The sequence below is a fragment of the Bufo bufo genome, chromosome 3 (genome assembly GCF_905171765.1).
Source record: "Bufo bufo chromosome 3, aBufBuf1.1, whole genome shotgun sequence".
NCBI lineage: Eukaryota > Metazoa > Chordata > Amphibia > Anura > Bufonidae > Bufo > Bufo bufo.
The window spans coordinates 534,469,053-534,541,141 of NC_053391.1; positions in this window are offsets into that span (position 1 = coordinate 534,469,053).

Below are 72,089 nucleotides of genomic sequence, written 5' to 3' on the forward strand. Positions count from 1 at the left end.
TACCCCGGGCTGTGCTGAAGTTGGTGGTGAAGGAGTGTGGCTGACTGGATGAGCAGGTGGAAGAAGAGGAGGAGGAAGCTGAGTAGGAGGAGGAGGAGACAGGAGGCAAAGAATGTTGCCCTGCGATCCTTGGCGGCGGAAGGACGTGCGCCAAACAGCTCTCCGCCTGGGCCCAGCCGCCACTACATTTACCCAGTGTGCAGTTAGGGAGATATAGCGTCCCTGGCCGTGCTTACTGGTCCACGTATCTGTGGTTAGGTGGACCTTGCCACAGATGGCGTTGCGCAGTGCACACTTGATTTTATCGGATACTTGGTTGTGCAGGGAAGGCACGGCTCTCTTGGAGAAGTAGTGCCGGCTGGGAACAACATACTGTGGGACAGCAAGCTACATGAGCTGTTTGAAGCTTTCTGTGTCCACCAGCCTAAATGACAGCATTTCATAGGCCAGTAGTTTAGAAATGCTGGCATTCAGGGCCAGGGATCGAGGGTGGCTAGGTGGGACTTTACGCTTTCTCTCAAATGTTTGTGAGATGGAGAGCTGAATGCTGCCGTGTGACATGGTTGAGATGCTTGGTGACGCAGGTGGTGGTGTTGGTGGTACATCCCATGTTTGCTGGGCGGCAGGTGCCAACGTTCCTCCAGAGGCGGAGGAAGAGGCCGAGGCGGCGGCAGCAGCAGAAGAGGCCGAGGCGGCAGCAGCAGAAGAGGTAGCAGGGGGAGCCTGAGAGACTTCCTTGTTTTTAAGGTGTTTACTCCACTGCAGTTCATGCTTTGCATGCAGGTGCCTGGTCATGCAGGTTGTGCTAAGGTTCAGAACGTTAATGCCTCGCTTCAGGCTCTGATGGCACAGCGTGCAAACCACTCGGGTCTTGTCGTCAGCACATTGTTTGAAGAAGTGCCATGCCAGGGAACTCCTTGAAGCTGCCTTTGGGGTGCTCGGTCCCAGATGGCGGCGGTCAGTAGCAGGCGGAGTCTCTTGATGGCGGGTGTTCTGCTTTTGCCCACTGCTCCCTCTTTGTCTTTTGCTACGCTGTTGGCTTGGTCTCACCACTGCCTCTTCCTCCGAACTGTGAAAGTCAGTGGCACGACCTTCATTCCATGTGGGGTCTAGGACCTCATCGTCCCCTGAATCGTCTTCCACCCAGTCTTGATCCCTGACCTCCTGTTCAGTCTGCACACTGCAGAAAGACGCAGCAGTTGGCACCTGTGTTTCGTCATCATCAGAGACGTGCTGAGGTGGTATTCCCATTTCCTCATCATCAGGAAACATAAGTGGTTGTGCGTTAGTGCATTCTATCTCTTCCACCCCTGAGGAAGGGCTAGGTGGATGCCCTTGGGAAACCCTGCCAGCAGAGTCTTCAAACAGCATAAGAGACTGCTGCATAACTTGAGGCTCAGACAGTTTCCCTGATATGCATGGGGGTGATGTGACAGACTGATGGGCTTGGTTTTCATGCACCATCTGTGCGCTTTCTGCAGAAGACTGGGTGGGAGATAATGTGAACGTGCTGGATGCACTGTCGGCCACCCAATTGACTAATGCCTGTACCTGCTCAGGCCTTACCATCCTTAGAACGGCATTTGGCCCCACCAAATATCCCTGTAAATTCTGGCGGCTACTGGGACCTGAGGTAGTTGGTACACTAGGACGTGTGGCTGTGGCAGTGGCAGAATGGCCGTCTCCCAGCACCAGAGGGTCCACTAACACCACCACGACCATGTCCGCGTCCGCGTCCCTTACTAGATGTTTTCCTCATTGTTACCGTTCACCACAATAAGAAAAATCTTATTCGGGCCAATGTTTTAAATTAAAATTCAGGCCTTTTTTTACAGACACCTAACACTAAGTCTATCTGGCTATCTATTTAGGTACCGTATTACACTAATACACGCACACCAGTAATGACAGATTTAGCTGAATCTAAATTTGAGGCCTATTATTTAGGCGCTGGGTGACAGGTATACGTTTACGGACAGAATTAGACTTGGATCTGCACTGTAGCGTGTGTGTGTGAAGTTCTTGAGAATTACCCTATCAGCACCTTGAATCTAATATACCCTTTTAGGGATAGATTTAAAGTAGGCCTGATACAGCAGAAACCACTAATTTTGAGAATTGCAAATTTGGGAGTTGTTTTTCAACCCAGAACAAAAACAGTGCTTTGACGTTCACTAAAAATAACTTGACCAGCTAAAGCAGTACAGATTTGGATGAATATAAATGTGAGGCCTATTTTTTAGGCGCTGGGTGACAGGTATACGTTTAATCACAGAATTAGACTTGGATCTGCACTGTAGCGTGTATGTGAAGTTCTTGAGAATTACCCTATCAGCACCTTGAATCTAATATACCCTTTTAGGGATAGATTTAGAGTAGGCCTGATACAGCAGAAACCACTAATTTTGAGAATTGCAAATTTGGGAATTGTTTTTCAACCCAGAACAAAAACTGTGCTTTGACGGTCACTAAAAATAACTTGACCAGCTAAAGCAGTACAGATTTGGATGAATATAAATGTGAGGCCTATTTTTTAGGCGCTGGGTGACAGGTATACGTTTATTCACAGAATTAGACTTGGATCTGCACTGTAGCGTGTGTGTGAAGTTCTTGAGAATTACCCTATCAGCACCTTGAATCTAATATACCCTTTTAGGGATAGATTTAGAGTAGGCCTGATACAGCAGAAACCACTAATTTTGAGAATTGCAAATTTGGGAATTGTTTTTCAACCCAGAACAAAAACTGTGCTTTGATGGTCACTAAAAATAACTTGACCAGCTAATGCAGTACAGATTTGGATGAATATAAATGTGAGGCCTATTTTTTAGGCGCTGGGTGACAGGTATACGTTAAATCACAGAATTAGACTTGGATCTGCACTGTAGCGTGTGTGTGAAGTTCTTGAGAATTACCCTATCAGCACCTTGAATCTAATATACCCTTTTAGGGATAGATTTAGAGTAGGCCTGATACAGCAGAAACCACTAATTTTGAGAATTGCAAATTTGGGAATTGTTTTTCAACCCAGAACAAAAACTGTGCTTTGACGGTCACTAAAAATAACTTGACCAGCTAAAGCAGTACAGATTTGGATGAATATAAATGTGAGGCCTATTTTTTAGGCGCTGGGTGACAGGTATACGTTTATTCACAGAATTAGACTTGGATCTGCACTGTAGCGTGTGTGTGAAGTTCTTGAGAATTACCCTATCAGCACCTTGAATCTAATATACCCTTTTAGGGATAGATTTAGAGTAGGCCTGATACAGCAGAAACCACTAATTTTGAGAATTGCAAATTTGGGAATTGTTTTTCAACCCAGAACAAAAACTGTGCTTTGATGGTCACTAAAAATAACTTGACCAGCTAATGCAGTACAGATTTGGATGAATATAAATGTGAGGCCTATTTTTTAGGCGCTGGGTGACAGGTATACGTTAAATCACAGAATTAGACTTGGATCTGCACTGTAGCGTGTGTGTGAAGTTCTTGAGAATTACCCTATCAGCACCTTGAATCTAATATACCCTTTTAGGGATAGATTTAAAGTAGGCCTGATACAGCAGAAACCACTAATTTTGAGAATTGCAAATTTGGGAATTGTTTTTCAACCCAGAACAAAAACTGTGCTTTGACGGACAGTAAAACTAACTTGACCAGCTAAAACAGTACAGATTTGGATGAATATAAATGTGAGGCCTATTTTTTAGGCGCTGGGTGACAGGTATACGTTTAATCACAGAATTAGACTTGGATCTGCACTGTAGCGTGTGTGTGAAGTTCTTGAGAATTAACCTATCAGCACCTTGAATCTAATATACCCTTTTAGGGATAGATTTAAAGTAGGCCTGATACAGCAGAAACCACTAATTTTGAGAATTGCAAATTTGGGAATTGTTTTTCAACCCAGAACAAAAACTGTGCTTTGACGGTCACTAAAAATAACTTGACCAGCTAAAGCAGTAATGACAGATTTGGATTAATATAAATGTGAGGCCGATTTTTTAGGCGCTGGGTGACAGGCTCAACTTGCCCATGATGTAGTATATCGCCAAAAAATAACCACACTATTGATGGTTAAATGCACTTGATGAAAGCTTGACCCTGATGTAGGATATAGCAAAAAATAACCACACTATTGATGGTTAAATGTACTTGGTGGCAGCTTGTGCTGGCGCACAAGCAAGCCACAAAATGGCCGCCGATCAACCCAGAAAAAAGTGACTGAAAAACGCTCTGGGCACCCTAAAAACACTGAGCAATTGAATAGCAGCAGTTCAATGATCCACAGCTGTAGATCGATCACTGAATGAAGTCTTTTGGAGTAGTTAATCACAGCCTAATCTCGCCCTAACGTCGCAGCTGCAACCTCTCCCTACACTTGTATCAGCAGAGTGACGTGCAGCGCTACGTGACCCAAGCTTATATAGAGGCTGGGTCACATGCTGCACTGGCCAATCACAGCCATGCCAATAGTAGGCAAGGCTGTGATGGCCTCTTGGGGCAAGTAGTATGATGCTTATTGATTGGCTGCTTTGCAGCCTTTCAAAAAGCGCCAAGAAAGCGCCGAACACCGAACCCGGACTTTTACGAAAATGTTCGGGTTCGGGTCCGTGTCACGGACACCCCAAAATTCGGTACGAACCCGAACTATACAGTTCGGGTTCGCTCATCCCTAACTCCTACATCAGAACAGGCTGCCCAGCAGCCCTGGTTACCTCAGGACCTCTATGATGCTGCCGCACCATAACACTTTTATTAGCAGGAAAGCATTATTAAAGGAGATGTCTGATAGCTTATTATGGCATTTTGATTTAATAGAAAGAAGTTCCTCCATTAATTAGCTTTTACAAAGAGCATCTCTATCTGGAAGGCCAAATACCTCCATGTACGGTATTACATGCACTGCTTATTTATTTCAATGCCAACCATGAGATATTAAATTTCCACTTTGGTGGTGCTGGAGGAGAATTAACTTAATTGAACTTTAGAGATAATCACTGGGGACCTCGGTATACTGTATATTTGGGGGACACTTAAATAGTAACATAGTTTGTAAAGCTGAAAAAAGACATCTGTCCTTCCAGTTCAGCCTGTTATTCTGCAAGTTGATTTAGAGGAAGGCAAAAAAAAACATGAGGGGAAAAAAAATCCTTCCTGACTCCAGTCAAGCAATCAGAAAACTCCCTTGATAAACAACCCTTCTCCAGAAATCTAATAACTAGAAACTGTAATATTATTACACTCCATAAATACATCCAGGCCCCTCTTGAACCACCACCTCCTCAGGGACAGAGTTCCATAGTCTCTATGCTCTTACCATAAAGTATCCTCTTCTATGTTTGTGTAAAAACCTTCTTTCCTATAGACGCAGAGGATGTCCCCTCTTCGTGGTCACAGTCCTGGGAATAGATAGATGATGGGAGAGATCTCCGTACTGACCGCTAGTATATACAGTACAGACCAAAAGTTTGGACACACCTTCTCATTCAAAGAGTTTTCTTTATTTTCATGACTATGAAAATTGTAGATTCACACTGAAGACATCAAAACTATGAATTAACACATGTGGAATTATATACATAACAAACAAGTGTGAAACAACTGAAAATATGTCATATTCTAGGTTCTTCAAAGTAGCCACCTTTTGCTTTGATTACTGCTTTGCACACTCTTGGCATTCTCTTAATTAGCTGCAAGAGGTAGTCCCCTGAAATGGTTTTCACTTCACAGGTGTGCCTTGTCAGGTTTAATAAGTGGGATTTCTTACCTTATAAATGGGGTTGGGACCATCAGTTGCGTTGAGGAGAAGACAGGTGGATACACAGCTGATAGTCCTACTGAATAGACTGTTAAAATTTGTATTATGGCAAGAAAAAAGCAGCTAAGTAAAGAAAAATGAGTGGCCATCATTACTTTAAGAAATGAAGGTCAGTCAGTCAGCCCAAAAATTGGGAAAACTTTGAAAGTAAGGGCTATTTGACCATGAAGGAGAGTAATGGGGTGCTGCGCCAGATGACCTGGCCTCCACAGTCACCGGACTTGAACCCAATCGAGATGGTTTGGGGTGAGCTGGACCGCAGAGTGAAGGCAAAAGGGCCAACAAGTGCTAAGCATCTCTGGGAACTCCTTCAAGACTGTTGGAAGACCATTTCAGGGGACTACCTCTTGAAGCTCATCAAGAGATTGCCAAGAGTATGCAAAGCAGTAATCAAAGCAAAAGGTGGCTACTTTGAAGAATCTAGAATATGAAATATTTTCAGTTGTTTCACACTTGTTTGTTATGTATATAATTCCACATGTGTTAATTCATAGTTTTGATGCCTTCATAGTCATGAAAATAAAGAAAACTCTTTGAATGAGAAGGTGTGTCCAAACTTTTGGTCTGTACTGTATATACACTCACCTAAAGAATTATTAGGAACACCATACTAATACGGTGTTGGACCCCCTTTTGCCTTCAGAACTGCCTTAATTCTACGTGGCATTGATTCAACAAGGTGCTGATAGCATTATTTAGAAATGTTGGCCCATATTGATAGGATAGCATCTTGCAGTTGATGGAGATTTGAGGGATGCACATCCAGGGCACAAAGCTCCCGTTCTACCACATCCCAAAGATGCTCTATTGGGTTGAGATCTGGTGACTGTGGGGGGCCATTTTAGTACAGTGAACTCATTGTCATGTTCAAAAAACCAATTTGAAATGATTCGAGCTTTGTGACATGGTGCATTATACTGCTGGAAGTAGCCATCTGAGGATGGATATATGTTCTCATTCTGTTTACGCCAAATTCAGACTCTACCATTTGAATGTCTCAACAGAAATCGAGACTCATCAGACCAGGCGACATTTTTCCAGACTTCAACAGTCCAATTTTGGTGAGCTTGTGCAAATTGTAGCCTCTTTTTCCTATTTGTAGTGGAGATGAGTGGTACCCGGTGGGGTCTTCTGCTGTTGTAGCCCATCCGCCTAAAGGTTGTGCGTGTTGTGGCTTCACAAATGCTTTGCTGCATACCTCGGTTGTAACAAGTGTATATTTCAGTCAACGTTGCTCTTCTATCAGCTTGAATCAGTCGGCCCATTCTCCTCTGACCTCTAGCATCAACAAGACATTTTCGCCCACAGGACTGCCGCATACTGGATGTTTTTCCCTTTTCACACCATTCTTTGTAAACCCTAGAAATGGTTGTGCGTGAAAATCCCAGTAACTGAGCAGATTGTGAAATACTCACACCGGCCCGTCTGGCACCAACAACCATGCCAAGCTCAAAATTGCTTAAATCACCTTTCTTTCCCATTCTGACATTCAGTTTGGAGTTCAGGAGATTGTCTTGACCAGGACCACACCCCTAAATGCATTGAAGCAACTGCCATGTGATTGGTTGACTAGATAATTGCATTAATGAGAAATAGAACAGGTGTTCCTAATAATTCTTTAGGTGAGTGTATATATATATATATATAAAGTAAAAAATAGATGAGCAGCACACAATTCCAGTAGGTGCAATTTCTTGAAGAGGGCCACGGACTTGGTCCTAATTGGATATATGTAGAAAAAGAATCCAAGGCAGCACACAAATCTCCGTAAAAAGCAAAGGGGTATTTTATTCACCCATGTGTGAATAGCAACGTTTCAGCTCTCTCTATGGAGCCTTTGTCAAGCCATTGTGTTTAGTGCAAAATCAGGTGCTTATAAAGCATGCAAATTTACAACAATCTAGTTACATAATTACATTCCAATTAATACATAAATATTGAAAAATTCAAGTGAGTCTCGGTTATACATGATCAAAAATATACAAAATGTAGTCAGACACTACAATTTATACAAAACAGTGTCACAAGTGTTAAATAAAATCAACAATACAAATAGTTATAGTGCATAAATATGGTTAATTAGTCAACATTTACAGGTGCCCATACTTGTGTTAATTAAAGAAATATATAAAAAATAATCATTTACTTGTGGATATCTCATATACATCAGAAGATCGCAGGACTCACTCGGCGTCCGGAACTCGGCACTGCGCATGCGCGGGATTTGTTTCATCCCGCGAGATTATCTAAGTGAGCAGAGACCAGCGGCCCACAACCAAAATGGCCGCGCGGCAACACAAGCGGACTGGGCATGCTTATTCCCCAAACTGGGCGGGTATCGGGAAGCAGGCACGACAATCATGTGAACAATCACATGACACTCACACTTGGCAACGGACCTGTCATAATATTGATTACTCAGTTACACCGCCGTAGCGCAGGGGGTCCAGCGGTATAGTCCAAATCAGTGGCAAACACAATTTCCACATTTCACCACCTCATCCCCATATTTATACACTCAGATTTATTACCTTACAGGTCCATACACCATGTACATTCACACCTGTACTCTCCATCCATGCAACCTCCGTCTGGAAAACCAATCAGAGGCAGCAAAGTACAGAGCGTACGGTACACATAGTTGTCACCGTCAGGTGACTCCATGTCGCAGCTACCTCATAGGGAGAACCAAGCACTTGTGATCACTCAATACATGCGTCATGCCCGCAGTCTCCGTCCCCCCCTGTATGTGTTATAGGGAAACTCGCTGTCACAGTCCGCATGTGGCACCAAGCCCCACCCACAGCAGCGGGCCCCAGGTATCCGCTCATCCACAACATATTATTCAAAAAAAATTAAATTATTAAATGCCGGTCCGGTCCTGCCGTCTTCCAGTATTCAAAAAGGTAATTCATTACAAGATATGACTTCACATTCATCTACAAAAATATAGAAACAATATTAGATATTAGCTTAAAATATATCAATTGCACTTATAGACAACCTTACACGAGAGAGAAGAGGCTGAATTTCCCAGAACCCCACAAAGAATGACAAAACATGGGGAACTACACATCACTGGGACAACCCACATTGATGGACATACATATAGGGAGAGGGAACAAACAAACAAATATCAGAGACATCACACCACCCTGAAATCAACATTGAGCCCCCCTGGTTTAAGAGTCTTAAGCTCGAAAATCCAATAGAGCTCCCTTCTTTTAAGACGTGTCGTCCTGTCCCCACCCCGTCTGGGTAAGGGCACTTGTTCAAGTATCCTAAATTTTAAATCCCGTTCTTGGTGGCCTGCTTCTGTAAAGTGCTTAGGTACAGGTAAATCCAGCCTCTTTTTCCTTATAGTTCAACCTTGTTTTGACATCCCAGGTTGTTTCCCCAACATACAATAGCCCACAGGGACAAGATAGCATGTAAATTGCATAGGTTGAATCACATGTCAAGTATTGCTTAATACAAACTGTCTTCCCAGAGACTGGATTTACAAAAGAATCACCCCTAATCATATAGGGGCAATTCACACAACTGCAGCACGGATAACAGCCCCTCCGTGTAGAGCCGAAATACGTGCTACCGTCGACCTTCCTGGATCCAACATCTGACCTGACTAGTTTGTCACCTAAATTTCAGCTTCTCCGAAAAGAGCATAATGGAGGGATTTTAAATTCCTCTATATTATCAAAGCCACTGGCTAGAATCGGCCAGTGCTTCCTGACAATAGTGGACAACCGAGGGCTACTAATACAATAATCAGTAACTAACGGTATCCTAAGTGTTGAATTCTTAGACTTCACAGGGTCACCATCTCTCATCCTCACCTCGGTTTTATTAATACTCTCTCTGACCAGTTTTTTAGGGTAACCCCTGGACCGAAATTTTCTAGCCATTTCTGCTAGTCGTTGGTCCCTTACCGGACCCTCATCAACTATCCTGGCCACTCGTAACATCTGGCTGAAGGGGAGAGACTTGATCATTGGCTGCGAATGATGGCTCTCATATATGACAAGAGTATTTTTGTTTGTAGGCTTCACAAAGAGGTCAGTGGACAGGGTATCACCCTGGATCACCACCTCTGTATCAAGAAATTGCTATTTGTCATGCGAATGCATCAAGGGGAACTTGACGCTAGGGTCAATCTCATTCAGGAACGAGTGGAAGGCCATGAGGTCCTCTATGGCGCCCACCCATATCAAAAAAATATTGTCTATGTAACGCCACCACCCCAGCACACAGCTGATGTGGTGGCACCCATACACGTAGGAATCCTCCAAATGTGTCATATATATATTTGCATAGGTCGGCGCCACATTGGACCCCATCGCGGTACCCCTCAACTGTACATAATAGTCATCCTGAAATAGAAAGTAGTTCCTGAAGAGAATGAATCTCAATAATACAAGTAAAAAATATCCTGCATTCTTCTGTGTATGTCGTCCGCAAGAGACATAATTCCACTGCATGGAGACCCAATTCATGCTCGATTGACGTGTATAAACTACACACGTCAAAGGAAGCACCATCTGGGACCCTCAGATCCTTGATCTTCAATAAAAAATCACTAGTATCCCTTATGTAAGATCTAGCGAACACCGCAAACGGCCGTAATATCCTATCAAGGAAAATCGTTGGATTGCAAAACAGAGAACCCCTGCCGGATACAATGGGCCGGCCAGGGGGGGCACGTACATTCTTGTGTATTTTTGGAAGGGTATATAGTATTGGAGTTATCGGTTTTTCACATAGTAAATAACTACACAATTTCTCGTCTATAATGCCACCAGATTTATCCTGTATTAACATATCTCTGAGTTCTCTCAATAGATTGAACTTGGGGTCATTAGAGACCCGTTGGTATATATTTCTATCAGCCAACTGTGATAGGATTTCTTGCACGTAAAGATCTGTGTCCATTACCACAACCCCACCACCCTTGTCGGCAGACTTGATGGTGAGGTTGTGGTCCGCAGACAGATCATTAACGGCTTTAATATCCTCAGAGGTCATATTAGCATGGCCCATAGGATTCGCTATCACTTCATGTTTCAGTTTTTCTATGTCTCGCCCTACTGCCAGAGTGAAGGCCTCGATGGCAGGATGGTGTGACACAGGATTAAAATCACTTTTAAGAAACAGTCCCGTACCCTGTAGGCTTAATTCACTTGTTCTCATATTATCAATCAGGGGTCTATCCTGTTGCTCAGAAGCCCACACCTTCAATATAATCATACGATAAAACCTTTGTAGGTCTAGTTCTACATTGAACCAATTGGTTGTGGCAACGGGGCAAAAGGATAGTCCCTTATTTAACACATAAATATGTTCATTAGTAAGTGTGGTTGAAGAGATGTTTACCACTGTGCCTTCTTCCTCTCTTTCACAGTCCTTGGTCTCTGGGATCTGGGTGCCCTCTCTCTTTCTCCACTTGTGCTGGCGCCGTCCGCACCGCCGGAGTCTCCTGGTCCTATACTCTGCTCTGGAAAAGAAGGACGAGGAGCTCCACTATTGGGAGAATATGAGGCACCCTTGTCCTTGGGTCCTCGATTGGTATTTCTATTGTCACCCATCATAGCTGGACTTCTCTTTTCACCCATCGGTCTCCGATTTTTTCTCAGGTCACCTTGCCAGTTATAAACATAACCTGTAGCATAGTCGTCCATATCTCTGGACCATTTGCTTCTTTTTTTTGCCTGAAGATCACTCTTAAATTTTTCAAAAATTGAAGAACTAGTCAACATATAGGTATCAAAGTCCTCTGTAGATAGCATAAGTTTTAGTTGTTCAGTGAGGGCCTGTATACCAGCCCCTATGGCGGACAGCTCTTTTTGCAGAAATTCTACATTTAACAAAATAAAGTCAAAAGCATATTTGTTGGAAATCTGTGTAAATCTCGCACAAAACTCAGAATTATTTAAAAACAAATCCGGTCTAAGATGCGAGCGCATACCTCTCGGTATTCTATGAAGGCGATGATATTCACTTAACGTTTGCAGGTGTAAGTCCAGATTAATGGAACGTTTTGATTCGTATTCAAGCTTTTTCTTAACGTCTATAATAGAAGGAGCAGATAAGAAGGAGACATCTCTCACCGTGTTTCGGAAAATTCTTTCCGAAACACGGAAACAATATACTTTTTGTATATTTTTGATCATGTATAACCGAGACTCACTTGAATTTTTCAATATTTATGTATTAATTGGATTGTAATTATGTAACTAGATTGTTGTAAATTTGCATGCTTTATAAGCACCTGATTTTGCACTAAAAACTATGGCTTGACAAAGGCTCCATAGAAAGAGCTGAAACATTTCTATTCACACATGGGTGAATAAAATACCCCTTTGCTTTTTACGGAGATTTGTGTGCTGCCTTGGATTCTTTTTCTACATATATCCAATTAGGACCAAGTCCGTGGCCCTCTTCAAGGAATTGCACCTACTGGAATTGTGTGCTGCTCATCTATTTTTTACTTCATATTGTCTGGACCAGACGAGCTTCTTGCACCATCATCATGGATAATAATGTAACTGCCAATAACCCTGATGTGTTTTCTTACACGAGAGAAGATGAGGAAAGAATTTTCCGAAACACAGTGAGAACTTACACCTGCAAACGTTAAGTGAATATCATCGCCTTCATAGAATACCGAGAGGTATGCGCTCGCATCTTAGACCGGATTTGTTTTTAAATAATTCTGAGTTTTGTGCGAGATTTACACAGATTTCCAACAAATATGCTTTTGACTTTATTTTGTTAAATGTAGAATTTCTGCAAAAAGAGCTGTCCGCCATAGGGGCTGGTATACAGGCCCTCACTGAACAACTAAAACTTATGCTATCTACAGAGGACTTTGATACCTATATGTTGACTAGTTCTTCAATTTTTGAAAAATTTAAGAGTGATCTTCAGGCCAAAAAAAGAAGCAAATGGTCCAGAGATATGGACGACTATGCTACAGGTTATGTTTATAACTGGCAAGGTGACCTGAGAAGAAATCGGAGACCGATGGGTGAAAAGAGAAGTCCAGCTATGATGGGTGACAATAGAAATACCAATCGAGGACCCAAGGACAAGGGTGCCTCATATTCTCCCAATAGTGGAGCTCCTCGTCCTTCTTTTCCGGAGCAGAGTATAGGACCAGGAGACTCCCGCGGGGCGGACGGCGCCAGCACAAGTGGAGAAAGAGAGAGGGCACCCAGATCCCAGAGACCAAGGACTGTGAAAGAGAGGAAGAAGGCACAGTGGTAAACATCTCTTCAACCACACTTACTAATGAACATATTCATGTGTTAAATAAGGGACTATCCTTTTGCCCCGTTGCCACAACCAATTGGTTCAATGTAGAGCTAGACCTACAAAGGTTTTATTGTATGATTATATTGAAGGTGTGGGCTTCTGAGCAACAGGATAGACCCCTGATTGATAATATGAGAGCAAGTGAATTAAGCCTACAGGGTACGGGACTGTTTCTTAAAAGTGATTTTAATCCTGTGTCACACCATCCTGCCATCGAGGCCTTCACTCTGGCAGTAGGGCGAGACATAGAAAAACTGAAACATGAAGTGATAGCGAATCCTATGGGCCATGCTAATATGACCTCTGAAGCTATTAAAGCCGTTAATGATCTGTCTGCGGACCACAACCTCACCATCAAGTCTGCCGACAAGGGTGGTGGGGTTGTGGTAATGGACACAGATCTTTACGTGCAAGAAATCCTATCACAGTTGGCTGATAGAAATATATACCAATGGGTCTCTAATGACCCCAAGTTCAATTTATTGAGAGAACTCAGAGATATGTTAATACAGGCTAAATCCGGTGGCATCATAGACGAGAAATTGTGTATTTACTATGTGAAAAAACGATAACTCCAATACTATATACCCTTCCAAAAATACACAAGAATGTACGTGCCCCCCCTGGCCTGCCCATTGTGTCCGGCAGGGGTTCTCTGTTTTGCATTCCAGCGATTTTCCTTGATAGGATATTACGGCCGTTTGAGGTGTCCGCTAGATCTTACAATAGGGATACTAGTGATTTTTTATTGAAGATCAAGGATCTGAGGGTCCCAGATGGTGCCATTTTTGCTTCCTTTGACGTGTGTAGTTTATACACGTCAATCGAGCATGAATTGGGTCTCCATGCAGTGGAATTATGTCTTTTGCGGATGACATACACAGAAGAATGCAGGATATTTTTACTTGGATTAATGAGATTCATTCTCTTCAGGAACTACTTTCTATTTCAGGATGACTATTATGTACAGTTGAGGGGGACCGCGATGGGGTCCAATGTGGCGCCCACCTATGCAAATATATATATGACACATTTGGAGGATTCCTATGTCTATGGGTGCCACCACTTCAGCCGTGTGCTGGGGTGGTGGCGCTACATAGACAATATTTTTTTGATATGGGTGGGCGCCATAGAGGACCTCATGGCCTTCCACTCGTTCCTGAATGAGATTGACCCTAGCGTCAAGTTCACCTTGATGCATTCGCATGACAAATAGCAATTTCTTGATACAGAGGTGGTGATCCAGGGTGATACCCTGTCCACTGACCTCTTTGTGAAGCCTACGGACAAAAATACTCTTGTCAGATATGAGAACCATCATCCGCAGCCAATGATCAAGTCTCTCCCCTTCAGCCAGATGTTACGAGTGGCCAGGATAGTTGATGAGGGTCCGGTAAGGGACCAACGACTAGCAGAAATGTCTAGAAAATTTCGGTCCAGGGGTTACCCTAAAAAACTGGTCAGAGAGAGTATTAATAAAACCGAGGTGAGGATGAGAGATGGTGACCCTGTGAAGTCTAAGAATTCAACACTTAGGATACCGTTAGTTACTGATTATTGTATTAGTAGCCCTCGGTTGTCCACTATTGTCAGGAAGCACTGGCCGATTCTAGCCAGTGGCTTTGATAACATAGAGGAATTTAAAATCCCTCCATTATGCTCTTTTCGGAGAAGCCAAAATTTAGGTGACAAACTAGTCAGGTCAGATGTTGGATCCAGGAAGGTCGACTGTAGCGCGTATTTCGGCTCTACACGGAGGGGCTGTTATCCGTGCTGCAGTTGTGTGAATTGCCCCTATATGATTAGGGGTGATTATTTTGTAAATCCAGCCTCTGGGAAGACAGTTCGTATTAAGCAATACTTGACATGTGATTCAACCTATGCAATTTACATGCTATCTTGTCCCTGTGAACTATGGTATGTTGGGGAAACAACCTGGGATGTCAAAACAAGGTTGAACCAGCATAGGTATACTATAAGGAAAAAGAGGCTGGATTTATCTGTACCTAAGCACTTTACAGAAGCAGGCCACCAAGAACGGGATTTAAAATTTAGGATACTTGAACAAGTGCCCTTACCCAGACGGGGTGGGGACAGGACGACAATTCTTAAAAGAAGGGAGCTCTATTGGATTTTCGAGCTTAAGACTCTTAAACCAGGGGGGCTCAATGTTGATTTCAGGGTGGTGTGATGTCTCTGATATTTGTTTGTTTGTTCCCTCTCCCTATATGTATGTCTATCAATGTGGATTGTCCCAGTGATGTGTAGTTCCCCATGTTTTGTCATTCTTTGTGGGGTTCTGGGAAATTCAGCCTCTTCTCTCTCGTGTAAGGTTGTCTATAAGTGCAATTGATATATTTTAAGCTAATATCTAATATTGTTTCTATATTTTTGTAGATGAATGTGAAGTCATATCTTGTAATGGATTACCTCTTTGAATACTGGAAGATGGCAGGACCGGATCAGCATTTAATAATTGACATTTTTTTGAATAATATGTTGTGGATGAGCGGATACCTGGGGCCCGCTGCTGTGGGTGGGGCTTGGTGCCACATGCGGACTGTGACAGCGAGTTTCCCTATAACACATACAAGGGGGGACGGAGACTGCTGGCATGACGCATGTATTGAGTGATCACAAGTGCTTGGTTCTCCCAATGAGGTAGCTGGGACATGGAGTCACCTGACGGTGACAACTATGTGTACCGGACCCTCTGTACTTTGCTGCCTCTGATTGGTTTTCCAGACGGAAGTTGCATGGATGGAGAGTACAGGTGTGAATGTACATGGTGTATGGACCTGTAAGGTAATAAATCTGAGTGTATAAATATTTGGATGAGGTGGTGAAATGTGGAAATTGTGTTTGCCACTGATTTGGACTATACCGCTGGACCCCCTGCGCTACGGCAGTGTAACTGAGTAATCAATATTATGACAGGTCCGTTGCCAAGTGTGAGTGTCATGTGATTGTTCACATGATTGTCGTGCTTGCTTCCCGATACCCGCCCAGTTTGGGGAATAAGCATGCCCAGTCCGCTTGTGTTGCCGCGCGGCCATTTTGGTTGTGGGCCGCTGGTCTCTGCTCACTTAGATAATCTCGCGGGATGAAACATATCCCGCGCATGCGCAGTGCCGAGTTCCGGACGCCGAGTGAGTCCTGCGATCTTCTGATGTATATGAGATATCCACAAGTAAATGATTATTTTTTATATATTTCTTTAATTAACACAAGTATGGGCACCTGTAAGTGATGACTAATTAACCATATTTATGCACTATAACTATTTGTATATTTTTGATCATGTATAACCGAGACTCACTTGAATTTTTCAATATTTATGTATTAATTGGATTGTAATTATGTAACTAGATTGTTGTAAATTTGCATGCTTTATAAGCACCTGATTTTGCACTAAACACTATGGCTTGACAAAGGCTCCATAGAGAGAGCTGAAACGTTGCTATTCACACATGGGTGAATAAAATACCCCTTTGCTTTTTACGGAGATTTGTGTGCTGCCTTGGATTCTTTTTCTACATATATATAAATATATATAGGAAACAAAGAAGTAGGACTGCACTCCAAAATAGTGATAAAACCAGCAGTAATTTATTCACCCATATTATGGCAAGTCTTGCGACGTTTTCGGCTCACAAGAGCCTTCCTCAAGCATGGTAACAGTGAAAGTGAAAGCATATAAAGGCATTTACAAAGTGTCCAACCCATAAGGGTGTGGTTACAATCTATTACAATTACATACATCTGATACAAATGAGTAAATAAAGTGCGTGTGCATAAAGTGACAAGTGACGTACAATCTATAACTTAGGGATGCCATCCCTTCAATGTGAATTAAAATGTTTACAATACTTTGTTTAAGTTAAATTCACAATTACAAGAGTGATTATATGATGAATATGGATCACAGAAATCAGACCTTAGGTAGCGATGGGGCCCGCATATACCATCGCGTTCGTTGCGCGTCTCCAACTCTTCATTGCGCATGACCACACTGACATCAGTGCAGAGGTCATACGCATGCGCTCTGTGTGATCAACATAAGAGCGCCATTTTAAATAAGGGAAACATACCCTATAGTTACGTTTGTGTTGTATACCTAACTGCTGTCTAAACAGGATAATTGTATCTACGACCGCCAGGTTAGGCTTCCTAGGAGAGGCGGTGATCGCCTAACACTTTTGAAGAGAAAAGAGTTACGCTGGATATATGATCTGGACAGTCTGCACCCCAGGGGTCTTAATATCGAGTTCAGGTGAGAGTCTTTTGATTTGCGACTCACTTTCAGTTCTACTGCATATTTGTGTTTTGTCTTTCTCATATTTGTATATTGGTGCTAGATAACTGTGAAAGATTAATATGTAATTGTAACAAAATATATTTAGAAACTAAAATACCTATTTCTCTTTGCTTTTTAGGATTTTTATATTTTCACTATATTGGATGTGGATCCTTGAACCTTGACCTTTTGGAGGCTATGCGGCCCAAAGTGGACATCAGCGTTCTTGTGCTTACGCATTACTCCAGATGTATAACTGTACTTTATTATGATATGGCTGTTGAAATGGTAGAGGGATTATCCCTCCATGACTGCTATATTGCCAACAGTTGGGCTTTTGACTGTCGGCGGGGATCATTGCGGTGTCCCCCTCTGACACTCGTGGCTTTCTGGTCTGGTATCCCGCCCGTAAGATCGGGATCCCGGTCCAGATGCTGTTATATGTAGGAGATCCCTACAGCGGTCGTAGATACAATTATCCTGTTTAGACAGCAGTTAGGTATACAACACAAACGTAACTATAGGGTATGTTTCACTTATGTAAAATGGCGCTCTTATGTTGATCACACAGAGCGCATGCGTATGACCTCTGCACTGTGACGCATCTGATGATGTCAGTGTGGTCATGCGCAATGAAGAGTTGGAGACGCGCAACGAACGCGATGGTATATGCGGGCCCCATCGTTACCTAAGGTCTGATTTCTGTGATCCATATTCATCATATAATCACTCTTGTAATTGTGAATTTAACTTAAACAAAGTAATGTAAACATTTTAATTCACATTGAAGGGATGGCATCCCTAAGTTATAGATTGTACGTCACTTGTCACTTTATGCACACGCACTTTATTTACTCATTTGTATCAGATGTATGTAATTGTAATAGATTGTAACCACACCCTTATGGGTTGGACACTTTGTAAATGCCTTTATATGCTTTAACTTTCACTGTTACCATGCTTGAGGAAGGCTCTTGTGAGCCGAAACGTCGCAAGACTTGCCATAATATGGGTGAATAAATTACTGCTGGTTTTATCATTATTTTGGAGTGCAGTCCTACTTCTTTGTTTCCTATACCATTGGGGATTGCCGCTACCCTGCGTTGGACCGTGCACCCATATTCTGGTTGGTGCTCCCACTGGACTTTTTCTTTTCTATAAATATATATATATATATAGTAGATGAAAAACGGACAGCACTCCAAGTAAAAGTAGATGGTGTTTATTCACCCATCCACATGGGTGAATAAACACCATCTACTTTTACTTGGAGTGCTGTCCGTTTTTCATCTACTATTGACGGGGTAAGCTGCTACATCCCTGGACATAGCACCCTTTTGTGTTGTTCTTCCGGTGCCGCCATTGTTTTTCTTTTTTTTATATATATATATATATATATATACACTGCTCAAAAAAATAAAGGGAACTCTTAAACAACACAATGTAACTCCAAGTCAATCACACTTCTGTGAAAACAAACTGTCCACTTAGGAAGCAACACTGAGTGACAATCAATTTCACATGCTGTTGTGCAAATGGGATAGACAACAGGTGGAAATTATAGGCAATTAGCAAGACACCCCTAATAAAGGAGTGGTTCTGCAGGTGGTGACCACAGACCACTTCTCAGTTCCTATGCTATCTGGCTGATGTTTTGGTCACTTTTGAATGCTGGCGGTGCTTTCACTCTAGTGGTAGCATGAGACGGAGTCTACAACCCACACAAGTGGCTCAGGTAGTGCAGCTTATCCAGGATGGCACATCAATGCGAGCTGTGGCAAGAAGGTTTGCTGTGTCTGTCAGCGTAGTGTCCAGAGCATGGAGGCGCTACCAGGAGACAGGCCAGTACATCAGGAGACGTGGAGGAGACCGTAGGAGGGCAACAACCCAGCAGCAGGACCGCTACCTCCACCTTTGTGCAAGGAGGAACAGGAGGAGCACTGCCAGAGCCCTGCAAAATGACCTCCAGCAGGCCACAAATGTGCATGTGTCTGCTCAAACGGTCAGAAACAGACTCCCTGAGGGTGATATGAGGGCCCGACGTCCACAGGTGGGGGTTGTGCTTACAGCCCAAAACCGTGCAGGAAGTTTGGCATTTTCTAGAGAACACCAAGATTGGCAAATTCGCCACTGGCGCCCTGTGCTCTTCCCAGATGAAAGCAGGTTCACACTGAGAACATGTGACAGACGTGACAGAGTCTGGAGACGCCGTGGAGAACGTTCTGCTGCCTGCAACATCCTCCAGCATGACCGGTTTGGCATTGGGTCAGTAATGGTGTGGGGTGGCATTTCTTTGGAGGGCCGCACAGCCCTCTATGTGCTCGCCAGAGGTAGCCTGACTGCCATTAGGTACCGAGATGAGATCCTCAGACCCCTTGTGAGACCATATGCTGGTGCGGTTGGCCCTGGGTTCCTCCTAATGAAAGACAATGCTAGACCTCATGTGGCTGAAGTGTGTCAGCAGTTCCTGCAAGGCAAAGGCATTGATGCTATGGACTGGCCCGCCCGTTCCCCAGACCTGAATCCAATTGAGCACATCTGGGACATCATGTCTCGCTCTATCAACCAACGTCACGTTGCACCACAGACTGTCCAGGAGTTGGCAGATGCTTTAGTCCAGGTCTGGGAGGAGATCCCTCAGGAGACCGTCCGCCACCTCATCAGGAGCATGCACAGGCGTTGTAGGGAGGTCATACAGGCACGTGGAGGCCACACACACTACTGAGCTTTCCACTTTAATTTTGAGTGTGACTCCAAATCCAGACCTCCATGGGTTGAAAAATTTGATTTCCATTTTTTTTTTATGTGATTTTGTTGTCAGCACATTCAACTATGTAAAGAACAAAGTATTTCAGAAGAATATTTAATTAATTCAGATCTAGGATGTGTTATTTTTGTGTTCCCTTTATTTTTTTTGAGCAGTGTATATATATATATATATATATATATATCAAACAAAAAATCCAAACAGCTGCACTAGTCCAGTAGACCTCTGCAATGTTTCAACCGCTCAATGCAGTCTTTATCAAACATATAAAATGGTGTCTCACAGGGGTATATATACCCAAAATGCATAGCAGTAAATTAAGTGACAATTACATAATCGTTTAAAATAATTGTGTATAAAAACTGTTTAAAAAATATTAAAAATAAATATACAATCACTTGTGAGGCATAAATACAGCATAAATGGCTATGTGCAAAATGTGCAAATCATTGACAAACATGATTCATTCATACAACATATAATGTGTAAATTGAACCCAATCAATCACATGTGCATATGTTTAATACCAGCAACAGCTGTTGTAAATATAGATAAACAAAACTTACACAGCAGGGACAAATATGCGGCGCCAAGATCCGCGTCCTATAGGTACAACTGCGCATGTCCAGGAGCCTAGCAACCACACTCCAAACTAAAGGGATCAGGAGACACCATCCCAGCCACATGATCAATCACATGACAGACCACATGACTCGAGCAAACATCGCGAGACCGCGCTGGGAGGAGTGCCTGGATATGCCAAGCTGACGGGGAGGAGTCAGCGTCAACAGGCCACAACCACCAGTAAGAAAACTAGCGTCGTAGCCATAATAACAACCGACCGCACCACGCAGGCGAAGCGATAACTAATTCGGCAACTGGACACAGCAGTCCCACATAAAGAAACCGGGAAGCACTAGGCACAAAGAAAAAAGGTCCAACGACCAATAGGTATAGATAAGTGCAAATGTCAAAATCTAATAAATAAAGACATAAATAACACCGCTGTACTCAGGATATAGATTGGAATGATCATGGCTCAATGGTTTGTAGAAAACCAAAAAAAAGGGGAGAGAACTAGGGTTGAGCGAACCCGAACTGTAAAGTTCGGGTTCGTACCGAACCATAGGATTTTTGGACCCCGGACCTGAACCCGAACATTTCAGTAAAAGTTTGGGTTCGGTGTTCGGCGATTTCTTAGCGATTTTTGAAAGGCTGCAGAGCAGCCAATCAGCAAGCGTTTAACTGTGTGACCTTAGAAGCCATCACAGCCATGCCTACTAATGGCATGGCTATGATTGGCCAGTGTAGCATGTGACCCAATAAAAAATAAATATATCACCAGTCCGCAAAAATTGCTATGCAGCAGGTCCGAAAAGTGATGTGGGTTCAATCACGTTATAAACAGGTACAATATATGGGGTTCGGACCGCGCTTCTAGTCCAGGTCAGTGTGCAAGTTCTTAGTCCTTCTTACTTCTTCGTTCACAAAGAGAGCCTGAGGGCTGCAAATATCCCTTAAGTAGATATCCTGCAACCAATGGAATTATAATAGTGTAAGTCCGTATGTGACAGTAACCTGCATTGCACTGATTATACTCACAAGATGTGTATCACACAAAGCGTAAATGTAATCCCTCCGTGGTAAGTTGCACTTGTTCTATCGGAACAGCCACGTTTCCATACAATCTGGTTAGATCCCCACACGGACCCAAATGGTATATACCTCAGACCAATCTATATTTCTTTTCTTCAGATTCCTGAGGGTTTTCTGTGGACAAGAATGGCTTCTGCAATAGTGAAGCTCCGTATTCCTTATTAAAAACTTTTATTTGTCCATACTTACAAGACAACTTCTTAAAACAGCTTTTTAAAACACATAAAATTCCCAGGGCAGAAGCAGCAGACGCTGGGAATTTTATGTGTTTTAAAAAGCTGTTTTAAGAAGTTGTCTTGTAAGTATGGACAAATAAAAGTTTTTAATAAGGAATACGGAGCTTCACTATTGCAGAAGCCATTCTTGTCCACAGAAAACCTTCAGGAATCTGAAGAAAAGAAATATAGATTGGTCTGAGGTATATACCATTTGGGTCCGTGTGGGGATCTAACCAGATTGTATGGAAACGTGGCTGTTCCGATAGAACAAGTGCAACTTACCACGGAGGGATTACATTTACGCTTTGTGTGATACACATCTTGTGAGTATAATCAGTGCAATGCAGGTTACTGTCACATACGGACTTACACTATTATAATTCCATTGGTTGCAGGATATCTACTTAAGGGATATTTGCAGCCCTCAGGCTCTCTTTGTGAACGAAGAAGTAAGAAGGACTAAGAACTTGCACACTGACCTGGACTAGAAGCGCGGTCCGAACCCCATATATTGTAGCATGTGACCCAGCCTCTATATAAACTTGAGTCATGTAGCGCTGCACGTCACTCTGCTGTTACTAGTGTAGGGAGAGGATGCTGCTGGTGCTTTCAGGGAGCGAATAGGACAGAATCTGTGATCAGAAATCCAATCTAACTCAGTGATCTACATTTAGTTGTGTGGGTGCAGGGCACAAACTTTTTACCCTGCCCTGAGCCCAGTGACAGAAAAAAATATTTTATATCCGTCTATTAGTTAGTTGGGCGGCAGCGGCCATTATATGCAAGCTCAGTGCACCAGCACTGCATCTGAGCTTTTGTGACATTCAAATCCAAGCTTGAAAAACTGCACTAATAATTTGGTTTTAAAAAACACCCTTTTTTGGCAATATACAACATCTGGTGCATTTGCAGGATTAGTCAGTGTGCAACTTAAAGAGGACCTTTCATCGGTCCAAACATTGTGAACTAAGTCTCATGACATATACAGCGGCGCCCAGGGATCTCACGGCACTTACTATTATCCCTGGGCGCCGCTACGTTCTCCCGTTATGTCCTCCGGTATGTTCGGGGACTTGATTATAGTAGGAGGAGACTGCCCTTGTTCTGCTGGGCGTCTCCTTCTCCTAGGCTGTAGCGATGGCCAATCGCATCGCAGAGGTCACAGCCTGGCAGAAAAAACCTCCCAGGCTGTGAGCTCTGCGCTGCGATTGGCCAGCGCTACAGCCTAGGAGAAGTAGACGCCCAGCAGAACAAGGGAAGACTCTGCCTACTATAACCAAGTCCCCTAAGTCTCCGCCTACTATAACCAAGTCCCCGAACATACTGGAGGACATAACGGGAGAACGGAGCGGCACCCAGGGATAATAGTAAGTGCAGTGAGATCCCCGGGCGCCGCTGTATATGTCATTATACTTAGTTCACAATGTTTGGACCGATGAAAGGTCCTTTTTAAGCTAGAAATACAGCCATAGTTTTCTGGGTTTTTACAAACACCCTTTTTTGGAAAAATACACTATTTTACAGCCCTTGATGCATCTGCACGTGTGAAATTCAAGCGTTATATACAGCTTTCATATTCTGTTATAAAAAAAACTACCTTTTTTTGCTAAATACTTAATATTGCAGCCCTTGCTGCATCTGTGATTAGTAAAAACAAGTTTTAAAAAATAAAATAATTTTCAGGCTTTGAAAAAACACAAATTTTTGGCAATATCCAACATCTGGTGCCTTTGCATAATTATTTAGTGTGCAATTTTAGCTAGAAATACAGCCATAATTTTCAGGGTTTTTAAAAACACCCTTTTTGGGCAAAATACACAATTTTACAGACCTTGCTGCATCCGAACGTGTGAAATTCAAGGGTTATATACTGCTGTCATATTCAGTTATTAATCAAACAGCCATTTTGGGCAAAAAAGTTAATTTTGCAGGCTTTGCTGCATATGTCAGCGTGAGATACACACTTTAGATACTGTGGTTCTATTCAGTTATTTGAAAAACAGCCATTTTGTGCACAAAACATTTAATTGCAGCCTAGTCTGGATCAGGACGTGTGAGATACACACTTTAGATACTGTGGCTATATTCTGTTATTTGAAAAACAGCCATTTTGGGCAAAAAAAAAACTTAATTTTGAAGACTTTGCTGCATATGTCATTGTGAGATACACACTTTAGATACTGTGGTTCTATTCAGATATTTGAAAAACAGCCATTTTGGGCAAAAAACTTTAACCCCTAAGGGAGACAAACTTATTTCACCTTAAGGACCAGGCCATTTTTTGAAAATCTGACCAGTGTCACTTTAAGTGGTGATAACTTTAAAACACTTTGACTTATCCAGGCAATTCTGAGATTGTTTTTTTGTCACATATTTACTTCATGACACTGGTAAAATAAAGTAAACAAAAAAATCTTTTTTATTTAAAAAAAAAATACCAAATTTACCAAAAATTTGTAAAAAAATTCAAATTTGCAAGTTTCAATTTCTCTACTTCTATAATACATAGTAATACCACCAAAAATAGTTATTACTTTACATTCCCCATATGTCTACTTCATGTTTGGATCAATTTGGGAATGATATTTTATTTTTCGGGGATGTTACAAGGCTTAGAAGTTTAGAAGCAAATCTTGAAATTTTTCAGAGATTTTCAAAAACACACTTTTTAGGGACAAGTTCAGGTCTGAAGTCACCTTGTGAGGCTCACATAATAGAAACCACCCAAAAATGACCCCATTCTAGAAACTACACAACCCTCAAGGTATTCAAAACTGATTTTACAAACGTCATTAACCCTTTAGGTGTTCCACAAGAGTTAATGGCAAATGGTGCTAAAAAAAATTTTTTCCATTTTTTCCAGTAACAAAGCAAGGGTTAACAGCCAAACAAAATGCTATATTTATTGCCCCGATTCTGTAGTTTGCAAAAACACCCCATATGTGGCCGTAAACTACTGTACGGGCACACAGTAGGGCGTAGAGGTAAAGGTGTGCCGTATGGTTTTTGGAAGCCAGATTTTGCTGGACTGTTTTTTTTGACACCATGTCCCATTTGAAGCCCCCCTGATGCACCCCTAGAGTTGAAACTCCAAAAAAGTGACCCCATTTTAGAAACTACGGGATAGGATGGCAGTTTTGTTGGTACTAGTTTAGGGTACATATGATTTTTGGTTGCTCTATATTACACTTTTTGTGAGGCAAGGTAACAAGAAATAGCTTTTTTGGCACCGTTTTTTTTTTGTTATTTACAACATTCATCTGACAGGTTAGATCATGTGGTATTTTTTATAGAGCAGGTTGTCACGGACGCGGTGATACCTAATATGTATACAATTTTTTTTATTTATGTAAGTTTTACACAATGATTTCATTTTTGGAACAAAAAAAAAATCATGTTTTAGCGTCTCCATAGTTTGAGAGCCATATTTTTTTCAGTTTTTGGGTGATTATCTTAGGTAGGGTCTCATTTTTTGTGGGATGAGATGACGGTTTGATTGGCACTATTTTCGGGTGCATATGACTTTTTGATCGCTTGCTATTGCACTTTTTGTGACGTAAGATGCTTTTTTTACACCGTTTTTATTTTTAGTTTTTTACGGTGGTCATCTGAGGGGTTAGGTCATGTGATATTTTTATAGAGCCGGTAGATACGGACTCGGAGATACCTAATATGTATACTTTTTTTTTATTTATGTAAGTTTTACACAATGATTTCATTTTTGAAACAAAAAAAAATCATGGTTTAGTGATTCCATAGTCTAAGAGCCATAGTTTTTTCAGTTTTTGAGCGATTATCTTGTTTAGGGTATGATTTTTGCGGGATGAGATGACGGTTTGATTGGTACTATTTTGGCGTACATGCAACTTTTTTGATCACTTTTATTACCTTTTTTGGGAAATAAGGTGGGCAAAATTTAAATTTCCTCATAGTTTGTATTTTTTTATTTTTATGGCGTTCACCATGCGAGGAAAGTAACATGACCGTTTTATAGATCAGGTCGTTACAGACGCGGCAATACCTAATATGTGTAGTGCATTTTTTAATTTTTTTTATTCAGTGATAAATGTGTTTTTTATTTTTTGGACCCAGACCCACTTGGTTCTTGAAGATCCAGTGGGTCTGATGTCTGTATAATACAGTACAGTACACTATATAGTGTATTGTACTGTATTTTACTTACACTTTGTCTGAACAGATCTATGCCTTTAGCACAGATCTGTTAAGCACCATGGACAGCAGGATGCCTGAGCAGACGGGGAAGGGTAAGGAGGGGAGCTCCCTCCCTCTGTGACCCCATCCTGTCTGGGTGCTGCAAAGGCACAGCAGCCCCCCGATGGGAGAGGGAGGGAGCTCCCGACTGTTAACCTCTGCTCTTCCATACCGCGGTCTGTACGGACCGCGGAATGGAAAGGGTTGAACGGCTGACACCACAGCACAGATGTCAGCCGTTTATACCAGAGTGTCAGCAATGTGCTGACACTCTGGTACACCCACTGGCCACCAATGATTATGCAAGAGGAGGCGGGCGGGGGATCGCGATCCTGCCTGCCGCACCGCCCGCCTCCCACATCGCCCGCACCGCCCGCAACCCCCCTGCAACACCCGCCGTCATAAAATCACTCAGGGGTGCAGGGGGGGTTAAAATCTATATTTTGGGCATGTTAAAGTTTCTGATCTGACCGCGGGGATCAGAAACTGCAGAAAGCGCAGCAAACCGCAGGTCTGAATTGACCTGCGGTTTGCTGCGATCGCCGACACGGGGGGGTCACGGGACCCCCCTGCGCATTTAGCCGAGGTGCCTGCTCAATGATTTGAGCGGGCACCTTGTTCCGATCACCACCCGCCGGGCGGCAGTGATCGGAACAACACATGACGTACCGGTACGTCATGTGTCCTTAAGTACCAGGACAACATGACGTACCGGTACGTCATGTGTCCTGAAGAGGTTAATTGTGGCCTAGTCTGGATCAGGACATGTGAGATACACCCTTTACATACTGTAGTTCTATTCCGTTATTTGAAAAACAACCAAGTCATGCAGCAGTCTCCTCTGCTTTTTGATGACTCTGTTAGCAGGGTTTGCCAGGGCCATCCACCTATCCCTGCCCCAGAAGTGGAAGAGATTGAGTACACTGATGTCCAACCACTTAGGTTTCAAGATGAGTACATGGGAGGACCATCGCAGCACGTCTCGGATGATGACGAAACACAGGTGCCAACTGCTGGGGCTTTCGAAAGTATGCAGACTGACAAGGAGGGCAGGGGTGAAAACTGGGTGGAAGATGATGTGGAGGACGATGAGGTCCTCAACCCCACATGGAATCAAGGTCATGCGAGAGACCTATGTAGTTCGGAGGAAGAGGTGGTAATCGCAAAGAGCCACCAGCACAGCAGAAGAAGGAGCAGGGTGCAAAAGCGGAGCGGCCGTCCCCTAAACAGTACGCCTGCTACTGCCCACCGCAGCAAGGGACCGAGCACATCAAAGCCAGCTCCAAGGAGTTCCCTGGCGTGGCAGTTCTTCAGACAATGTGCTGATGACAAGACACGAGTGGTTTGCACGCTGTGCAATCAGAGCCTGAAGCGAGGCATAAACGTTCTAAACCTGAGCACAACCTGCATGACCAGGCATTTAAGTGCAAAGCACGAGCTGCAGTGGAGTAGACACCTCAAAAACCAAGAAAGTTCTCTGGCTCCTCCTGCTTCCTCTTCTGCTGCAGTCTCGGCCTCTTCATCCACCTGGAGTGACAGTGCCACCTGCCACCCCGCAAACAGAGGATCTGCCAGCAACACCACCACCTGGGTCACCAAGCATCTCCACAATGTCCCACGGAACCTTTCAGCTGTCTATCTCCCAGATACTGGAGAGGAAGAGGAATACCCCCCTGCCCACCCGCGATCCTTAGCCCTGAATTCCAGCATTTCTAAATTACTGGCCTTTGAAATGCTGTCATTCCGTCTGGTGGAGACGGAGAGTTTTAAAAGCCTTATGGCGGTGGCTGTCCCACAGTACGTCGTGCCCAGCCGCCACTACTTTTCCAGGCGATCCATCCCTTCCCTGCACAACCAAGTGGGGGACAAAATCAGATGTGCACTGAGCAATGCCATCTGTGGCAAGGTGCACCTCACTACGGATACGTGGACCAGTAAGCACGGTCAAGGACGTTATATCTCCATAACAGCACACTGGGTAAATGCAGTGGCGGCTGGGCCTGAGGCGGATAGCAGTTTGGCGCATGTCCTTCCACCACTGACGATTGCAGGGCGCTTCAGTTTGCCTCCTGTTGCTTTCTCCTCCTACTCCGCTTTCTCATCCTAAACTGGCTCCTCATCCGGTCAGCGTAACACCTTCACCACCAACTTCAGCACAGCCAGGGGTAAACGACAGCAGGCAGTTTTAAAACTTATCTGTTTGGGGGAAAAATCCCACACCGTACAGGAGCTGTGGATGGGCCTTGAACAACAGACCGATGAGTGGTTGGTGCCAGTGAGCCTCAAGCCAGGCCTGGTGGTGTGCGATAATGGGCAAAATCTCGTAGCAGCTCTGGGACTAACCGGTTTGATGCACAGCCCTTGCCTGGCGCATGTGCTGAATTTGGTGGTGCAGAGATTCCTTAAAAATTACCCCGATATGTCATAGCTTCTGCATAAAGTGCGGGCCGTCTGTGCGCGCTTTCGGCGTTCTCACCCTGCTGCTGCTCGCCTGTCAGCGCTGCAGCGTAACTTCGGCCTTTCCGCTCACCGCCTCATATGCGACGTTCCTACAAGGTGAAACTCCACCTTGCACATGCTGGCCAGACTGTGCGAGCAGCAACAGGCGATAGTGGAGTTTCAGCTGCAGCACGCACGGGTGAGTCGCTCTGCGGAACAGCACCACTTCACCACCAATGACTGGGCCTCCATGCGAGACCTGTGTTCCTTGTTGTGCTGTTTCGAGTACTCCACCAACATGGCCAGTGCCGATAACGCAGTTCTTAGCGCAACTATCCAACTGAAAAAACACTGCTGGCGATGATGGAAGAGGATGTGGCACAGGAGGAGGAGGAGTAAGAGGGATGGATCATTTTGTAGGGTTTCCGGCCAGTCATTCACATGTGGCTCCGAAGGTGGGTTCCTACACCCACAAATGCCAGGTACACAATTGTCCAGTCAGGGCACAATTCTGGAGGATGACGAGGTGGAGGATGAGGAGGAGGACTTGGAGGAGGAGGAACCATGTTCACAGCAGGATGGCACCCAGACCAGCTCATGGCGATCACTGGTGCGTGGCTGGGGGGATACAGAGGACACAGACGATAAACCTCCCACAGAGGACAGCTTTTCGTTGCCTCTGGGCAGCCTAGCACACATGAGCGATTACATGCTGCAATGTCTCCGCAACGGCCGCCGAGTTGCCCACATTATATCTTGTGCTGATTACTGGGTGGGCACGCTGCTGGATCCCCGTTACAAGGACAACGTACCGTCCTTAATTCCGTCACTGGAGCGTGATCGTAAGATGAGCGAGTACAAGTGCACGCTGGTAGACGCGCTGCTGGTGGCATTCCCACCTGACAGCATGGGCACAGTGGAAGCACAAGGCGAAGGCAGAGGACGAGGAAGAGGTCGCCAATGCAGCTGGGGCACCGCCAGCATCTCAGAATGCAGCGTTAGCATGGCCGAAATGTGGAAAAGCTTTGTCAGCACGCCACAACAACCAGCACCACCAGCTGATATGGAACGTCTTAGCAGATGGCAGCATTTCAGCAACATGGTGGAGCAGTATGTGTGCACAGGCCTACACGTACTGAATGACGGGTCTGACCCTTCAACTTCTGGGTCTCCAAATTGAGCACATGGCCTGAGCTTGCCTTTTACACCTTGGAGGTGGTGGCCTGCCCTGCAGCCAGTGTATTATCTGAACGTGTGTTAAGCACGGCAGGGGGCGTCATCACAGACAAGCGCAGCTGCCTGTCCACAGCCAATGTGGACAAGCTCACGTTCATTAAAATGAACCAGGCATGGATCCCACAGGACTTGTCCGTACCTTGTGCAGAATAGACATGTATACCGGCCTTAACCAGCCATTGTTATACTACAGCGAAATTGCTCGTTCTTGTATTTTGGATATTTCACACTCTTTTGGAGTGTACCCTAATTTTTTTTTTTATTAAAATTAAAACAAAAAACCAGTGTTGGCTACCTCGTCCTCCTCCAACGCTGCTTCCACCTACACCGCTACGTCCACCGCCTCCTCAAACTCCTACTCCATATGGACCTCCACCTCATAAATACATTTTTTTTTTTTTTTATTTGTACGTATTTTATTTTATTTTATGTCATTTTACTACTTTGTCTGTTACATTTTCGGGTGAGATTCACAAATTTTTGGGTGTGATGTACCACTGCTATACCTAGTAGACACGTTAAAAAAATATCACAAATATGTCTGTTACATTTTCGGGTGAAATTCACCAATTTTTGGGTGTGATGTACCCCTCCTCTACCTAGTTGACATCTTAATAAATTTCACTAATTTTTCTTTTACATTTTCGGGTGACATTAAACAATTTTTTTTTTGTCATAGACCCCTGCTCTACCAAGTAGACAGGTTAATAAATTTCACAAATTTTTCTGTTACATTCTTGGGTTGACATTTTACAATTTTGGACGTGAATAAACCCCTGCTCTGCATAGTTGACAGGGAATAAAATTTCTGAAATTCTTCTTTAATTGATGCGCGCCACCTCCTTTCATTCAATGCTTAAACTTTGACAAGTTGTCCCACATTTGCGCATCAATACTTTGTCTCATATTTCCACTCTATCATATTTAATTTGAAACAATTAAACTCTCTTTCTAACGCTCCCTCTCCGGCATGGAACCCTTATTCGCCGATAACCGTGATCAACATGGTAGGCTCAGAAAATAACATCGAAAGTTCATAGAGAAAATATCAAAATGGATGGTGGACGTAAAGGGTGGACGTAAAAGGGACGTGTGATCAGGCAGAAGCTATCTAGAGTCAAGAGAGTGGCAGCAGGGCCTCTCCTGGCTAACGTTTCCAAATCCAAAATACCACAGTGACATTCCCTATAATTTTTTATTAATCATTCCAATAACAGGGCATCTTAAGAGTCCTGTATTGTTATTTATCGTCACTACCTCCCCAAGTCAGGAGTGGGTAATTGCTGCGCGCCCTCTCCTTAACTTGGAAGCTTATGCTTTAATACTTTGTCCCACATTTCCGCTCGATTACATTTAATTTCATCCATTGACCTCTCTTGGATGGGGTATTTCTTTCTCAGGCTCCCTCTCCGGCCTGGAACCCTGAATCCCCGCCACCAGTGATCACCACAGTAGGCGCATAAAAGAACATCGAAAGTTGATAGAGAAGATATCCAATTGGATCGTGGACTTCACGGGGACGTGCGACATGGTGGAGCAGTATGTATGCACACGCCTACACGTACTGAATGATGGGTCTGCCCCCTTCAACTTCTGGGTCTCCAAATTGGGCACATGGCCTGAGCTTACCCTTTACGCCTTTGAGGTGCTGGCCTGCCCTGCAGCCAGTGTATTGTCTGAACGTGTGTTTAGAATGACTGGAGGGGGTTATCACAGGTTATATTTCCCAATGTTTAGGGTGTACCCTAATTTAAAAAAATATAAATTAATTTAAAACCAATAATATTGTGTAGGCTACCGCCTCCTCCTCCACCACCGCTTTCACCTACACCCCCACATCCACCGCCTCCTCAACCTCCTACTCCATATGGACCTCTTCCTCCTAGATCACGATTATTATTTTTTATTTGTATGTATTTTATGTTATTTAAAGTCATTTCCCTATCCACTATTGTTTGCAGAGCACTTGCCATGCTCTTAACCACATTTTGCTGACATTTGCAGCCCTCTAGCCCTTTCCATGACATTTTTACAGCCATTTTAGTGCTCAAAAGTTCGGGTCCCCATTGACTTCAATGGGGTTCAGGTTCGAGGTCAAGTTCGGGTCCCGAACTCAAAATTTTTTGTGAAGTTCAGCCGAACCCGAACATCCAGGTGTCCGTTCAATTCTAGAGAGAACCCATATTACATGGCTATAACACCATACATGTTCTTCACCACAAATATATGAAAATAATTAGGGGTAAACAGAGGGGGCTCTGTGGCTGTATCATTATGCATGATTATCACCACGAGCCTCTGATGGGGTAGAAGCGTAAGACACGTCCATGCCGAGCGTCATCTGACCCAAAGTCACCCCAAACCCAATTTAAGAAGTGAACTAGAACCACCACTCCCAAAATCTCCATATACATGCGGCCAACAGAATTATCATCAAAGTAAAATATCATTGGTTTCATGATGGTACAGACGGTTGTTACTATGGCGGCAACGCCATTTCTGCTGTATTTACGCCTCACAAGTGATTGTATATTTATTTTTAATATTTTTTACGCAGTTTTTATACACAATTATATTAAATGATTATGTAATTGTCACTTAATTTACTGCTATGCATTTTGGGTATATATACTCATTGAGTGGTTGAAACATTGCAGAGGGGTTAATAAAGGGTCCACCTTTTTCACTATGTTCTGGTTCTGATCAATGGTCAGGTAGGTTGATACACTGCTCCAAATTAGATAGATAGATATGTGCATGCACGGCGAGAGAAATAACACTGACACTCTAGATAAGGTCAAAGCATAACTCTAATTTATTAGGTGGGGGCTTCACATTATATACCCTCCATATAAGTGGGAGGAGTGGGCTCACATGATTGGTCTTTTAGCAAGAAGGAATGTAAACAAGAAATAAGTTTAAGGAATATGTATGATAGACTTAGAGGAATTCCTGACAGTTTCAAGTTTTTACTGCAAATAGTTTCAATCATAGAATGCATACTGGGGTTGTCTCTCAGAAAGACACCATTTTGTAAGTGACAAGCAAGTGTCCATTATATTCCATAACAACTATATCTATTGGAGAGCTGCCTCATTTTTTGGACATACAGTTGCAAGAAAAAATATGTGAACCCTTTGAAATTATATGGATTTCTGCACAAATTGGTCATAAAATGTAATCTGATCTTCATCTAAGTCACAACAATAGACAATCAAAGTCTGCTTAAACTAATAACACACAAAGAATTAAAGGGAGTCTTTCACGCAGATTCACCCTATTAACTTAATAACAGTGTTATGTCCACGGCATCCCCCTATTAAAACTGTGCTTACCGTTAGTTCCTTGCTAGCATCGTTGTGCAGAAAAACACTTAATCTGTATGCAAATGAGGCTGTGAAGGTGCCCCTGGGTCATTTTCATACGAAATTGCGCAGGATTATGGACGGGAGGAGGGAGGTTAGAGCAGAGACTAAGGGCGGGCAGACGCGGCGGAGAGGGAGTGGCTTTGTATGAAAATGACCCAGGGGCCTGGGCACGGGCCGTTGTAACGACGCCCCTGGGCACCTTCACAGCCTCATTTGCATACAGATTAAAAGTGTTTTTCTGCACAACGATGCTAGCATGGAACTAACGGTAAGCACAGTTTTAATAGGGGGGATGCCGTGGACATAACACTGTTATTAGGTTAATAGGGTGAATCTGCGTGAAAGACTCCCTTTAAATGTTACCATGTTTTTATTGAACACACCATGTAAACATTCACAGTGCAGGTGGAAAAAGTATGTGAACCCTTGGATTTAATAACTGGTTGAACCTCCTTTGGCAGCAATAACTTCAACCGAACGTTTCCTGTAGTTGCAGATCAGACGTGCACAACGGTCAGGAGTAATTCTTGACCATTCCTCTTTACAGAACTGTTTCAGTTCTGCAATATTCTTGGGATGTCTGGTGTGAATCGCTTTCTTGAGGTCATGCCACAGCATCTCAATCGGGTTGAGGTCAGGACTCTGACTGGGCCACTCCAGAAGGCGTATTTTCTTCTGTTTAAGCCATTCTGTTGTTGATTTACTTCTATGCTTTGGGTCATTTTCCTTTTGCAACACCCATCTTCTGTTGAGCTTCAGCTGGTGGACAGATGGCCTTAAGTTCTCCTGAAAAATGTCTTGATAAACTTGGGAATTCATTTTTCCTTCGATGATAGCAATCCATCCAGGCCCTGACGCAGCAAAGCAACCCCAAACCATGATGCTCCCACCACCATACTTCACAGTTGGGATGAGGTTTTGATGTTGGTGTGCTGTGCTTTTTTTTCTCCACACATAGTGTTGTGTGTTTCTTCCAAACAACTCAACTTTGGTTTCATCTGTCCACAGAATATTTTGCCAGTACTGCTGTGGAACATCCAGGTGCTCTTGTGCAAACTGTAAACGTGCAGCAATGCTTTTTTTGGACAGCAGTGGCTTCCTCTGTGGTATCCTCCCATGAAATCCATTCTTGTTTAGTGTTTTACGTATCGTAGATTCGCTAACAGGGATGTTAGCATATGCCAGAGACTTTTGTAAGTCTTTAGCTGACACTCTAGGATTCTTCTTCACCTCATTGAGCAGTCTGCGCTGTGCTCTTGCAGTCATCTTTACAGGATGGCCACTCCTAGAAGAGTAGCAGCAGTGCTGAACTTTCTCGATTTATAGACAATTTGTCTTACCGTGGACTGAGGAACAGCAAGGCTTATGGAGATACTTTTATAACCCTTTCCAGCTTTATGCAAGTCAACAATTCTTAATCGTAGGTCTTCTGAGAGCTCTTTTGTGCGAGGCATCATTCACATCAGTCAATGCTTCTTGTGAAAAGCAAACCCAGAACTGGTGTGTGTTTTTTATAGGGCAGGGCAGCTGTAACCAACTCCTCCAATCTCATCTCATTGATTGGACTGCAGTTGGCTGACACATCACTCCAATTAGCTCTTGGAGATGTCATTAGTCTAGGGGTTCACATACTTTTTCGACCTGCACTGTGAATGTTTACATGGTGTGTTCAATAAAAACATGGTAACATTTAATTCTTTGTGTGTTATTAGTTTAAGCAGACTGTGATTGTCTATTGTTGTGACTTAGATGAATATCTGATCACATTTTATGACCAATTTGTGCAGAAATCCATATCATTCCAAAGGGTTCACATACTTTTTCTTGCAACTGTATATATATATATATATATAGGCTTGAAAATGGTCCCAGCAAGTGGACTGAAACGTTGCACGCATGGGTGAATAAAAGGATCCCACTATTTTCACCTATTGGAAGTGCTGCGGTGTGTTTATTTTTATATACAGTACAGACCAAAAGTTTGGACACACCTTCTCATTCAAAGAGTTTCCTTTATTTTCATGACTATGAAAATTGTAGATTCACACTGAAGGCATCAAAACTATGAATTAACACATGTGGAATTATATACATAACAAACAAGTGTGAAACAACTGAAAATATGTCATATTCTAGGTTCTTCAAAGTAGCCACCTTTTGCTTTGATTACTGCTTTGCACACTCTTGGCATTCTCTTGATGAGCTTCAAGAGGTAGTCCCCTGAAATGGTTTTCACTTCACAGGTGTGCCCTGTCAGGTTTAATAAGTGGGATTTCTTGCCTTATAAATGGGGTTGGGACCATCAGTGGCGTTGAGGAGAAGTCAGGTGGATACACAGCTGATAGTCCTACTGAATAGACTGTTAGAATTTGAATTATGGCAAGAAAAAGGCAGCTAAGTAAAGAAAAACGAGTGGCCATCATTACTTTAAGAAATGAAGGTCAGTCAGTCAGCCGAAAAATTGGTAAAACTTTGAAAGTAAGGGCTATTTAACCATGAAGGAGAGTGATGGGGTGCTGTGCCAGATGACCTGGCCTCCACAGTCACCCGACCTGAACCCAATCGAGATGGTTTGGGGTGAGCTGGACCGCAGAGTGAAGGCAAAAGGGCCAACAAGTGCTAAGCATCTCTGGGAACTCCTTCAAGACTGTTGGAAGACCATTTCAGGGGACTACCTCTTGAAGCTCATCAAGAGAATGCCAAGAGTGTGCAAAGCAGTAATCAAAGCAAAAGGTGGCTACTTTGAAGAACCTAGAATATGACATATTTTCAGTTGTTTCACACTTGTTTGTTATGTATATAATTCCACATGTGTTAATTCATAGTTTTGATGCCTTCATAGTCATGAAAATAAAGAAAACTCTTTGAATGAGAAGGTGTGTCCAAACTTTTGGTCTGTACTGTATATATATAGTTATTAAATCTAATACCCTTCTTACAAAAAAAAATTTTTCAAGGCAGACAATTTCTTTAGGTTTAAATGGAAAGTTTTAATAATTGCGTCTACAGATGTAACTTAAGGAGAGCCTTATGAAACATGGGAAATCCTAATTAAACAAAGAAATGAACAAAATGATGAATAGCAATTTCATAGATCACAAGATGAAATTTCTGTGTTATCTAGTATAGGAAGTTGTTTTTTGACATGGTATTATATATCATGTTCATCAATAAATACGAAAATCAGTAACCAAAATTATTCATGTTATAGTATTCATAATATAGGTGTCAAAATAGTTTCAGAGAGAAGCATTATAGTAAAATTATCACAGTTAATGAAATTGAAGTACGAAGGTCATGTAATATAATTACAACATGTAGCAACACTGCTTTATAAACCAAGACATAGTGGACAATGAAACATGGATTATTCTGAAATGTATTACTGCTAAATTTACTGTAATTAAAAATTCTAGGCACTCATTTCCCATCAAAATTATGTAGGCCTATCTACCATGGAAAAGGTGGCCTCTTAAGATGGAATTCTACACTATCAGACTTGTCTCTACTGGGCCTTGGTCTAGAAAGTGAACTCACGGCATGTATTATCCAGCTACACTCTGCTCTAATTAAAAGCCTTTGACAGATGGGTAAAAGTATATGTACAAAATCAACTTCCAGCAATTCAATTATCTAAATATTGGGTTAAAGGTCAAAAAATTGTGGTCCAGCTACAGCATAACCCTTACGAAAATATATAAATATAAACTTTAATATAACAATATAGCAATTTGTCCTAATGTGTCCAGGCGCACACCAGGCCACCCAACGGATACTTCCAGGGAGTGGGGTAGTTGACCCTATAAACATATACTCAAGCTTAGCCCTTAGCCCAGGGGCGGCTCCTGAAGGTGGAGCCCCCTGTCCTCGAACCTAGCTATCAACTCCTATTAGGCCCTAGGATGATAAGTGTATGGTAGTTAAACAAAATGGTGGGCTGGTATGGGCATGGACAGAGAGGATCCAAAATATTAAAAGGCACAGTGTATACAGCCCTGATGATACGAGCTACCATCAGGTACACGGTGCATCCAACTACAGAATTACACAAACACCTAAATAGGATAATTATAGATGCCACAGGACTGAACTGTGGTGAACCCCAACGCGTTTACCCCACGGTGTGGGATCATCAGGGGGTAATAAATAGAAATAGTGAAAATAATCAAATAGTTTCGAACGGAATACAAAATCAACGGAGGGAGGCCCAGATACAGTTGGCGCATCCGTAACATAACCGTTCAGTACATAGTGTCAGTTAAGACATTCAGTAGTAAGATTAAAGTTTGGACCAGATGACAATCCTGGGAGGGACAGGAGACATATACCAACAGTCTTGATGTATCACACGCGTATAACATACGTACGAAAAGTAGATATCTGTAAAGAAAAAGGAGGATATCCATATATATATATGCGTAAGTATGCACCCCAACACCACATTAAAAGTGTGAGGGACCACCACCGACATGAGTCATATTAAGAGGAATCACTCACAATGTCTTGAGGAAATTCCATGTATTGATATAGTCATTATCTTGTAGATAATGAGGTGTGCAGAGGCCAATCGTGTTAGTGATGTTCATAACATGTATCACATGTATCCTTCACGAGGGTGGGCTACAAACACAATAAAATAATCAAACCATGAAGGGTCATACTACCCTCAACCCTCGTAAGAAGAAATAGGTGGATTAAAGAAGTGCGCATACCTTAAGATATATGTTGGATCACATACATCAATCACTCAGGGTAAGTTAGCCTGTTAGATAAAGGTCCACTATATAACAAAAAAGCATGTGTTACAAGAACACGACTACAGACAGCTCATGTCTAGGGGTGATATGGTCAGTTTACTTACTGTTGGTAATAAAGCCACAGACGTGCGTCCCCTCCCAGGGTCCAACTAAAAGTCTCTCAAACTTGCCCCCTCTTATAATGAGCACCTGAGGTCCTCTGATTGAACAGCCTGTGTCTGGGTGGAGGACCAAACCACTCCTCCTAATTGCTCCGGTCCGTGTGCCGTGTTAGGCAGCAAGTTGGCTCCATTAGAGTGGGCGTGCGTTCCACAGTGGAACGCACGCCGCGCGGCTTCCGGTACGAGCCCCAGGAAGTGGCGTCATCGGGATATGTGCTCCGGCTTGGAGTGCACCTCTCCACGAATATTTACAGGAAATCTACAGCTACGAACTCTCTCCTTCACTGGAGCAGCTACCACCCCACCTCCCTTAAACGTGGTATCCCTATTGGGTGGCCGACAGTGGATCCAGCACGTTCACATTATCTCCCACCCAGTCTTATGCAGAAAGCGCACAGATGGCGCATGAAAACCAAGCCTATCGGTCTGTCACATCACCCCCATGCATATCAGGGAAACTGTCTGAGCCTCAAGTTATGCAGCAGTCTCTTATGCTGTTAGAAGACTCTGCTGGCAGGGTTTCCCAAGGGCATCCACCTAGCCCTTCCCCAGGGGTGGAAGAGATAGAATGCACTAACGCACAACCACTTATTTTTCCTGATGATGAGGACATGGGAATACCACCTCAGCACGTCTCTGATGATGACGAAACACAGGTGCCAACTGCTGCGTCTTTCTGCAGTGTGCAGACTGAACAGGAGGTCAGGGGTCAAGACTGGGTGGAAGACGATGCAGGGGACGATGAGGTCCTAGACCCCACATGGAATGAAGGTCGTGCCACAGACTTTCAGAGTTCGGAGGAAGAGGCAGTGGTGAGACCGAGTCAACAGCGTAGCAAAAGAGGGAGCAGTGGGCAAAATCAGAACACCCGCCGCCAAGAGACTCCGCCTGCTACTGACCGCCACCATCTGGGACCAAGCACCCCAAAGGCAGCTTCAAGGAGTTCCCTGGCATTTAAAAAAACAACAACACTTTTTTGACTGCAATATAATTGCAGTTACTTGCCTGCAAGCGTGTGTGTTAGGCCTACAGTGTGTACTGTGCCAACTACTGCCAGTGCACAGTGCCACTCATATCTGGTGTCACAGTAGATTACATTTAAAAAAACTAAAAACTTTTTTGACTGTAATATAATTGCAGTTACTTGCCTGCAAGCGTGTGTGTTAGGCCTACAGTGTGTACTGTGCCAACTACTGCCAATGCACAGTGCCACTCATATCTGGTGTCACAGTAGATTACATAAAACAAAGCAAAACTCTTTTTTGACTGTAATATCATTTCAGTTAGTTGCCTGCAAGCGTGTTTGTTAGGCCTACAGTGTGTACTGTGCCAACTACTGCCAGTGCACAGTGCCACTCATATCTGGTGTCACAGTAGATTACATTAAAAAATATATAACTTTTTTGTCTGTAATATAATTGCAGTTACTTGCCTGCAAGCGTGTGTGTTAGGCCTACAGTGTGTACTGTGCCAACTACTGCCAGTGCACAGTGCCACCAGTGCCACTCACATCTGGTGTCACAGTAGATTACATAAAAAAAACAAAACTTTTTGGACTGTAATATAATTTCAGTTAGTTGCCTGTAAGCGTGTGTGTTAGACCTACAGTGTGTACTGTGCCAACTACTGCCAGTGCATAGTGCCACCAGTGCCACTCATATCTGGTGTCACAGTAGATTACGTAAAAAAAAATAAAAAACTTTTTTGACAGTAATATAATTGCAGTTACTTGCCTGCAAGCGTGTGTGTTAGGCCTACAGTGCGTACTGTGCCAACTACTGCCAGTGCACAGTGCCACCAGTGCCAATCATATCTGGTGTCATAGTAGATTACGTTTAAAAAAAAATTAAAAAAATTTGACTGTAATATAATTGCAGTTAGTTGCCTCCAAGCGTGTGTGTTAGGCCTACAGTATCTACTGTGCCAACTACTGCCAGTGCACAGTGCCACCAGTGCCACTCATATCTGGTGTCACAGTAGATTACATAAAAAAATATATATATATTTTTGACTGTAATATAATTGCAGTTACTTGCCTGCAAGCGTGTGTGCTAGGCCTACAGTGTGTACTGTGCCAACTACTGCCAGTGCACAGTGCCACCAGTGCCACTCATATCTGGTGTCACAGTAGATTACATAAAAAAAAAAAAACTTTTTGGACTGTAATATAATTGCAGTTACTTGCCTGCAAGCATGTGTGTTAGGCCTACAGTGTGTACTGTGTCAACTACTGCCAGTGCACAGTGCCACCACTCATATCTGGTGTCACAGTAGCTTGCACGCATAGTACAACTAATTGAAAAAAAAATGACAGGCAGAGGCAGGCCACCCCGCAGGGGCCGTTGTGGTCGTGGTGCTGTGATTCCCTTTGGCCCTAGAATAATGCCCAGTGTTAAGAGGCCACATACCCTGAACTCGAAAAGTTCTGAGGACATACAGGGAGTGCAGAATTATTAGGCAAGTTGTATTTTTGAGGATTAATTTTATTATTGAACAACAACCATGTTCTCAATGAATCCAAAAAACTCATTAATATCAAAGCTGAATATTTTTGGAAGTAGTTTTTAGTTTGTTTTTAGTTTTAGCTATTTTAGGGGGATATCTGTGTGTGCAGGTGACTATTACTGTGCATAATTATTAGGCAACTTAACAAAAAACAAATATATACCCATTTCAATTATTTATTTTTACCAGTGAAACCAATATAACATCTCAATATTCACAAATATACATTTCTGACATTCAAAAACAAAACAAAAACAAATCAGTGACCAACATAGCCACCTTTCTTTGCAAGGACACTCAAAAGCCTGCCATTCATGGATTCTGTCAGTGTTTTGATCTGTTCACCATCAACATTGCGTGCAGCAGCAACCACAGCCTCCCAGACACTGTTCAGAGAGGTGTACTGTTTTCCCTCCTTGTAAATCTCACATTTGATGATGGACCACAGGTTCTCAATGGGGTTCAGATCAGGTGAACAAGGAGGCCATGTCATTAGATTTTCTTCTTTTATACCCTTTCTTCCCATCCACGCTGTGGAGTACTTGGACGCGTGTGATGGAGCATTGTCCTGCATGAAAATCATGTTTTTCTTGAAGGATGCAGACTTCTTCCTGTACCACTGCTTGAAGAAGGTGTCTTCCAGAAACTGGCAGTAGGACTGGGAGTTGAGCTTGACTCTATCCTCAACCCGAAAAGGCCCCACAAGCTCATCTTTGATGATACCAGCCCAAACCAGTACTCCACCTCCACCTTGCTGGCGTCTGAGTCGGACTGGAGCTCTCTGCCCTTTACCAATCCAGCCACGGGCCCATCCATCTGGCCCATCAAGACTCACTCTCATTTCATCAGTCCATAAAACCTTAGAAAAATCAGTCTTGACGTTTCAGCTTGTGTGTCTTGTTCAGTGGTGGTCGTCTTTCAGCCTTTCTTACCTTGACCATGTCTCTGAGTATTGCACACCTTGTGCTTTTGGGCACTCCAGTGATGTTGCAGCTCTGAAATATGGCCAAACTGGTGGCAAGTGGCATCTTGGCAGCTGCACGCTTGACTTTTCTCAGTTCATGGGCAGTTATTTTGCGCCTTGGTTTTTCCACACGCTTCTTGCGACCCTGTTGACTATTTAGAATGAAACGCTTGATTGTTCGATGATCACGCTTCAGAAGCTTTGCAATTTTAAGAGTGCTGCATCCCTCTGCAAGATATCTCACTATTTTTGACTTTTCTGAGCCTGTCAAGTCCTTCTTATGACCCATTTTGCCAAAGGAAAGGAAGTTGCCTAATAATTATGCACACCTAATATAGGGTGTTGCTGTCATTAGACCACACCCCTTCTCATTACAGAGATGCACATCACCTAATATGCTTAATTGGTAGTAGGCTTTCGAGCCTATACAGCTTGGAGTAAGACAACATGCATAAAGAGGATGATGTGGTCAAAATACTCATTTGCCTAATAATTCTGCACGCAGTGTAGTTGACTGGCTAACACAGGACACCCAATCTTCTACAGCTTCCGCTAGGAACCTTGACGCACCATCCTCCTCCAGCTCAGCTTCGGGCACCTCTCAAGTTACCACTCGCCTGCCTGCCACCACCACCAACACTAGCACCACAGCTGCTTCACTTGATCTGTCAGAGGAGTTATTTACAAATCAGTTGGAAGAAATGAGTGATGCGCAACCATTATTGCCGGAGGATGTAGATAACAGGGATATGTCTCAGTCAGGCAGCATTACACACATGGACGTACGGTGTGATGATGATGATGATGTTGTACCCGCTGCTGCTTCCTTTGCTGAGTTGTCAGATACAAGTGAAGCGGTTGATGATGACGATGTGTCCGTGGATGTCACGTGGGTGCCCGCTCGAAGAGAAGAAGAACAGGGGGAAAGTTCAGAAGAGGAGACAGAGAGGAGAAGGAGACGAGTTGGAAGCAGGTGGAGGTCGTCGCGAGGAGCTAGTGGCACAGTCAGACAGCATGCATCGGCACCCGGGGTCAGCCAGACAGCATGTGTTACCACCACCAGAATGCCGTCATTGCAAAGCTCAGCAGTGTGGCATTTTTTTGTGTCTGTCTGCCTCTGTCAACAGCGATGCCATTTGCAACCTGTGCCAAAAGAAACTGAGTCGTGGGAAGCCCAACACCCACCTAGGTACAACTGCTTTGCGAAGGCACATGATCTCAAATCACAAACGCCTATGGCATCAACACATGAGTACAAGCAGCACACAAACTCAAAGCCGCCATCCTCCTCCTGGTCTAGCATCTTCAGCCATGTCAACCACTGCTGTCCTCCTTGCCCCCTCTCAACCATCCACCACTCCGCCTCTCGCCTTCAGCAGTTCCTGCTCATCTGCCCACAGTCAGGTGTCTGTCAAGGAAATGTTTGAGCGTAAGAAGCCAATGTCACAGAGTCACCCCCTTGCCCGGCGTCTGACAGCTGGCTTTTTGGAACTCTTAGCCCGCCAGCTTTTACCATACAAGCTGGTGGAGTCTGAGGCCTTCAAAAAAATGTTAGCTATTGGGACACCGCAGTGGAAGGTACCCGGCCGAAATTTATTCTCACAAAAGGCAATCCCCAACCTGTACTCTATTGTGGAAAAGGAAGTCATTGCATGTCTGGCACACAGTGTTGGGGCAAAGGTCCATCTGACCACTGATGCCTGGTCTGCAAAGCACGGTCAGGGCAGGTATACCACATACACAATGCGCAATGGGTAAACCTGCTGACGGCTGTCAAGCATGGAATGCGTGGCTCTGCAGAGGAGTTGGTGACACCGCCACGACTTGCAGGCAGGACTGCTGCCACCTCCTCTACTCCTCCTACTCCATCCTCTTCGCTAACCTCCTTGGCTGAGTCCTCTTCTGCTGCTGCGTCTTGCTCCACATCAACTGCACCCCCCCCCCCAGCTCCCCAGGGGCTATTCCACATCCCGGATACGACAGTGTCACGCCGTCTTGGGGTTGACTTGCCTGAAAGCAGAGAGTCACACCGGACCAGCACTCCTGTCCGCCCTGAACGCACAAGTGGATCAGTGGCTGACTCCGCACCAACTGGAGATCGGCAAAGTGGTTTGTGACAATGGAAGCAATTTGTTGATGGTATTGAATTTGGGCAAGTTGACACATGTGCCGTGCATGGCACATGTGTTGAATCTGATCGTACAACGCTTTGTGCATAAGTACCCAGGCTTACAGGACGTCCTCAAGCAGGCCAGGAAGGTGTGTGGCCATTTTAGGCGTTCCTACACGGCCATGGCACACTTTTCAGATATTCAGCGGCGAAAAACATGCCAGTGAGGCACTTGATTTGCGACAGCCCGACACGTTGGAATTCAACACTCCTAATGTTCGACCGCCTGCTCCAACAAGAAAAAGCCATCAACGAGTATTTGTATGACCGGGGTGCTAGGACAGCCTCTGCGGAGCTGGGTATTTTTTTGCCACGTTACTGGACGCTCATGCGCATGCCTGTAGGTTCATGCGTCCTTTTGAGGAGGTGACAAACCTAGTCAGTCGCACTGAAGGCACCATCAGCGACATCATCCCATTAATTTTCTTCCTGCAGCGTGCCCTGCGAAGAGTGCTGGATCAGGCCGTAGATGAGCGTGAAGAGGAAGAGTTGTGGTCACCATCACCACCAGAAACAGCCTTATTAGCATCGCTTGCTGGACCTGCGGCAACGCTGGAAGAGGAGTCTGAGGAAGAGGAGTCAGAGGAGGAATGTGGCTTTGAGGAGGAGGAAGACCAACCACAGCAGGCATCCCAGGGTACTCGTTGTCACTATCTGGTATCCGTGGTGTTGTATGTGGCTGGGGGGAAGAACAGACCTTCAGTGAGATCAGTGAGGACGAGGAACGGGACATGAGTAGCTCAGCATCCAACCTTGTGCAAATGTTGAGGGACCCTCGTATAAAAAGGCTGAAGGAGAACGACCTGTACTGGGTGTCCACGCTACTAGACCCCCGGTATAAGCAGAAAGTGCCTGAAATGTTACCGAATTACCGCAAGTCGGAAAGGATGCAGCAGTTCCAAAACAAGTTAAAAAGTATGCTTTACACAGCGTATAAGGGTGATGTCACAGCACAACGGGAATCTTTCAGGGGAAGAGGTGAAAGTAATCCTCCTCCTACCACGACCACGGCGGCAAGGACAGGACGCTTTACAGACGTGTTGTTGATGGAGGACATGCAGAGCTTTTTAAGTCCTACGCATCGCCACAGCCCTTCGGGGTCCACCCTCAGAGAACGACTCGACCGACAGGTAGCAGACTACCTCGCCTTAACTGCAGCTATCAACACTCTGAGGAGCGATGAACCCCTTGACTACTGGGTGTGCTGGCCTGCCCTGCAGCCAGTGTACTCTCTGAACGTGTATTTAGCACGGCAGAAGGCGTCATTACAGACAGACGCAGCCGCCTGTCCACAGCCAACGTGGACAAGCTCACGTTCATTAAAATGAACCAGGTTTGGATCCTACAAGACTTGTCTGTACCTTGTGCAGAATAGACATTTATACCACCATCAAACATACATTCTTGTACTCAAGTCAAGTGAAATGATTCTTTGTTTTCTTTTTTTTTATTTGTCCCAATATTTTGGGGGCTACCTACCCCAATAAAAAATAAAAAATAAAAAATGTTGGCTACCTTATCCTCCTCCATTGCTGCCTCCACCTACAACACCACATTCACCGCCTCCTCAACCTCCAACTCCATATCCACCTCCTTCTCTGAGTTGCAGGTTAATAATTTGTAATTTTTTGTTATTTTATTTCATTTTAAGTTATTTCCCTATCCACATTTGTTTGCAGAGCTGTTGCCATGCTCTTAAGCACATTTTACTGCCTTTACATCTCTCTAGTCTTTTCAAGGACTATTTTAGAGCCCTTTTAGTGCCCTAAATTGAAAAAAATACTTATTTTCAATTGTCGGGTGACATTTTACAATTTTGGGCGTATACAACCCCCTGCTGTGCCTGGGTGACAGGGGCCTAAATCTCTCAAAATTCTCTGTTCTATTGCTGGGTGACATGAACCCCCTTTTGCCGTGAATGAACCCCTGCTGTGCCTGGGTAACAGGGGCCTAAATCTCTCAAAATCGTCTGTTCCATTGCCCGGTGACAAGAACCCTCTTTTGCCGTGAATGAACCCCTGCTGTGCCTGGGTGACAGGGGCCTATATCTCTCAAAATCCTCTGTTCTATTGCTGGGTGACATGAACCCCCTTTTGTCGTGAATGAACCCCTGCTGTGCCTGGGTGACATGGGCCTAAATCTCTCAAAATCCTCTGTTCTATTGCTGGGTGACAAGAACCCCCTTTTGCCGTGAATGAACCCCTGCTGTGCCTGGGTGACATGGGCCTATATCTCTCAAAATCCTCTGTTCTATTGCTGGGTGACATGAACCCCCTTTTGTCGTGAATGAACCCCTGCTGTGCCTGGGTGACATGGGCCTAAATCTCTCAAAATCCTCTGTTCTATTGCTGGGTGACAAGAACCCCCTTTTGCCGTGAATGAACCCCTGCTGTGCCTGGGTGACATGGGCCTAAATCTCTCAAAATCCTCTGTTCTATTGCTGGGTGACATGAACCCCCTTTTGTCGTGAATGAACCCCTGCTGTGCCTGGGTGACATGGGCCTAAATCTCTCAAAATCCTCTGTTCTATTGCTGGGTGACAAGAACCCCCTTTTGCCGTGAATGAACCCCTGCTGTGCCTGGGTGACAAAGGCCTAAATCTCTCAAAATCCTCTGTTCTATTGCTGGGTGACATGAACCCCCTTTTGCCGTGAATGAACCCCTGGTGTGCCTGGGTGACAGGGGCCTAAATCTCTCAAAATCGTCTGTTCTATTGCTGGGTGACAAGAACCCCCTTTTGCCGTGAATGAACCCCTGCTGTGCCTGGGTGACAGGGGCCTAAATCTCTCAAAATCCTCTGTTCTATTGCTGGTTGACATGAACCCCCTTTTGCAGTGAATGAACCCCTGCTGTGCCTGGGTGACAGGGGCCTAAATCTCTCAAAATCCTCTGTTCTATTGCTGGGTGACAAGAACCCCCTTTTGCCGTGTATGAACCCTGCTGTGCCTGGGTGACATGGGCCTAAATCTCTCAAAATCCTCTGTTCTATTGCTGGGTGACATGAACCCCCTTTTGCCGTGAATGAACCCCTGGTGTGCCTGGGTGACAGGGGCCTAAATCTCTCAAAATCCTCTGTTCTATTGTGCAGGCATCCCAGGGTACTCGTTGTCACTATCTGGTATCCGTGGTGTTGTATGTGGCTGGGGGGAAGAACAGACCTTCAGTGAGATCAGTGAGGACGAGGAACGGGACATGAGTAGCTCAGCATCCAACCTTGTGCAAATGTTGAGGGACCCTCGTATAAAAAGGCTGAAGGAGAACGACCTGTACTGGGTGTCCACGGTATAAGCAGAAAGTGCCTGAAATGTTACCGAATTACCGCAAGTCGGAAAGGATGCAGCAGTTCCAAAACAAGTTAAAAAGTATGCTTTACACAGCGTATAAGGGTGATGTCACAGCACAACGGGAATCTAACAGGGGAAGAGGTGAAAGTAATCCTCCTCCTACCACGACCACGCCGGCAAGGACAGGACGCTTTACAGACGTGTTGTTGATGGAGGACATGCAGAGCTTTTTAAGTCCTACGCATCGCCACAGCCCTTCGGGGTCCACCCTCAGAGAACGACTCGACCGACAGGTAGCAGACTACCTCGCCTTAACTGCAGCTATCAACACTCTGAGGAGCGATGAACCCCTTGACTACTGGGTGTGCTGGCCTGCCCTGCAGCCAGTGTACTCTCTGAACGTGTATTTAGCACGGCAGAAGGCGTCATTACAGACAGACGCAGCCGCCTGTCCACAGCCAACGTGGACAAGCTCACGTTCATTAAAATGAACCAGGTTTGGATCCTACAAGACTTGTCTGTACCTTGTGCAGAATAGACATTTATACCACCATCAAACATACATTCTTGTACTCAAGTCAAGTGAAATGATTCTTTGTTTTCTTTTTTTTTATTTGTCCCAATATTTTGGGGGCTACCTACCCCAATAAAAAATAAAAAATAAAAAATGTTGGCTACCTTATCCTCCTCCATTGCTGCCTCCACCTACAACACCACATTCACCGCCTCCTCAACCTCCAACTCCATATCCACCTCCTTCTCTGAGTTGCAGGTTAATAATTTGTAATTTTTTGTTATTTTATTTCATTTTAAGTTATTTCCCTATCCACATTTGTTTGCAGAGCTGTTGCCATGCTCTTAAGCACATTTTACTGCCTTTACATCTCTCTAGTCTTTTCAAGGACTATTTTAGAGCCATTTTAGTGCCCTAAATTGAAAAAAATACTTATTTTCAATTGTCGGGTGACATTTTACAATTTTGGGCGTATACAACCCCCTGCTGTGCCTGGGTGACAGGGGCCTAAATCTCTCAAAATTCTCTGTTCTATTGCTGGGTGACATGAACCCCCTTTTGCCGTGAATGAACCCCTGCTGTGCCTGGGTAACAGGGGCCTAAATCTCTCAAAATCGTCTGTTCCATTGCCCGGTGACAAGAACCCTCTTTTGCCGTGAATGAACCCCTGCTGTGCCTGGGTGACAGGGGCCTATATCTCTCAAAATCCTCTGTTCTATTGCTGGGTGACATGAACCCCCTTTTGTCGTGAATGAACCCCTGCTGTGCCTGGGTGACATGGGCCTAAATCTCTCAAAATCCTCTGTTCTATTGCTGGGTGACAAGAACCCCCTTTTGCCGTGAATGAACCCCTGCTGTGCCTGGGTGACATGGGCCTATATCTCTCAAAATCCTCTGTTCTATTGCTGGGTGACATGAACCCCCTTTTGTCGTGAATGAACCCCTGCTGTGCCTGGGTGACATGGGCCTAAATCTCTCAAAATCCTCTGTTCTATTGCTGGGTGACAAGAACCCCCTTTTGCCGTGAATGAACCCCTGCTGTGCCTGGGTGACATGGGCCTAAATCTCTCAAAATCCTCTGTTCTATTGCTGGGTGACATGAACCCCCTTTTGTCGTGAATGAACCCCTGCTGTGCATGGGTGACAGGGGCCTAAATCTCTCAAAATCCTCTGTTCTATTGCTGGGTGACAAGAACCCCCTTTTGCCGTGAATGAACCCCTGCTGTGCCTGGGTGACAAAGGCCTAAATCTCTCAAAATCCTCTGTTCTATTGCTGGGTGACATGAACCCCCTTTTGCCGTGAATGAACCCCTGGTGTGCCTGGGTGACAGGGGCCTAAATCTCTCAAAATCCTCTGTTCTATTGCTGGGTGACAAGAACCCCCTTTTGCCGTGAATGAACCCCTGCTGTGCCTGGGTGACAGGGGCCTAAATCTCTCAAAATCCTCTGTTCTATTGCTGGTTGACATGAACCCCCTTTTGCAGTGAATGAACCCCTGCTGTGCCTGGGTGACAGGGGCCTAAATCTCTCAAAATCCTCTGTTCTATTGCTGGGTGACAAGAACCCCCTTTTGCCGTGTATGTACCCTGCTGTGCCTGGGTGACAGGGGCCTAAATCTCTCAAAATCCTCTGTTCTATTGCTCTGTGACAAGAACCCCCTTTTGCCGTGAATGAACCCCTGCTGTGCCTGGGTGACAGGGGCCTAAATCTCTCAAAATCCTCTGTTCTATTGCTGGGTGACATGAACTCCCTTTTGCCGTGAATGAACCCCTGCTGTGCCTGGGTGACATGGGCCTAAATCTCTCAAAATCCTCTGTTCTATTGCTGGGTGACATGAACCCCCTTTTGCCGTGAATGAACCCTTACTGTGCCTGGGTGACAGGGGCCTAAATCTCTCAAAATCCTCTGTTCTATTGCTGGGTGACATGAACTCCCTTTTGCCGTGAATGAACCCCTGCTGTGCCTGGGTGACATGGGCCTAAATCTCTCAAAATCCTCTGTTCTATTGCTGGGTGACATGAACCCCCTTTTGCCGTGAATGAACCCCTGGTGTGCCTGGGTGACAGGGGCCTAAATCTCTCAAAATCCTCTGTTCTATTGCTTGGTGACATGAACCCCCTTTTGCCGTGAACAGTGGCGTAACTACAGGGGAAGCAGGGGAAGCAGCTGCTTTGGGGCCCGGGCTGACAAGGGGCCCAGCGCCCAGCAGCGTGAGGCACAAAGTTTCCTAATTATATAATAGCTTTTCAAGCCAGGCCCCTTCACATACAGTGCAGCTTCAATTGGGGGCCTAGCCTGTCCATCACTAAACACCGCCCCCTGTGTGGCCAAATATGAGCAGCAACACAGTCTTCAGCACAGCCCGAAGCCTGACTCCGCCCACTCATGTGACTGATCACGTGCTCCTGACATCATGAATGGTCCTTTTGCTCACTATGAACTCGCATCTCCTGAGGTAGGACATGTAACTGAAATAGCATATAGCCAGTTCACAGTGAGTTGGTCCCCCCCACACCTCAGTATACAGTCCCCCTACATCTTAGTGTACAGTCCCCCCCCCACATCTTAGTGTACAGTCCCCCCCACACCTCAGTGTACAGTCCCCCCACATCTTAGTGTACAGTCCCCCCTACATCTTAGTGTACAGTCCCCCCATACCTCAGTGTACAGTCCCCGCACATCTCAGTGTACAGTCCCCCCATAGCTCAGTGTACAGTCCCCCCATACCTCTGTGTACAGTCCCCCCATACCTCAGTGTACAGTCCCCCCACATCTCAGTGTACAGTCCCCCCCATACTTCAATGTACAGTCCCCCCACATCTCAGTGTACAGTCCCCCCACACCTCAATGTACAGCCCCCTCCACATCTCAGTGTACAGTCCCCCCCATACCTTAATGTACAGTCCCCCCACATCTCAGTTTAAAGTCCCCCCCATACCTCAATGTACAGTCCCCCCCCACATCTCAGTGTACAGTCCCCCCCATACCTTAATGTACAGTCCCCCCACATCTCAGTTTAAAGTCCCCCCCCATACCTCAATGTACAGTCCCCCCACATCTCAGTGTACAGTCCCCCCATACCTCAATGTACAGTCCCCCCACATCTCAGTGTACAGTCCCCCCCCATACCTCAATGTACAGTCCCCCCACATCTCAGTGTACAGTCCCCCCATACCTCAGTGTACAGTCCCCCCACATCTCAGTGTACAGTCCCCCCCATACCTCAGTGTACAGTCCCCCCAATACCTCAATGTACAGTCCCCCACACCTCAGTGTACAGTCCCCCCACATCTCAGTGTACAGTCCCCCCCATACCTCAATGTACAGTCCCCCCACATCTCAGTGTACAGTCCCCCCTATACCTCAATGTACAGTCCCCCCACATCTCAGTGTACAGTCCCCCCATACCTCAATGTACAGTCCCCCCACATCTCACTGTACAGTCCCCCCCATACCTCAGTGTACAGTCCCCCCCATACCTCAAAGTACAGTCCCCCCACATCTCAGTGTACAGTCTCCCCCATACCTCAATGTACAGTCCCCCCACATCTCAGTGTACAGTCCCCCCCATACCTCAGTGTACAATCCCCCCCACATCTCAGTGTACAGTCTCCCCACATCTCAGTGTACAGTCCCCCCCATACCTCAGTGTACAGTCCCCCCCACATCTCAGTGTACAGTCCCCCCCACATCTCAGTGTACAGTCCTCCCACATCTCAGTGTAGAGTCCCCCCCATACCTCAGTGTACAGTCCCCCCCCACATCTCAGCGTACAGTCCCCCTCACACCTCAGCGTACAGTCCCCCCCACACCTCAGTGTACAGTCCCCCCCACATCTCAGCGTACAGTCCCCCCCACATCTCAGTTCAAAATAAGTTACTACATGAGTAGGTTCCGCATACTTCTCCCACGCTGCTGACACTCGCGAACTCCATGATCCATGTGAAAAAGCACGTTACTCTCCTGTTTCTGATCCACGTGATCTGGGAGTGCCACGTGATGTTGTAACGTCGGTAGGTCCTTGCCAAGTATAGTATTTAGCCATTGCCATTGGACATGTGAATGGAGCATTTCCAGCACTGATGTAGATACGGGGGTCGCAGAAAACCAGAGCCCCCTGCCTTTCCTGTACTGCTTCTGGGGAACTACAAGTCCCAGAATATTAGTTCTTGTGATAGGTGTAAATCCATTAAAACGTGGCTACTTGTATGCTTCCCTTATGTATGGAGACAGTGAGCTGTGGTTATTAGGGGCTCAGACCATTGGGACAGTCGGTGTCAGCCCTGCAGCAATACAGCAATACATAGAATGGGCACCTATCCTACAGCAGGGGTCATACTGTGCTGTACATACAATGTAGTGTGACGTCATATTCACCTCTTCGGTTATATTACACAGGAAAGCACAATTCTGCAGCAACCCCCCACCTCCTTCCCCCAGCCCTTGTCTATGCTGCCCTGGTCTGTGCCCCCCTGGCACCTGAGTTGCGAAGTGCGCGGGGTGGGGGGCCCCATACAAAAAATTGCTGTGGGGCCCAGTCACTTCTAGTTACGCCCCTGGCTGTGAATGAACCCCTGCTGTGCCTGGGTGACATGGGCCTAAATCTCTCAAAATCCTCTGTTCTATTGCTGGGTGACATGAACCCCCTTTTGCTGTGAATGAACCCCTGCTGTGCCTGGGTGACAGGGGCCTAAATCTCTCAAAATGCTCTGTTGTATTGCTGGGTGACAAGAACCCCCTTTTGCCGTGAATGAACCCCTGCTGTGCCTGGGTGACAGGGGCCTAAATCTCTCAAAATCCTCTGTTGTATTGCTGTGTGACATGTACCCCCTTTTACCGTGAATGAACCCCTGCTCTGCATTGCTGACAGGGAACGAAATTTAGTGAAAACATCTGTTACTGATCGGAAGATGCGCGACTACAAGCGCACGCTGATGATAGCATTCCTACCTGACAGCGGGGGAACAGTGGAAGCACAAGGCGAAGGCAGAGGAGGAGGAAGAGGTCGCCAACGTGGCTGGGGCCCCGCCAGCACCTGAGAAGGCAGGGTTAGCATGGCCCAAATGTGGAAAAGCTTTGTCAGCCTTGGAGGTGCTGGCCTGCCCTGCAGCCAGTGTATACTGTGAATGTGTGTTTAGCACGGCAGAGAGCATTATCACAGGCCGCAGCCAATGTGGACAAGCTTACGTTTATTAAAATGAACCTGGCATGGATCCCACAGGACTTGTCCGTACCTTGTGCAGAATAGACATTTATACCAGCCTCAACCATCCATTGTTGTACTCAAGTGCACTTATTCTTTGTTTTATTTTGTTATATGTCCCAATATTTTGGGGGATACCCCAATTTAAAAATAAAAAATAACACAAAACAGCGTTGGCTACCTATTCCTCCTTCACCGCCGCTTCTACCTACACCGCCACGTCAACCTACACCGCCACATCCACCGCCTCCTCAACCTCCTACTCCTAGATCCAGATTGTTATTTTTTAATTTTAATGTATTTTATGTTATTTTAAGTAATTTCCCTATCCACATTTGTTTGCAGAACAGTTGCCATGCTCTTAAGCACATTTTGATGGCTTTTGCAGCCCTCTAGCCCTTTCCAGGACTATTTTAGAGCCATTTTAGTGCCCAAAAGTTCAGGTCCCCATTGACTTCAATGGGGTTCGGGGTCAAGTTCGGGTCCCGAACCCAAACTTTTTTTTCAAGTTCGGCCGAGCTCGTCGAACCCGAACATCCAGGTGTCCACTCAACTCTACTCCCCTGGGATTACAACACAGTTCTACCCACTGGAAGATGGATCCTGGTCTTGGGCCCAGGGTGGGTGGAAGACGGCGAGACCTCAACCAAGCTACGGCAGTTCGTGGGGTCGGCAGTGATTAAGGTGTCAAGTGGAGTGCTTGGAGCCCTCAGGAAGCACTAGGAGCATTCATCAACGGAGGTACCCAGTCGGGGTGCCAGGAGATCTGTTACAGAGCCATTACCACTCGCATCCTCCGTTCACTCCTCCTAGGCTTGCTGCACATGGTCAATCTGACAAACAGTATGTAGTTCATTACTAAAAGCATCTAAAAGGATGGCTAGTTATTTAAAAATGAAAATTTACAAATAAACACTACAGAATATATTGCTCAAAACACATTTCAACCTATATTTTATGGCTCCTTAAAAACCACATGCAAAACATTCAGTAAGTAAAATAAAAAGCTTTCCATGTTGCAATAATACAAGACTAGCTTCTTGTAAGGTGTTTGTGTTCTGGAGTCTTTTATCTGTTTCTTGGAGATTTGATGACAATACAAACAAGCTGTTGTCTAACAAGGCCTTCAGTGGCGTAAGGCACATTTTGGCATGTTTTGGATGCCTTGAAATTCAGCAGATAGGAATGGTGTGTAGTATGAGAATAGATGAAAGCCGAGGGCTGACAGAATGGCCTTGTCTATTTTTCACAAAACAATCTGGGCTGAAAGGGGCTCTCTTACAATAAATTCCCTATGCAAATAATATGCAAAACAATCTGCTTGCTGTTGTATCATTATGTGAATGACAATAAAAACAAGCACAGGTATCAAAAATGAAAACATAAAGTACTGTAAGATGTCACTGACAGAAAAGTAAAAAAAATAAGATTATTATTATTATTATATACTTATACTATGTTTAATATGTCTGTATTATGAACGGCACCTAGTGTTAGAACTGTGATGGTGCTGCATATTTATATTAACACTTTAAACTGTTACCTATGGTTGCTAAACCTCGGAATAAATTCAATGATTTGATGAAATATTCATTATTTATGTATCCTTAGAAGAGAAATTATTTGTTTAAATATTTATAATTAGAGATGAGCAGATCAAAGTTGACGAAGTGGAATTCGATCCGAATTTCAGGAAAAATTTGATTTGCACTGAATCCGAATTTCTTGATGCTTCGTGGTAACAAATTGCACTTTTTCCTAAAATGGCTGCTGCACGTGTTAGGACGTGGAGCAAGGAACTCTGCAAACGAGGGATTAGCCTCAATGCCATGCATGCAGCCAATCAGCAGCCAGCCAGCCCCTGTGATGTCACAACCCTATTAATAGCCTCAGCTATCTTGGATTCAGCCATTTTCCAGTGTACTTAGTGCAGGGAGAGACGTTAGCAGGTGCTAGGGAAAGTGATAAAAAAGACTTTAAAACTTTATTTTGGCTGAATAAAAGTTCAGGGAAAGATCATTAGAAGTGTAGGAAAAGGATGGGGAGGAATTATTCCACAGTATAAGGCCTCATGCACACGACCGTTTTTTTTTTGCGGTCCGCAAAACGGATTTCCGTTGTTCCGTGATCCGTGACCGTTTTTTTCTTCCGTGGGTCTTCCTTGATTTTTGGAGGATCCGCGGACATGAAAAGTGAAAGAAAAAACTAAGTCAAGTTTGCATTGAAAATAATAGGAAAAACGGACACAGATGACGGACACGGATCACGGACGCGGATGACTATCTTGTGTGCATCCGTGATTTTTCACGGACCCATTGACTTGAATGGGTACGTGAACCGTTGTCCGTGAAGAAAATAGGACAGGTCATATTTTTTTCACGGACTGGAAAAACGGATCACGGACGCGGAAGCCAAACGGTGCATTTTCTGATTTTTCCACGGACCCATTGAATATCAATGGGTCCACGAAAAAAAACGGAAAACGGAACAACGGCCGCGGATGCACACAACGGTCGTGTGCATGAGGCCTAAGGCCTCATGCACACGACAGTATTTTTTCACGGTCTGCAAAACTGGATTCCGTTGTTCCGTGATCCGTTTCCGTTTTTGTTTCCGTGTGTCTTCCTTGATTTTTGGAGGATCACCAGACATGAAAAGTGAAAAAGTTTGCCTTGCAAATGATTGGAAAAAAACGGACACGGATCACGGACACGGATGACAATCTTGTGTGCCTCCGTGTTTTTTCACGGACCCATTGACTTGAATAGGTCCGCGAACCGTTGTCCATGAGAAAAATAGGACAGGTCATATTTTTTTGATAGACTGGAAACACGGATCACGGATGCGGATGACAAACGGTGCATTATCCGAGTTTTCAACGGACCCATTGAAAGTCAATGGGTCCGCAGAAAATCACGGAAAACGAAACAACGGACACGGAACACAACAACGGTCGTGTGCATGAGGCCTAAAAGGAGAACACGGTCCAATAGGGGAGTGTACAGTCTGGGTAATACAAACAATCCTATTACACCTTGCTGCACTGACTGGGGATCCAAATTGCCATTATACTGCTGCTTTCAGGTTTGCAATAGATGATACCTCTGTAATTCCAGCAAACCTTTCTCTTTATTGGGGTGCAAGTGCTGTGTGATACAGTCATTAACCGGGTGTACTACTAGGAAATATTTCTACGTTTTATTAGCCCTTGTGCGGTGCAGTTATATGTGCTAAAGCCTTTTTTGGTGTGTATAGGTGGGAAAAAATAAGGGCTTATTTGCCATTCAGCAGTGAATTTATATAGTATTAGTACAAAAAAAGGGCTTATTAGCCGTTGTGTGGTGAAGTGAGCAAATTACACCCTTTTTTGGAGTGTATTAGTGGGAAAAAAATGAATGATTTGCCGTTCAGCTGTGCAGTTATGGGCTGTACCACACGAGCGGATACCGTGCGTGTCATCCACAGCGTGAATGACAGCCAAGCCCCACTCTGGACAGCAGAAGCATGGAGCATTAACATGATTGATAATGTTCCGTTCCTCTCTGTGATCTTTTTGCTACACAATCACAGTGAGATAATGTTGTCACTGTGGTTTTGTAGTAAAGAGATCAGTAAAGAGAGGCATGGAGCATTATCAAACATGTTAATGCTCCATGTCTCTGCTGTCCAGAGCTGGGCTTGGCTGTCATTCACGCTGCGGATGACACGCACGGCATCCGCTCGTGTGAAACAGTCCTATATGTTCTAAAGCCTTTTTTGGGGTGTATTAGTGGATAAAAAGGGCTTATTTGCTATTCAGCAGTACAGTTATATGTTCTAAAGCCTTTTTTGGCGTGTATAAGTGAAAAAGGGGCTTATTAGCCGTTGTGTGGTGAAGTGAGAAAATTACAGCCTTTTTTGGCGTGTATTACTGGAAAACAAAAATAATTATTTTTCACTCAGCTGTGCAGTTAAATGTTCTAAAGCCTTTTTTGGGGTGTATTAGTGAAAAGAAAATGGGCTTATTAGCAGTTGTGTGGAAAAGTGAGAAAATTACAGCCCTTTTTGGGGTGTATTCCTTTACTTTTTATTTATTTATTTGATCTAACAGTATGTCAGAGAAGTGACAGGCCCTGCACAGGGGAGGGGCAGAGGCCTAAATGTTTCTGGTGCAGTCGCAGCAGAGTAAGGAGGCTTGGCAGCAGGGGTCACTTTGAGAGGCCTGAGCTCCCAGTGTCATCTAGTAACATAGTAACAAAGTAACATAGTACATAAGGCCAAAAAAAGACATTTGTCCATCCAGTTCGGCCTGTTATCCTGCAAGTTGATCCAGAGGAAGGCAAAAAAAAACTGTGAGGTAGAAGCCAATTTTCCCCACTTTAGGGGAATAAAAAATTCCTTCCCGACTCCAATCAGGCAATCAGATTAACTCTCTGGATCAACGACCCCTCTCTAGTAGCTATAGCCTGTAATATTATTACGCTCCAGAAATACATCCAGGCCCCTCTTGAATTCCTTTCTAGCGGTCTTGTCTTCACCAGCAACCCAGCAGTTCTTGACTGATTGACTCGGTCATCCACTTTGTCCCAAGTGACATCAGACACCACCAGCCAAGAGTCGATGGGTTTGTCAGACAGAACCCCTTAGTTGGCATGGCCCGGGAGCAGGCCCTGTGCCCTCATCTGTTGTCAACCTGCCTCTGTCCTTTTCTGTTGCCTCAGCCAGAGAAGTATTATATGCTGTCGGCTCAGCTCCACTATACAGCAAGGACGAGCTACTAGAGGACAGTCAGCAGCTACTGCCCAGCCAAGATCTGGAGGAGACACCCGCTGCTTCCTCCGGTAGGTGGGCAAGTAGTGATGAGGACAGTGGCGTGGGAGCTGGTGTTGCGAGCAGTCAGGCTCCTGGCTCAGAGACCTTGAAGAGGACATCAGTGACTTGCAGACAGTACTCAATGATGATGTAGCCAATCACAGTTGGGACCCGGGTGACGAAGGGGCTTCACCATTATCAGGAGAAGAGGGTGGCAGCTTGCCCGTGAGGCAGGGGTGGAGCCATAAAGTCGGTAGCGTGGCCGGTAGTCAGCAGGATGGCAGCAGTGGGAGGTTGGGAGAAATGTGCCCGGGATAGACCACCCGCTTCGCAGGATACTACCTGCCTGGAAAGTAGTGGTGCAGGGGGTTCACGGAGGCAGCGGCTGTAGCAGTCAGTCAGTGTGGAGTGTTGGGGGTAAAATCACCTACTCGTGGTGTGACAGTTTTTTGTTAAGCCACCAGAGGAGTTGAATATGGTCATTTGCTGAATCTGTGATTAGAAGGTGAAGCGTGGCCAGGGTACAAATGTTGGCACCACGGCCCTGCGTCAACATATGCAGCATTACTATAATGTGGCCTGGGAGAACTGTGGCTCTGATGTGGTGGTCCAGCCTGCAGCTGCAACTGCTGCATCACCCAGTGAGTGGCACACACCTGATTTTAGGCAGTCAAGGCTTCACCACCTCAGCCGAAGGGAGCTGTCTGTCCTTTCAATCATCTACCAGTCCTGATGCTCCTGCTTCTCACCCTCCTACTCATCCTCAGTCATTCCATCAGCAATTGATCACCGAAGTGATTTCCAAGAGACAACAGTATGTGTGCACTCATCCAACGACGAAGAAGCTGAACGTGCTCCTGGCCAAGTTGCTGGTGCTGAAGTCCCTCCTTTTCCAAGTGGTGGACTCTGTACCTTTCAGAGATCAGATGTCTTGTGCCAAACAGAGGTGGAGAGTCCCAAGCTGTCATTTCTTTGCCAAAAAGGCAGTACCAGCCCTGCAAAAATATATAGAACAGAAGGTGGGCCAGTCCTTGAGCCTGTTGGTGTCTGCCAAAGTGCACAGCAGTGCCGAAGTGTGGAGCTGTAACTACGGTCAAGGACAATATATGGCTTTTACGGCCCACTGGGTAAATGTGGTTCCTTTCCAGCTAAACTAATAACTTTACTAGGTGACACCGCTATTGCCTCCACATTCTTACGCCGTTGGTCCTGCGACAATGTCCACTGCAGGGACAAGTCACAGTGCCCCACCGGCATACCACATGTGCAGGGCACGGGGGTGTCACGTTGTTCTGCACCTAGTTTGCTTGGGTGAACAGAGTCACACAGGGGAGGAACTGCTCCGCGTCATTCGTCAAGAAATCGAATCCTGGCTTTCCCTGCGACAACACAAAATCGGAACCATGGTGACAGACAACGTGACGAATATGGTGTCGGCGCTGCATCAAGGAGGGCTGAGTCATGCGCCCTGAATGGCGCACGTGTTCAATCTGGTTGTCAAGCGTTTCCTGAATCCTACCACTCATCTGCAAGACATCCTAAAAATGGCCAGGAAAGTTTTCATCCACTTCAGCCACTCGTACACCGCAAAGCACATCCTCCTTGAGCTGCAGTGGCAGAACGGCATCCCCCAACATAGGCTGATATGCAACGTTTCCACCTGTTGGAATTACAACCTCCATATGTTGGACCGACTATACAAACAGATAAAGGCCATAAATGATTTCTTGATGATACAGGCAGACAGAAGTACTCCGCTGCATAACTTCGATGTTAACCAGTGGAAACTCATGTGTGACACCTGCCATTTGCTCGTGCCCTTTGAGGAGGCCACTTTGTTTGTCAGTCGCCAGGACTACGGGATGAATAACGTCATTGCACTGATTCATGTCCTGGAAAAGATGCTGGTAAATCTGGCTGGTCAGAGGACAGGAGATGTGGCGCCTAGATCTCATGGCCACATGAGCCCTGTGGGGGCTGAACTGGAGGAGGAGGAGGACATTGGAGCACAAGCAATGTGTAGCTAAATGAGTGGTTTTTCTACACAGGTGACAGGAGAGAAGGAGCAGGACCAGACAGAGGAGCAAGAGGGAGATGAGGAAGAGGAGGCAGAGGACTCAGATACACCGTGGCAGTATGCAGTGGAGATGAAGGCAGGGAGTCCCTCCAGGTAACTTGCACAAATCGCCTGATACATGCTTAGTTGCTTGCGTAGTGACAGCCAAATTGTCACAATTTAGCAGAGGGATGACTACTGTCTCTCTACCATTTTATACCATCGCTACCAGTACAAAATGGGGTCCTTTTTTGTACCTGCTGAGAGGGAGGACAAGCTGAACTACTATGGAGACATCCTATGTAGTCAGTTGGCCGCTGCTTATCTACTCCATCTTCACTCCTCTCACAGGTCTAACCGGGGGTCCCTCTGAGCTCACGTTCCACTGCCATGGCTGCTGTGGCGGGGTGGGGGGGGTGGGAGCAGTACCAGCTCCATCAGCAGCAACTTGAGTCTAGAGTCGCTGATGAACAGCTTTCTTCACCCGCCTAGTGAAGAAACTACTCTCCAGTAGCAGCAGCTAGACCTGGAGCAGAACCTGAACCAGCAGTTCCTGGCATACTTGGACAGCACCCTGCCACCCCACATTGAAGATCCGCTGGACTACTGGGCAGCCAAACTAGATTTGTGGCCAAGTTTATCCTGAAAAAGCTGCCCTGCCCACCCGTTAGTGTGGCATCAGAGCGGGGGTTTAGTGTGGCGGGGGCCATAGTTACCCCAAGGAGAGCTCGCCTGTCCACCCAAAATGTGGAGAAACTGACCTTTGTCAAGATGAATCAGGAGTGGATCAGCCAGGATTTCCACCTACCAATGCCTGATGCATCAGATTAGATCATCCATGCTGCCTCACCCAAACCTTGACAAAAGAGACAATTTATTTCTGGCTACGTACCTAAGCTACTATTCTGATGCTGCCACCTGCCTGATGCCACACATATGATACCAAGTGCTCCTTCTTATACCAACCATCGTCAGCAGCTACTGTTATTTACACTCACCTCCCCACTCTGTCACCGGGTAACTCTGTGGTCTCCTGATGCTGCTGCCACCTCACCACTCAGGTCTCCTCATGCTGCTGCTGCCACCTCCACACTAGGTCACCTTGCCAGTCTGTGGCCTCCTCATGCTGTTGCTAACTCAACATTGTGTCACTGGGCCACTCTGTGACCTCCTCGTGCTGCTGCTGCCACCTCCACACTATGTCACCTTGCCAGTCTGTGGCCTCCTCATGCTGCTGCTTCCACCTCCATGCTATGTAACCTTGCCATTCTGTGGTCTCCTCATGCTGCTGCTAACTCAACACTATGTCACTAGGCCAATCTGTGGTCTCCTCATGCTGCTGCTAACTCAACCCTATGTCACTGAGCCACTCTGTGGCCTCCTCATGCTGCTGCTGCCACCTCCACACTTTGTCAACTTACCAGTCTGTGGCCCCCTCATGCTGCTGCTAACTCAACACTATGTCACTAGGCCACTCTGTGGCTTCCTCATGCTGCTGCCACTTCAACACTATGTAAATGGACCACTCTGTGGTCTCCTCATATTGCTGCTGCTGCCATCTCCCCGCTATGTGACTGGGCCACTCTTTGGTCTCCTCATGCTGCTACTACCTCAACACTGTGTCATTGGGCCACTCTGTGGACTTCTCATGCTGTTCTCCCATCCTCCCCACTCCATGACTGGGCCACTATTTTGCCTTTTTGGCCTGGTTGACATCATCATTTATTTGTCCGTTCTTCTGATCTGTCAGATGGAGAAAAAATGAGACGCACAACAGATCCTGTCTATGTTTCAGCTGTAAGGCCTGTATGGTCCCATCAGAATTGGCTTATGATTTGATAGCCAAAAGCAGGAGTGGGTACAAAACACAGAAGAAATGCAAATATTCCATTCACGTGTCATCTCTGTTTTGGATCCACTCCTGGTTTTTTTTTAGCTTTAGCAATACTGATGTATTAATGACCAAATGCTAAATGAGTGAAGGCGGATGCTCAACAGACAGGATTCGTTTTTTGGGGGCTTATTGTTCTGACGGATCAGAGGAAGGGCAAAATAATCAGTGACGTCACCACAAACTTACTGCTGACACCCTCTCCACTCTGTCATGGGGGTTCTACTTGTATAAGCATTTAATAGAACATGTTCTGTAGACATCCATATGGAATCAGCTGACGATGGTGTAAAAGGAGTGTGCTCTTTCACACTACAGGAGGATATTGGGCCTCTGCATGGTTCTTTATACCTGGCGCTAACATCGACCTATAAGGCCGAGTTCACACTGAAGTTATTTGGTCAGTTTTGGCCCCGTAACTGCCGAAATAAGTAAAATGTGCAGTGATTCTAAGAGCAACGCCTGTCATACTGACTCACAGTATTGTTTCACTACCACAGCAGACCCCCTATGCGTGTTACTGCAAGGCACAGTGTTCTACACTACTATACAGACTCTATGCAGCCAGGAAATAGCTGTTTTTAACACGATTCACCGCAAATAAATTTGAATCGAATCAAATCTTCTCAGAAAATTAGGCGAACCAGCCAAATCAAATTTTTGGGAAATTCGCTCAGCTCTATTTATAATAATTTGTGAAAAAATATTTGTAAACCTCAAATACGTCTGTTCTTACTCATAGCATACTCTCTTAACAGAGTCAAGGCAGGTATTTCAGTGAACTCCAACTAAACTTGATGGATCCTGCTGACTCCAAATGAAGTATGTTTGGTTTCCACTGGGTTCTTAGTGTTTTTCACATTCTAAAGTTCAAAAACACCAGAACCAAAAGAATTAATGAAGAAAATGCCAATGTGAATGGAGCTGCAATCATTTATAATCAGCAAATTAACTATCCTTGCCCTATCCCTGTGTTGTCTGTTAATCCAGTTCATTCATTAGAAAATGGGACCAAGTACTATTTGACCTTAAAGGGGTTATGCCATGATTGCTGTCAATAATAAAAAACAGACATAATATAATATGTGACAATTTCTTTTTAACAAAGCTAGAACCAGCCCTGTACCTCATACCTCATTTATTGCTCCAATTGTTCCACTAGATTTATTTTAGGCTGGTGCACTGGGGTTATGTGATTTCTGCTGCAGCTCTTTCCTTGTGACTGCCACAGTTTCTAACAGAAGATACAGCTGGCTGCAGTTGAACATTTAAACTGAGCGCATGTGATCACCTCAGTGAGGTGGACTGAAAAATAAGGAATTGAACAAACTGCAGGTGGAGCTATACTCATTCATTTTATAGGATAGCTGTAGTTTTTAACTACATGCAATTACAAAAGTATTTAAATCCAGGTGCTGGTTTAAAAAATGTAGAACATTTTTCGTGGCACAACCCCTTTAAATGTACAGTCGTGGCCAAAAGTTTTGAGAATTACATAAATATTGGAAATTGGAAAAGTTGCTGCTTAAGTTTTTATAATAGCAATTTGCATATACTCCAGAATGTTATGAAGAGTGATCAGATGAATTGCATAGTCCTTCTTTGCCATGAAAATTAACTTAATCCCAAAAAAAACTTTCCACTGCATTTCATTGCTGTCATTAAAGGACCTGCTGAGATCATTTCAGTAATCGTCTTGTTAACTCAGGTGAGAATGTTGACGAGCACAAGGCTGGAGATCATTATGTCAGGCTGATTGGGTTAAAATGGCAGACTTGACATGTTAAAAGGAGGGTGATGTTTGAAATCATTGTTCTTCCATTGTTAACCATGGTGACCTGCAAAGAAACGCATGCAGCCATCATTGCATTGCATAAAAATGGCTTCACAGGCAAGGATATTGTGGCTACTAAGATTGCACCTCAATCAACAATTTATAGGATCATCAAGAACTTCAAGGAAAGAGGTTTAATTCTTGTTAGGAAGGCTTCAGGGCGTCCAAAAAAAATTCCAGCAAGCGCCAGGATCGTCTCCTAAAGAGGATTCAGCTGCGGGAACGGAGTGCCACAAGTGCAGAGCTTGCTTAGGAATGGCAGCAGGCAGGTGTGAGCGCATCTGCACGCACAGTGAGGCGAAGACTTTTGGAAGATGGCCTGGTGTCAAGAAGGGCAGCAAAGAAGCCACTTCTCTCCAAAAAAAAAATCAGAGACAGATTGATCTTCTGCAGAAAGTATGGTGAATGGACTGCTGAGGACTGGGGCAAAGTCATATTCTCAGATGAAGCCTCTTTCCGATTGTTTGGGGCATCTGGAAAAAGGCTTGTCCGGAGAAGAAAAGGTGAGCGCTACCATCAGTCCTGTGTCATGTCAACAGTAAAGCATCCTGAGACCATTCATGTGTGGGGTTGCTTCTCATCCAAGGGAGTGGGCTCACTCACAATTTTGCCCAAAAACACAGCCATGAAAAAAGAATGGTACCAAAACACCCTCCAACAGCAACTTCTTCCAACAATCCAACAACAGTTTGGTGAAGAACAATGCATTTTCCAGCACGATGGAGCACCGTGCCATAAGGCAAAAGTGATAACTAAGTGGCTCGGGGACCAAAACATTGACATTTTGGGTCCATGGCCTGGAAACTCCCCAGATCTTAATCCCATTGAGAACTTGTGGTCAATCCTCAAGAGGCGGGTGGACAAACATAAACCCACTAATTCTGACAAACTCCAAGAAGTGATTATGAAAGAATGGGTTGCTATCAGTCACGAATTGGCCCAGAAGTTGATTGAGAGCATGCCCAGTCGAATTGCAGCGGTCCTGAAAAAGAAGGGCCAACACTGCAAATACTGACTCTTTGCATAAATGTCATGTAATTGTCGATAAAAGCCTTTGAAACGTATGACGTGTGTAATTATATTTCACTACATCACAGAAACAACTGAAACAAAGATCTAAAAGCAGTTTCACAGCAAACTTTGTGAAAACTAATATTTGTGTCATTCTCAAAACTTTTGGCCACGACTGTACATCACTTGCGACTTCCCATATCTGCCAAAGAGTACTAAAATGCTAATACTCCCTTATAATACCCAAGCTTCATCACTGTAATAGGGTTGTTAACCTACTGACAAACACCTCTCCTAATCTGAACTGCAAGGATCATCTACCTCTCCTCCCATTCCACTAATGCATCTTCCCTCTGTGTGTCCCTACACAGTCATCACGCAAAGAATGCAAAGTGGAGGCCTAGTTTGGAGAGTCACAAACATGTCAAATTTTATGGGGGAAATAGCGCTGAATTACTTGAACTCAATTGTTTTTTTTGTTTGTTTGATTTTTTACTCTTTCCAACTTCAGTGGAATGTAATATACCGCTTTGTAAGTTAATGAAATCTGTTGGGCCTCAGTGATGTTTACTGTGCTTCGGATCCAGCACTGCATTGTTATTTCTGTCTGTAATGAAAGAACTATGCAGATAAGAGCAGAACTTTACTTTAACCTTCAAATCCCTATTCAGTTTAGCTCCATCCTATATTTCATTTCTACTTCATGTGCAACCTCTGTTTGGCTGATGACAACTTTCTCTCTGTCACTCAATACCACGTTCTTATGCTCGTGTATACAAGTGCCCGCCCCCCCTTCTTCTTAAACTGCCTCTATCATGATCAGTTCATTTTATAATGCATTAGAATTTAGTAGCATCTGCCCACATAATATAACAGCTAAAAAACACCAAATATACTGCAGAAATGCCAATAAAAAATATACGTGAGGCACTCTAATGACCAAGTATTCTTTTAGGCTATTTACATTTTATACACAAAGATAAAGGAGAGCAGATTTTTATGTGTTAAACAATTGAATTTCTCATTAGTCATTATGTGTTTTCTATGGTTTTACGTAGGATTGCAGGTTTGTGCTATATGATGACTTCATGGATGTTAAGTAATAACTATTTTATGAGGTATCACTAGCTGTCTTAAAATCAAAAAAAATTCTAATATTGAAATTTTCTGTACATTTAAGATTTTTTGAAATAAATAAGCCTCAATATGTTGACTTAAATTTGCCATTGTCATGAAGTATGATGTGTCACGAAAAAAACAATCTCAAAATTGCTTGGATAAGTAAAAGCATATCAAAGTTATTACCACGTAAAGTGACACATGTCAGATTTGCAAAAATTGCCAAGGTCATGAAGGTGAAAAATAGTAGGGTCTTGAAGGGGTTAAGCACTGCTTAGTTGTGTGTATATATATATATATATATATATATATATATACACTCACCTAAAGATTTCTCAATAATGCAATTATCTAGTCAACCAATCACATGGCAGTTGCTTCAATGCATTTAGGGGGGTGCTCCTGGTCAAGACAATCTCCTGAACTCCAAACTGAATGTCAGAATGGGAAAGAAAGGTGATTTAAGCAATTTTGAGCGTGGCATGGTTGTTGGTGCCAGACAGGCCGCTCTGAGTATTTCACAATCTGCTCAGTTACTGGGATTTTCACGCACAACCATTTCTAGGGTTTACAAAGAATGGTGTGAAAAGGGAAAAACATCCAGTATGCGGCAGTCCTGTGGGCGAAAATGCCTTGTGGATGATAGAGGTCAGAGGAGAATGGGCCGACTGATTCAAGCTGATAGAAGAGCAACGTTGACTGAAATAACCACTCGTTACAACCGAGGTATGCAGCAAAGCATTTGTGAAGCCACAACACGCACAACCTTGAGGCGGATGGGCTACAACAGCAGGAGACCCCACCGGGTACCACTCATCTCCACTACAAATAGGAAAAAGAGGCTACAATTTGCACGAGCTCACCAAAATTGGACTGTTGAGGACTGGAAAAATGTTGCCTGGTCTGATGAGTCTCGATTTCTGTTGAGACATTCAAATGGTAGAGTCCGAATTTGGCGTAAACAGAATGAGAACATGTATCCATCCTCTGATGGCTACTTCCAGCAGGATAATGCACCATGTCACAAAGCTCGAATCATTTCAAATTGGTTTCTTGAACATGACAATGAGTTCACTGTACTAAAATGGCCCCCACAGTCACCAGATCTCAACCCAATAGAGCATCTTTGGGATGTGGTGGAACGGGAGCTTCGTGCCCTGGATGGGCATCCCTCAAATCTCCATCAACTGCAAGATGCTATCATATCAATATGGGCCAACATTTCTAGAGAATGCTATCAGCACCTTAATAAATCAATGACACGTAGAATTAAGGCAGTTCTGAAGGCAAAAGGGGGTCCAACACCGTATTAGTCTGGTGTTCCTAATAATTCTTTAGGTGAGTGTATATATTACTGGTAATTAGATAGTTTTAGTTTGTTCGCCAGCGTACTGGCAGTTAGCTAGAAATAGTTTAGGCGTTTGAAAAAAGAGTAAAAAGAAAAATATATAAAAATAATATATATAAAATTACTGGTAATTAGCTGTAGTTAGTAAGCCTGAGTACTGGCAGTTAGATAGAAATAGTTCAGAGTAGTGTTAGGGTAAGGGTACTTTCACACTAGCGTTTTTCTTTTCCGGCATAGAGTTCCGTCCTAGGGGCTCAATACCGGAAAATAACTGATCAGTTTTATCCCCATGCATTCTGAATGGAGAGAAATCCGTTCAGGATGCATCAGAATGTCTTCAGTTTAGTCTCTTTGACTTTTCAGGACAGAGATAATACCACAGCATTCTGCGGTTTTATCTCCATCCAAAATTCCAGGACACTTGATGGAATGCCGGATTCGGCATTCATTTACATTGAAATGTATTAGTGCCGGTTCCGGCATTAAAAATACCGCAATGCCGGATCCGTCCTTCCGGTCTGCGCATGAGCAGACCTTCAAAAATGTGAAAAAAAAAAATAGAAACTGATCCATTTGTCCGTATGACAAACGGACAGATGGATCCATTCTTGCAATGCATTTGTGAGACGGATCCGCATCCGGATCTGTCTACAAATGTTGTCCGTTTGCATGCAAATTGCCGGATCGGCAGGCAGTTCTGCCGCAAGTGTGAAAGTACCCTTAGAGGTTTGAAAAAATAAAAATAAATCTAAAAAATATATACAGTGGATATAAAAAGTCTACACACCCCTGTTAAAAGTTCTTAAAGGGCTTCTGTCACCCCTAAAAACCTTTTTTTTTTTTGAGCTTGTTAAAATCCTTTTATAACGACTATTTCCTACATAGGGCTCTTACCTTTGGCTGTGGCTTCTTTTCCTTAAAAAACGATCTTTTAAAATATGCAAATCACTTCACTACCAGCAAGTAGGGCGTCTACTTGCTGGTAGCCGCCGCAAAAAACCGCCCCCTCGTCCTGTTGATTGACAGGGCCAGCGAGCGCTCTCCTCCTCCGGCTGGCCCTGTCAGCATTTCAAATCCCGCGCCTGTCTTCATTCGGCGCAGGCGCTCTGAAAGAAGGAGGCTCGCCTCCTCGGCACTCCCTCAGTGCGCCTGCGCCGATGATGTCTTCTCTTTCGGTGACGTCATCGGCGCAGGCGCACTGAGGGAGTGCTGAGGAGGCGAGCCTCCTTCTCTCAGAGCGCCTGCGCCGAATGAAGACAGGCGCGTGATTTGAAATGCTGACAGGGCCAGCCGGAGGAGGAGAGCGCTCGCTGGCCCTGTCAATCAACACGAGGAGGGGGCGTTTTTTTGCGGCGGCTACCAGCAAGAAGACGCCCTACTTGCTGGTAGTGAAGTGATTTGCATATTTTAAAAGATCGTTTTTTAAGGAAAAGAAGCCACAGCCAAAGGTAAGAGTCCTATGTAAGGATTTTAACAAGCCCAAAAAAAAAAGGGTTTTGGGGGTGACAGAAGCCCTTTAAATGATTTATCTTTGTCTAATTTTTTACATCACAGAAACCTGACATTTTAACAGGGGTGTGTAGACTTTTTATATCCACTGTAGATGAATCAGGTTTAGATCAACTATCATTTCCAGACACCAGTGCCTGATGCAACAGAATAGATCATTCTGCCACTAATGATCACATCAGAATATTCATCAAAATAGGCCGTAACTTCTGACCACATGCTGCAGACACCATTCTGATCCTGCCAGCCGCATGATGCCACCTGCCTGCTGCCTCTACTGCCATCCTACAATGGCCTACTCATATGTACGTTGCATTTTTAAAAGGATATACATATCACTGGCCCTTGCTATCACACTGCTGTTGTTGGGTTCTGCTACTACTAGGATCTGCCACCATCCTGTGCTGTATGCCACTGCTGCTGCCCCCCTCCACTCTGTCATAGGGCCACTATTCTCATTGTTACGGCCACTGCTGCTGCCCCCCTCCACTCTGTCATAGGGCCACTATTCTCACTGTTACTACCACTGCTGCAGACCCCCTCCCCACTATTGTCCCTGTTTGGCCATTTTCACATCACCGTTCATTTTTCCGTTCTTCTGTGTGTGACTTTTTTCCATGTTAAAAAAATGTAATTTCAGTAAATGGCAAAAACGGTCATTTGGTCAGTATTTTGCATCAGTATTTGATCAGTATTTGTAAGCCAAAGGCAGAAGTGGGCCTGAAACACAGAAGAGATGCAAATTTTTCTATTACATGTTATCTCTGTTGTGGACCCACTTTTGTTTTTCCTTACAAATACTGATCAAATGAAGACCAAATACTGACTGATGTGATAGAGGCCTTATGGGTGCTGAAAATACAGGATACATTTTTATTTTTTTTCAGTTCTTTTAACAGATCAGGAGAACGGAAAAATAGTAGTTCAAGACAGTGGGTCTTAAATAGTGTCAGATATATGCGGTAAGTCGCGGTAGATGCGGATCTACCGCAACTTACCGCATATATCTGACACTATTTAAGACCCACTGTCTTGAACTACTCAATCCAATCAGTCCATCAGTCCTGGAAGGCTGAATCTCAGAACAACCTTTTTCCAGCAGCTCACCAATTTTTAACTACAAATTTTTAACTACGAATTTCTGCTATTTGCAAGACTTTTTGTTATTTTATTGTTACCTACATGGTGAAAACCTCTTTTATCCCTAATTTTAACCTCAATAAAATTCCTGCTGTTTCCTTATATTAGAGTGCTGGTCTTTACTTTACTTGCATCTTCTTATTTCACCTTGTAGCACAGTAGACAACCTTGAGGAAGAGGCTGTACAGGACAGTAGCACCAACCTCGATGATCCTTGCTCTGCACAACACAACACAAACTACTATCCGAGGCTCCAGGGATGCATCAAGACAACTCACCACCTGAACAGTGCATGGAGGAGTCCTCTCAGGCTGAGGCATCCTATAATGTGCCTTTAAACCTCAAACAAACAAGACAGCTGCCACGCTGGAGAAGGGGGGCTAGGCAGTCGCCTGTTTCCGATGAAGATACTCGAGCACTGATTGATGTTCAGGTGCTTGAGTATCTGACCAAAAAAAGGGATGAGGGAAAGACGCCTCTTAAAATGATTTTTACACAGGAAAAGCAAGTAATTTTTGCTAATGTGGTAACTTCTGTAATTAATAATATGGGGTCCCTATGGATCCCTTAGAGTTGGTCCATACAGTGAACCAACTCAAACATTGAGCCTTGGCCCTCCAAACTGGTCTCCAACCAGTCCCCATCACCAGTTAGCATCCACAGAGGCAGGCAGGCTTGTCCCAGCCTCTATATTTGCAAGACCATGGTTATTATGGGTGGCCTATTGCCCATGGTCCACCTACTTTATTTAGGCTACTTTCACATTAACGGCAGCCTTCCCCCACCGGCTGTTCTGACGGGTGAACAGCCTGCCGGATCTGTGCTGCTGCTAGTGCACGCGTGTCACCGGAGGTCTGCTCCGGCCCCATTGACTATAATTGTGGCAGGATGGAGGTCCGGCGGTAGCATGGTAAACATGCCAAGAGGCGGCCGGAATAAAACTACGACATATGCACTAGCGGCAGCAAGGATCCGTCAGGCTGTTCACCCGCCGGAACAGCCTGCCAGAGAAGGTTGTCGCTAATGTGAAAGTAGCCTTAGCCAACATGGGGAGATGGGAGGGCACAAAAGGCAGGGACCTGGTGCCTTCACAAGGGACCTTTTTGATATTTAATTTACACTGCTCAAAAAAATAAAGGGAACACAAAAATAACACATCCTAGATCTGAATTAATTAAATATTCTTCTGAAATACTTTGTTCTTTTTATAGTTGAGTGTGCTGACAACAAAATCAAACAAAAATAAAAAAATGGAAATCAAATTTTTCAACTCATGGAGGTCTGGATTTGGAGTCACACTCAAAATGAAAGTGGAAAAACACACTACAGGCTGATCCAACTTTGATGTAATGTCCTTAAAACAAGTCAAAATGAGGCTCAGTAGTGTGTGTGGCCTCCACATGCCTGTATGACCTCCCTACAATGCCTGTGCATGCTCCTGATGAGGTGGCGGACGGTCTCCTGAGGGATCTCCTCCCAGACCTGGACTAAAGCATCTGCCAACTCCTGGACAGTCTGTTGGTGGATAGAGCGAGACATGATGTCCCAGATGTGCTCAATTGGATTCAGGTCTGGGTAACGGGCGGGCCAGTCCATAGCATCAATGCCTTCGTCTTGCAGGAACTGCTGACACACTCCAGCCACATGAGGTCTAGCATTGTCTTGCATTAGGAGGAACCCAGGGCCAACCGCACCAGCATATGGTCTCACAAGGGGTCTGAGGATCTCATCTCGGTACCTAATGGCAGTCAGGCTACCTCTGGCGAGCACATGGAGGGCTATGCGGCCCTCCAAAGAAATGCCACCCCACACCATTACTGACCCAATGCCAAATCGGTCATGCTGGAGGATGTTGCAGGCAGCAGAACGTTCTCCATGGCGTCTCCAGACTCTGTCACGTCTGTCACATGTGCTCAGTGTGAACCTGCTTTCATCTGTGAAGAGCACAGGGCGCCAGTAGCGAATTTGCCAATCTTGGTGTTCTCTGGCAAATGCCAAACGTCCTGCACGGTGTTGGGCTGTAAGCACAACCCCCACCTGTGGACGTCAGGCCCTCATATCACCCTCATGGAGCCTGTTTCTGACCGTTTGAGCAGACACATGCACATTTGTGGCCTGCTGGAGGTCATTTTTCAGGGCTCTGGCAGTGCTCCTCCTGTTCCTCCTTGCACAAAGGCGGAGATAGCGGTCCTGCTGCTGGGTTGTTGGCCTCCTCCACGTCTCCTGATGTACTGGCCTGTCTCCTGGTAGCGCCTCCATGCTCTGGACACTACGCTGACAGACACAGCAAACCTTCTTGCCACAGCTCACATTGATGTGCCATCCTGGATAAGCTGCACTACCTGAGCCACTTGTGTGGGTTGTAGACTCCATCTCATGCTACCACTAGAGTGAAAGCACCGGCAGCATTCAAAAGTGACCAAAACATCAGCCAGGAAGCATAGGAACTGAGAAATGGTCTGTGGTCACCACCTGCAGAACCACTCCTTTATTAGGGGTGTCTT